The sequence below is a fragment of the Marmota monax genome, unplaced genomic scaffold, assembly GCF_021218885.2.
Source record: "Marmota monax isolate L192 unplaced genomic scaffold, Marmota_monax_Labrador192_F-V1.1 WCK01_AAM20220418_F8-fsc00048, whole genome shotgun sequence".
NCBI classification, from domain to species: Eukaryota; Metazoa; Chordata; class Mammalia; order Rodentia; family Sciuridae; genus Marmota; species Marmota monax.
Window position 1 is genome coordinate 6,923,929 of NW_026694895.1, and position 72,089 is coordinate 6,996,017.

Below are 72,089 nucleotides of genomic sequence, written 5' to 3' on the forward strand. Positions count from 1 at the left end.
CTCAGGAAAATTTGCTTCATGACAAAATAAAGAAATTAGATCTTTCATTCATCTGACAGAATGATGGGTCAGAATATATCTAGTAAAATGTACTCGTGGTCTCTGTCTACACTCACACAGAAACTCTTCTGTGACCAGGTATGTGGGTTTTCTTCCACACACCAGTTCTTTTGTGAACACCAATTGATTTTTGTCCCCATTCCCTTCCCTTCTGTTAAAGGACAAAATTGCAATTTAAAGATTTTAATTGGTTTTATTTTCAATCTTAGAATCGGGCAACACTTCATTTCATAAAATAGAGTAAGTGTTCCTGTGGGATGAGCAGAAGTATTGGTGTTCTGGGCAGAAAAAGGCTGAAGAAAGTAGAAATGAAAGAATAAAAAATAAACTGGTTATTTCAAAACTACTTTTATTATAAGATGGGGACAAGGAAAAACCATGCATTGGGTAACATCAGGTTACTTCAGGTTACCTTGTTTATGTAGGGATTAAGGCAGTGGGAACTTTATTGTCATGCCAACTGAAAAGTGGACTGTTGAGGAAATTTGGTGTTATCTTTCCAATCCTGATTTCTCAGAAGGTTAGATAAGCAGCTCAGTTTCAGCTTGGTAGTGTGCAATGTGAGCATGAAGGACTCCATCTTGATTTTGCCTGGTCTGGCAAATAGTTAGTACAGAACAATTGCCTCCTGTAATTTTTATATTACACTCCTTTCCCCTTTTCTTGCCTACCTAAGTCATAAAGGCTTTCTTAGTGACTAAGTGAGACCAGGTATAATACTGGTATTCCGAGTCTCCTTCTCTGGGTTTTGAAGATTGAACATCTGAGAAACGCTGAGGCAAGAGCAAAATTTTTGTTTAAAGGATAGAACAGAGAAAGAGAGAAACAGAGACTCCTCCTCAGAGGAGGGGGTCCAGCTTGGTGCCCAAGGGAGTGGGTGTTCTGCCCTTTATTTATTTATTTTTGGTATAGGGGGTTGAATTTAGGGCCATTAGACCACTGAGCCACATTCCCATGAGCTGCTGGGATTACAAGTGTGCACCACCATGCCCGGCCTGTCTTGCCCCTTTTATACTTTCTTCTTATGCCCCCTCACCTCTTATCTTGCCTTTATGGCCAGAATGTGGGAAAGGAGCCTTCCAGGGGTACCTCTTCATATCTGCCCAGAAAGGGAAGAAGGGAGCCACCCAGGGCCTACCCATTAGCAATTCCTTGTAGGAAGGAACAATTTCCTAGAGGCAGGTAACCTTGGCAATAGGTTGGAGGAGGAGGTGTGCTCTGGAGGTATTAGCATTTTATTTCCTCTTGAATCAGCCCCCATCTTCCTGACCCAATCATGCATTACCTACATAACTGTCCTTTTGCCCCTCCTGCTCCTCATCAGTCAGACCTATACACTTAAAGGAAAAAAAATCCACCTTTATCAAGCTATTTGAAAAAAGCTAAGCCTACCTGTTCCAAACGATATTCACCATTGCCATATTACAATGTCCTTGTTTCAAAGCACTCAAGGAGTGCAAGGCTCTGGCAACGTAGCATGGGCTGATCTGTTTGAAGGGGAGGGAAAAAAGTGGGCCATGTAAAAGACTTATTTAATGGGGGGAAGGAGGGGAGGAAAGCAGCAGAGGTCCAGGAGAAACTTTAGCAGGGTCTCACCGACAAAAGGGGATAGGCAGCAGGGGCAAGTGGCACTTTCCTCTTGGAAAGTGAAGCAAGGGTGGACAGTACACAGAGCCAAGAGTCTATTGACTGGGTCCCTGCCGTGCATGGGGATATGTTTCATCTTTTACATGTTTGTATTTCTACATTTACACCTTGGTTGCCAAAACATGTAAATAGAGATAAAGAGAGTGCAGCTTGTTTTATAAAACACCAATCGCTACCTTTGGGTGAATGATCACTTTAGGTATACTTCATAGCACCATAGTGTTCAATTTAGCCCATTTGAATGAATAGTGTCTCCACAGGAGAACTTTATTCCCTTTGGCTCCATGGCACCAGGAAATCATTTTGGCTTCTATGCAGTATATATTCCCCTCCACACCATTTCTTTTATTACCAGAAATACCCGTGCAAGGATTTAAACACAAAATCCAGGACTATTTTATTTTTCTCATCATTACTATTTATACATACAAATGTACACTTCATGCCAAATTGTACCCAAAGTAAAAGATGACAGTGAACAGCTACATTTTAATGTATTTGCATGTAACATTGCCATAATATAAAAACACAGGATTTGAGCTGATAATAAGGCATGATTGGTGTAAGGAATATTAATAAAGTTCCAGACAGCTTCTTGTTAATGTCTGAAAATATTTCTGCATCTCATTTTCATTGAAAAAAAGAGAGATGTAACAACAATTTAGGGTCTAATGGTCAGATGATTCTGTTGCTACCCTGATACTGTCATTTATGCACCATGATTGTGTTGATGGATCTTTCCCATTTTGTCTTTTCCTACTGTGTTATTATTCCTCCATTGGGCTAGTTTCTGGCTTTCATATCAGCCCCAAAGAAAAACAGTTAACAGTGCTCACATTTCTGTTGCTAATCTTTGGTTTATTAGATCTTTCCCTATAATTGCATTTCAGGGGTTCTGCTGAGCTGCTGGAATAGTGGGTGTATGTCAGGCATTACTGTTAAGACTTGGGGATGGTGATTCTGGGCTTTACAAGGTAAGACAAATGTGGTATTGGAGAAAAATAGATTGTTGACGGTGAGGCTTAGTAAGAAACATTTGTTTTCCTCCCAGCCTTGGTTGTTAAATTAAATCATGACTTTGAGGAACAGGGGCTCTAAATTCTTTCTTCCTGCCTTGAAAGCATATTCAGCTAGGATTTTTATGCTAGGTCCTCTCCTTCACTCTGTCAGTGGCTGGCACCCCAATGAAGACTGCTGTCAGCTTAAGATAAATCATATTTCAAGCATATTTTTTTTTCAGATTGGGCAGCCAAAATTAGTGCGAGGAATGTCAGACTGTTGCCAGATCTGTCAATATAAAGTTTAGATCACAGTTAACTGGTGCCAGTTTAGTTAACTACCTGACAAAAAAGGCTCATAATATGCTGTGAAGAATGATTTCATTCTTAAAATGATAGATACTCAAAGCCAGCAGGGATGCTGAAACTGACACTGGCCCTTTTAAGAAGGGCTCGATAACATTATGGGATCATGGCAGAAAGGGAAGCTTGACCTGAAAAGAGATGGAGGAGGAAGAAATTCTACCTTTATTTTATAAAATATATCTGCTAGTATCAAAAAAAAATCCCTCAATGTGGAGCCATGCAGAGATTTGTCATGTGATAAAATAGTCTTTTGGTTAATTCATTCTGCAACTAACGGTGTTGCTGATATTCCAGATTCCAGAAGGACAGAGTTGGGGTTCAAGATATGTTTAGATGTATTTATGAATATGCTCATCTGTGTTTACAAATAGAAATAAAATTTAAAATGTCTCATGTGTAGTTCATTTTCAGGTCTTCCATGAATCCAAGGTATATTTCTGGTCGGCTGTTGGCTTTCTTCCACGTAGGAGCTAAAGGATTCATGCTCTTTTCATTTGCCAGCTCTTGTGTCTTACCACCAATCTAGACCAGTGCTTTTCAAATTTGAATGCATATATGAATGAACTCAGAAGCTTGGTAAAATGTAGATTCTGGCTGGTTGCCATGATGCACAAGTGTAATTTCAGCTACTTGGGAGCTGAGGCAGGAGGATTTCAAGTTCAAGGTCAGCCTGGGCAATTTAGTGAGATCCTGCCTGGAAATAAAATAAAATGTTTTAAAGGATTGGAGATGTAGTTCAGTAGTACTGCATCCCTGGGTTCAATTCCTAGTAACACAATAAAACAAACAAACAAATTAATTAATTAATTAAAAAATCACAAATTCTGCTTTCAAGAGTCTTGATGGGGATCTAATATTTTGCATATTAAATAAGTATCAAGTGATACAAATGCTACTGGATTATGGAGCAGAGTTTGAGAAGTGAAAATGTAAAATGGGCCTCCTTGTTAACTGTTATGATTTAGATATGAGGTGTCCCCCAGAAACTCACATGTGAAACAATGCAAACAGATTCAGAGAAGAAATGATTGGGTTACAAGAGCCTTAACCCAATCAGTGCATTGATCACCTGATGGGATTGAGTGGTAACTGAAGGCAGGTGAGGTGTGGCTGGAGGAGGTGAGGCACTGGAGTGTGGCTTTGGGTATATATTTTGTATCTGGCACTTCTCCATTTACCAGATACAGGGAGCCATACCTCTGCTTCCTGATCAGCATGTGAGCTGCTTCCCTCTGCCACACTCTTCCACCCTGATGTTCTGTCTCATCTTGAGCCCAGCGGAATGGAGCTGGCCTTCTATTGGACTAAGACCTCTGAAACCATGAACCCTCAATAAACCTTTCCTCTTCTGCAGTTGTGCTTTCCAGGTCCTTTAGTCAGAGCATGAAAAAGCTGACTAAAACATCAACCATGTAGCTGATGGAAGGAAAAAGAGCATGAAGCTGTTGGGGTTTCTGTGGGGCCGACTGGAAGTGGCAACACATCTGTCCACATTTTGTTGACTGGAACTCAGAAGACTGGACCCAACTCATGGAGACTGGAAAATGTAGGTTAGCTGTGTATCAGGAAGAGAAGCATGTTTTAGTGAACTGCTAGACATCTTTGCCACATTAGTTTGATTTCAGGTATTAGAGTGCATTTATTTTTATAACTTCACGATAATCTTATCTAAAATTCCTCTAAGATGCTCAATTTTCCTATTCTTTTTTATTCTTTCCTATATTAAAAGAAAACGGTGGCAGTTTTCTATCTTTCTCTGGGAATGAGGATGCCTGGCATCCATGAATCATTTTTTTTCAGAAGTCCAAAGCTGCTTTTGAGCATGATTTCATTAATCTTGTGGGTTAAAATGAGGTTGGGTCACCATTCCTACTCCTTAGAACAGGTGTGGCCTCTGTGTGGCAGATAGATTCTCTGGGATGCGGTGCTATGTTGCCTCTCAACCCTCTCCTTGAGCCCTTAGTGCATCCTTCTGATGACAGTGCCTGCAGCCCTTCCCCTCTGGTTTTCTTATTGTGGGATTCACCTTATTCCTTAATGGGTTTCTCATAGCCCCATGCTATATTTGTGTTCACATGGTGCTTTTGTCCTTAGAGGATTCAAGATTCATTTAGATCCCCTAATTCATTTTAAATAGCTTAGTAAAATTTAACTGAAGTCTAGCTCCAAGGGCAATTTCATGTTAAAATGCATATGTTATCAGAGTAAAGGAGTGCAGAAGGCATGTCTGAGGATGAGTGGTGAGACTACTTGATTGCTGCTTGTGGTCATCCCAGCATAATTCCTAACACCTTGTAATGCTTCACTGTAGGTGGGGAAAATGGAGGGCTTATGCTATTCCCTCTATTTTATGTAAGACTGAGGCAGGGGAAACCCCAAGCTTTTATTAGGATTTTATAGGTTTTGCAACTATTTCTTCCCAACTTAGATGTGGTTGACAAGTTAAATAAAGTTATAGCTGTTGGCAGGCAGTCCTTCAAGCTTAATAGATGTTTTTGGCTTTCAAAGCTTGTCCTAGGAAAATATATTTTTTGTTGTTCCTTTTTTTCCCCCCACATATACACCTGCATGAAATAATTTAGTCACCTCCAAGAAATCTCTAATGAGAATAGTTTAATATTTCATTAGTAAACTGGAAATTCTGTCTCTATGTTTCCAAAGGACTTGTTCTATTTTGTGATACCTTCATACAAAGATTATCTTAGAATGTATGTTAAAAAGCTGGGGCAAAAATTTCATTTGATAGCTCATAGGAGATACAAAGCCTTTTACCTCAAGATCTCCAATCTGAATCTGCTCAATGCTTAAAGTTTCTGCAACCCCACATATCAGTTTTTTCCATTAATTGTGGCTTTCCTCATATTTATTTAGGAAAATAAGAGCCAGTTCTTTAGCTTGCGGGTCATCTTCTGTCTTAAGCTTTTGGACCACAGGCCTCATATAAGGTTTTCTGCCTGTGTGTAGGCATTGGCAGAAGGATGACTGAGTCATACCATGCTTCCTTGGCTTATCTTGCTCCTTTGTTTTCCATCTTACCAAATGCTTGCTATATGTAGCTCAACTAAAGGATTGGAGAAAATAAAGGTAACTATATCCTAAGAAGGAAAAAAAAATTCTGTGTTTCATGCAAGGGTTCTTATCATTCAATGAAAACAGACATTTAAATGCTTTCTGGATGCCAACTCAAGCATATGCCCTGGTTCTAATTCTTGCTCCTTTACTTTATGTCCATTGTTTTTGTCAGCTTTTTTTGCCGCTGTGATTAAAAGACCTGACCAGAACAATTATAGAGGAGGAAAACTTTACTTAAGGGCTCGCAGTTTTAAAAGTTACAGTCCGTAGACAACTGGCTCCATTCCTCAGGGCTCAAGATGAGGCAGAACATCATGGTGGAAGGGTGTGGTGGAGGGAAGCAACTCTCATCATAATCAGGAAGCAGACAGAAAGGTCTCCACTTGCCAGATACAAATACAGACCCCAAATCCACGCCCCCAATTTCCACCTCATTCAGCTACACACTGCCACTTCAGTTACTATTCAGTTAAATCCCTATCAGGGGATTAATTCACTGATTGGTTTAAGACTCTCACATTCCCCAAATTTCTCCTCTGAACCTTCTTGCATTTTCTCACATGTGAGCTTTTGGGGGACACCTCACATCCAAACCATAACAATCATCTCTTGTAAGGAACAGCACCTCCTTCTGGAAAATTCCATAGATTGCATTTTTATTTGTGAGGCTTCATATTTCCCTAAGATCTTTCTCTTTCCTTCATTTAGTAACAGGACCCAGTATTCCCCAGCAGGATGCTTCTCTACGTTTGAGACTTCAAAGTCTTTAGGAGCATCCCATGGTAGGGATTGAAGTTGGCTTGACAGAGGAATCTTGGAGGAAGCTTGGGAATCTCAGTACAGTGGAAACATCCAGAGTGGATTTAGAACCTTCCAGTCTAAGTCCCTTCTAACTCCCTTGCCAGAAATGAGGATTAAGTTGGTAACTATTAAATAGAATATTTACATATACCCATAAAACTTACTCATCCCCCAAACATTAATTCTTGAAACATTAGTATCTAGATCCACATTAAGCAAAAATATATTTTGTGAAGTAGAACTCAATCTACATACTACATATACTCTTTTTTTTTTTTAAAAAAAGCAAGTTTATTTAAACAACAGGATGCTTGACTTAAAGAGAAAGCTATCTAGAAATCTCTCTTTTTAAAAAAAAGAGTAATTTACCCCTAGTTAAAGACAGATTACCCTACATTTAATAGCTATGTACAAAAAATTATAAAATTGTCCTTGGTTTTACAATAATAAATGAAAAGCATTAAAATTCTCCAGTTGAGCAAGGTATGCAAGGATTTTTATGTTGTTTAGGTTTTTTGTTAAAACAGTGATAGCAAAATAACTTACTGGAATCTAAAAGTGAGAGCTGAATGAGCGTGTCACTAATGGAGAATGGGGAAATTTTCACAGAACCAGTATTTTCTCCCATCCCATCTCCATTTGGTGTCAATTGAAACATCTCATTGACTATTTAGTTTTTTAAAAACACAATGTACTTGTGCACATACATCAGTTACTTAATGTACAATAAAAGAATGTGTAAAAGGAAAATAAAAGAATAGAGAAAATTATATTCTAATAGTCAGAATGTGGCGGAACCAAATTGCAGTTTTCTAATTGAGACTGGACTGTTGTTCTGTAAGAACAGAGTTCTGGAGTAAAGTTGCAGGTTCTCTTTTTAGCAGACACCTCCTGTCTGCTGCCGGAATAAAGTACCAACTGTGTCTTCCTCCTCCATTTCCAACTGTCACAGGTGTGTCTGTTTCTTTAGTAGGCTGTCCATCAATTCAGAATCTGGTGTGCTTCATAGACAATCCCTGTTGTTCACAATAGGCTTTCATTAGTTTACTAAGTGGTGTATGAGTCTTAATCTTAAACTGTACCACAGAACCATCCTGCCCTGCCACCTTCAAGTTAGTATGATCGTTGTTCTCAGTCTTGACTCCTTCCTTGGGCTTTTCATGGCCAGAGCTGGAGTCTGCTCAGCTGCTGCTTTACAAAAGAGGTTCGAGGTCCGATCAAACAAACACCCAGCAGCTCCAAAAAGACTCTTGAATTATACATGGTAGATTTAGGCATGATTTCTCTCTGCCCATAGCTTTTCCCATTTTACAGGTCTGGAGTAACCCTTAAATCTCCTTCTTAAGAAAAACATAAGAAGCTGAATTCATTACACTGAAGATTACACAAATACTCAGGACAAGGTTTGAAATATGTTTTTTTTTAATGTTTAGAAGAGATTCCCCTCTCCTCTTTAAGTTTAAGGAAAACACCATTCATATTGGGGTGAGGAGATGGAAGATAGTGTCACCTCTTTTAAAGGCTATGTTTGCTCTAATAGGTTTAGGGACGCTTAGTCATTGTTTACTTTTGGAGTTATTATCCCTACCCCTTCTCATGCAAGTTGCTACTAAAAATCAATATACCTATATAGAGAGACCTTTCCTACCGTTATATATGGGCTTCTCACAGGGTTGGAGGACATTAGAGGGCATCAACACCATGGAAATTCCTAACCACACAAGTTATATACACTTAGTGGAATGGAGTGGGCTGTTCTCTTCTCTAATAGCAACTTAGTTGTAAGGGTTTTCAGTGTTGTGGACCCAATAATAATTGCATTAGTGATGAGTTTCTTAAATATTAGGTTTGTCTTTGAAGTAAAAGACCAGAAGAAAAACATAGTTCAATGATTGAAAAAAGAGGGAGAACAAATCTGAGTTTTAGAAGTATATTTTGAAGTGGTCCCTAAACCCCAAATGGAAACTAATGCCAGAAAGATCAGGTTAAGTGACTCTACTAGACATCATTTGAACTGGTTTTTATGTGAAACAGCACTTGGGCAGCAACAACATTCATGCATTGCCAAGTCGTAGGTCGGTCAGTCTAGGAGAGATGAGGGGGAAGGGAAGACCCAGAACACTTGTAGTAAAAATGCCTTGGCTAAAATTGTATGCAGATTTGAATTTTGTTGAGTAAAGTGAACACAACTGAACCCCCCTCAAAACAATCAGAATCCCAGGCTATTGAAGTTGGGTTAGTTGGTGGTGGGTTATCCAACTCCTTTACTCTACAGAGTAGGCTCAGAAAAGTTGAATGAACTGTCCGGCTTTACACGAATCTTTGTGCAGACGTGGGATTAGAACTGGGGTCTTCAGAATCATTATTGATTCTATTTACCAATTATAATGACTGATTTCTAGATGTTTGTGGAGTTCTTTTGGAGGCAATCATAAGGTGTGAAGGAGAGACTGAGTCTTTAGCACTGGGCCACACATCAACCCATCTAGAAGTTTGTTTGAATTATTGGGGTTCTAAATTTCAGTTAAACCAGTTTTTAAAAAACATGTGAAAACTTATGTACTATACTGTGTATATTAGTGTTCTCCAGAGGAAGAGAACTAATAGAATATATATATAAAATTATAAGAGGAGATTTATTAGATTGGCTTAGAAAACCAGAGGCTGGATACCCCACAATGGCTGGCCTCACACTAGAGAATCAGAGAAACCAGTTACTCTTCTATCCAAGGAGCTGAAAGCCTCAAAACAAGAGGGACTGATGATGAAGCCCCAGTCTGATGCTGGAGGCCTGGAAGTCCCTTGGAAAGCTCCTTGTGCATGTTCACTATCAAAGGTGGAAGAATCTGGGGGCTGCTGTCCATGGATGTTGTCAATAGCAACAAACGTTCCTGTTTAAGAAGGTCAGGTCGAGGCTGCATGCCTGAGAGCTGCTGCCTTCCAGACCCACCCAGAAAAATGCTTTATCAATTTTCGAGGCAATCGAAATGACAACCAGGATTAGCCTTCAAAACATATTTCCATTTGTAGTCTGTAAATAATGTGTTTGGTTTGCAAAATATGAATTGTTTTATGCTCACTAGTATGGCTCCTCTCCTTGTTTTGTTCAATGTTTTGTAGTTATTCTTGTTCTGTTCAATAATACCTTAACTAATTTGGTTTATAAACTTCAACAGATAATGTATTTCTCTATAAGTACAGGTTATATTGCTATAAGTTTAGGCAAAAATCAAAACTTTTGAGGAATTAACTCTTAATACTAACAAAAATCTTTAAAAATATTTGGTACTGAATAGTTAAACTTTTCATTAAATATATGGGTAATTTTCATTTGGTCTTTTCTGATTTCCTTAAGGTTCTGGACATCATGTTTTTCAGTTTTTAAAATTAGCTCTTATTAAAGAACATGAGACAAAATTCAGATGTTGTGAATTGGGGGTAAATGCAAAATTTATAAAATTTGAAAAATGGCCCTTCAACAAAATATTCTTAGGCTTGCCCTATCAGCAACAAAGGATCTATTTGGACACTTCAATATGATGCTAATTTCATACCAGTTTCCTGTGGCTCAGCAATTACGAGTGATTTTTCTGTCATCATCCATGGAAGATGAAGCCCTCCAGGAGAACTGGAAACCAGAGGCAGGAGAAGAGAGCATGGGTAGAGTGTGTGGGAATTTTTGTTCAGCAAAACCTTTCAGTCGTTAGGACTCAGGTTCTCACAAAGATGCTCCTGAAAGGCTACAAAAGAAGAGGGAGGGAATAATATGAGAAAAGAAGGCAGCATTCTGTTGTTTTCATTGTGTTTATAAAGACAAAACATCTGTTTTTCAATCAGGGAATGTTTTATTAATGGAGGAAGGGTCTCTAAATTTTAAAATGCTGTGAGATCTAAAATTAGAACTTTTTAACAGTAGTTATCAGTGCATTTGCAGCTTCAAAAGGAACAAAGAATATATTTTTTATCAAACTCCAAAATATCTACTAAAGACATGTATCCTTTCCTAAGGACATTGCATAGCCTGCCTAACCAATCAGTTTTATGTAATAACCATCAGTGGGGTTGAAATAGAAAGATCTTGGCAATTGGCTATTAACTCCTAGCAACTAGATTTTGATTTTTTTTGTATTAATAATCAAAACAGTATCTAATTGACATTCTTACTTTTGGTTTAATTCCCAATACCATGAAAAATATTACTATTTACAGAATTACTTATAGAAATACTCATGGAATTTGGGGTTTGAATCTATTTAAATTAAGAAATTGTTCTGCAGTTTTACCTGGTACCTGTTCATGTACCTCACAGTCTTTGAAAGTATTTATACTTGTTCTTTTTAAGACAACTTGTTTTTTTTTCCAATGGGGGTGAGGGTTGAGAGATTTCTTAATGTAAAATTTAACATTGAAATCTTGAGGGACTTTACATGATTGAAGACAGGATCTTCATTCTGACAGTTTAATGCATTTTACATTATGATGGCATTGTATGCTTCACAGTTCCTGAAAAAGAGCTTACATTAGGTCTCAGAGTAGCCTCCTTTTATCCCTGTAGTTCCTGATCATCTCTTTTGCTCACATCAAATCCCAGTGGGGACCCATTTGTGGAGAAGAGATAATTTTGCCACTTGGGAAGGATACATGTGGTTGTCTACCTTGTATAAAATTAGTTGCAGAAAGTATCCTGTACTGAAAGTGTTTTGTTCAGCCATAAATGGCCTAGAAGATTACTATCCCCCTGCCCCCCAGAAACATTCTGTTTTACAGATCCTTGTGGAAATCTTATGTGTAAGTGATTCTGAAATTTTCCTTGTATTGGAAGTAAGGAAACAGCAACACCAGATTTAATCTGCTGGTCTCTCCTGCTTATTCCAAATATGTGATAGGACATAGATATATTATGCCTGTATGGTATACAGCTATCTTTATTAGGGCATAGAGACACTACATTCCAATTTGGTCTTCTATTTATTTATTTTTTAAATTTGGGGCAAATAATTCAACATCTGGGTTTCAATGTCCTCATTTGATCTTAGAAGTCGATTACACTAATTTTTTCTACACATTTGTTTTTTGGTTGTAGTTGGACAAAATACCTTTACTTAATTTATTTATTTTATGTGGTGCTGAGGATAGAACCCAGGGCCTCACATGTGTGAGGTGAGTGCTCTACTGCTGAGCTACAACCCCAGCCCCACCATTATACTATTTTTATTGAGTTAGTATTATAGATCTTTACTTCAGCTCTTCCCCACCCCTATCCCATACTGGGGTTGAACCCAGGACACTCTATTTCCCCTAATCTTTTTGTTTATTTATTTTTATGTTGAGACGAGGTCTTGCTAAATTGTTCAGACTGGTCTCACATTTGTAATCCTCTTGCCTTAGTCTCCTAAGTAGATGGGATTACGGGTGTGTGCTACCATGTCCAATTTATTTCAGTTCTTCAGTTCAATAAATTTGCTTACCTGAAAATAAATATTAATTCTATATTATCAATGATAAACTGAGATCCAGTAAGTTAGTTAAATTGCTCAGTCTCATAGCTGGTGAAGGACTAAGGTTATTTTTGAGTACAGTTAATGTTTGGCTTTAAAACCAATCCTCTTTTCAGAATGCTTTACATATGCTAGAAAGTGCAGTTACTATGCCTGGTATTATTATATAGAAGTGCAGTTGGGTTATTCTAGACTACAGAATGCAACAAAAACACAAAATGTTTTATTATTTATTAATTTAATCATAGTGCTATTAGTAGTAATCTTCTGATAGGACTAAACATCCACATCTTTGTACCAGGTCCCAGCCAACTTGAGTGACACAGATAGCCTTGTCTAAGAACTGCTCCATCTAATGTTACTAACATTATTCAGAATTTTGGCAAACAAAACAGAATCGAGAATACCAGGCACTCATGTCTTTGACTTTGGCTGATAACCCCTTTTGGGATGGATTATGATAAACAACGTTTTTTAGTCCAAGTTAAACTATCTGCTTGATAACTGGTGAAGAGAGATGGACATTGTCCAAGGCAGCCTTTCAGAATTCTAAATAAATTATTTTAAGCTGCTAGATAAATATTTCCAGGAAGTTGGGGGAATCCTAGTTATGAGGTGAAAAGAAAAGCAGTACAGTTACCACTTTTCTGTGCTGCCAAAACTCTAAATCAGTCCATGTAGGAGAGCTGAAGGTGAAACTGATGATATTTTAAAAAATTATAATAAGAGTATGATAGAATTAGAAGACTGAGCTGTTGACAATTTCAACTGCTGTTCCAAGGACTACATATTTCACATTTTATCTTTGAGAACTAAATAACACGGAGAAGAGGAATTAAGTTTATTGTGATAACTTCTGACTTTTTTGATCTGAGACAGCCAAATCCACCATAATTTGCATGGATTGCATCTGCAGCTGTCTGTGTCAGAGCCCTGCAGAATTTGCACTAGTGTGATAAGAAAAGGTTAGAATACAGTGACACGACGGCTACTCTCTCAGAATTTAGGATGTTGCTGGGCAGGGGTTCAAAACAGCAAAACACTATCACCAAGCTCAAATTTCTTCTCCTATGGGAAACACAACTCCCATTTGTCAGGGACAATTTGTTCTTCTGAATTCTAAAGATGCAAACTGTATACAACCCAGGAGAGCATATTGCTATTATTGTGCATTTCTTATCTTTGTCTTCTCATGGAAATTACAAGTAACCTGGCAGCTGTTTCCTTCTTTAGTTTGTCATGATGTTTTAGTGCTGGGAGTACATAATGCACTTTTAAAATTTTAATTGTTTAATTAATATCTTAACTTTTTTTTCTTTCTAAATCCCACTTGATCATATTTGGAGATACATTTTCAATTCTGTAATTGATGCTAGTGATATACCTTTGGAGAAAGAAAAATGTTTAATAAAAACCTTTGGACATGATTAATATTTTGAAAGTGCCTGCCTCAATTAAACTAAGCAAAATAATAATAGATTTCTTTATTTAAATTAGCAACTAACGAGGCAATTTGTATTATTTGTGAACAAACGATTTTGAAACAAATGAGTGTATTTGAAAATGGATGACTATTTAAATATTTTAAATAAAAAAAGTGTTTAAAATTACAAAGTTAACATTGGCTTGGTTTAAAGCCCAAGCAATAGAGAAGTAATGGTTAGAAAGAGAAGTCTCTCTCTACGTTGTTCCCCCATGTGGGATGTAGAATTTTGGCCCCATGTCCTTCCCTCTCTGTTATTACACCAGAGAATATGTTATTTTTACATGGCAAAAGAGACTTTGCAGTTGTAATGAAGATTACTAATTGGCTGACTTCAAGATAGGGAGATTAGTTTGGGTAATTCAGGTAGGCCCAATGTAATCTCATGAGCCCTTAAAAACAGAGCCTGGGCTGAAGTCAGAAGAGGAAGCCAGAGAGAGTGTGAGGATGGGATCTTCTGTTGCTGGTGTACAGGTGGAGAAGGGCATGTACAAGGAGGACCTGAGAGAGGTCTCCAGGAGAGAAAACCAGCCCCTGTTATTAGCTATCAAAGAAGTTCAAGAGTTCAGCCACCATCTTGAACAAACTTAAAAGTGGCTTCATCCCCAGGGTCTTCCAAAAGAAAAGTGAACCCTTCAGATAGTCTAAGTAGGGGAACCAGCTGAGATAATCTAAGTAGGGAGACCAGCGGAGCTACACTGTAGTTGTGTTTTTGATCTAAAGAACTGTCAGTTAATAAGAAGGTGTTGTTTTAAGTTGTCCAATTGTGGTAACCTCACATCCATTCCCTGCAAGTTAATGGTTTGATTTGATCCTTCAGACTGTTCAGTCTAGTGAGAAAATTCTGACTGAAAGTCTTAGTACTCTGATTCACTTTTAAAAACATTTTAAAGAATGTTCTTTTTTATTTTACAAATAAAACAGCATATGTTTATCGTGTACACATTTTGAAATGTCTGTATGTTGTGGAATGGCTAAATTGAATAAATTCACATATGCATTATTTCAACTACTTATCATTTTTTCTGGTGTGACATGATTTACCTTTGTTATTGTTTTGAAGAAAACCTTGCCAAGCAAAGCTAGACTTCAGCCATGATAGTGCTGAGTCTCCCCCATTTCTAATTCTGAATGCACAAATTCACATTCTGAATTAGTCCCATTGATACCAATCTTGGAAATCAGGAATGGGTTCTTGTTTCCTGGTGTTGAAGATCAAACACCCAAGAAATACCTAGACAAGCATAGAAAGCAAGTTTTATTTAAGAAGGGGACAGAGGCAGATGACTTCTCCCCAGAGCTGAGAATCCAGAGGGGTTGGGGTGTCTTCTTCCTTTATAGACTCCAGAACCCCACCCCATCTTCTTTTTTCTTCTCTAGTATGTGCCTAAGGGCAGGAAGGAGCAGGAGCATAGGGAGTAATTGTTAGGAACCAAGGTTAGCTTGTTATGGACCCATTGTCTTCTCTGTTTGATAACCAATATAACCAGTCATCCTTTTGGACCTCCATCATTCATTATCTGCACTGACTGCCAGACCTTCATCCACTGCCTCAGGGGTGAAGGAATGTGACATATTCTGTCCCCTCAGGCCAGGTGGGGCTGCAGGCAGGTTGCTTTTTGGCAAAGAAAACATGTGGAGAGTACAGTGGGCTCATTTTATAGAATTATTCTTTTAACCTTGTGTTCCCACCATCCTTATCTATCTGTTCCTTTATACCATCAATGAGAATTTCAACTATGAAGACTTTACAAATCAGATGGGAGCTTGCCTGTTTTGTAATTGTCTTTCTCGGATGTGTACTACACTGCTTACTCCTTTTATAAATGAACATTTTGAGCCACTTCACTTCTCTTCTAGCTGGTTTCTGGCTTCCATGGTGACAGAAATTTTTGACGTAAGGCAATGAGCTTTCAATCAGGGATAGGAGGATGAACTTGGAGTCTTTCTGTTAATGGCTCTGCCGACAAGGTAACCTTTCATGGCATTCATTCCAGCTTTCTGTTCAGATTTAGGCTTTACTGAAGAATATCTAAGTAGGTGACTAAAAATACAGTTTTTCCCCCTCATAATGGTGGAAAGAGAATAGAAATAAAGGTAAGTTTATTATAGTAACTTTAAAGTGTGCTTTTCTGTCTTTGATGTGAATGTGCTGAGCAAGCTTCTGTGTTAGATTTAGGCAGCATTCTGTAGTCATTGAACAAAAGTGGCTGTTGACCCATCTATTCATCTACCCATGCGTCACTACAGGGTTTTATTACTGCAGGTTAGCAGTGCAGTGACTGATGGGCCGGACTCCGGACTCTGGACTTCTCTTGACCTCATTGTAAGAGTAGCAGTAATGGAAATTCAGCTAGTAGGAAAATACCATCTAGGGCTGAAACTCAGCAAATATATCAAAACATTCCTCTATCTTGTGGCATTTTTATTTTATTCTCGTGAATATATGAGATCATTTGGGAGAGAGTCAGGGAAGAAATGCCTAATTTAAGGGTAATACAGATGCATCTGGGTCTGTCTGGTGAGCTGGTGAGGAGGCTTATTTGCACAAGGATTGTGGAGCCTTCTTAAGGAGAATACAAGCCAAAGGAGAAAGGACACAGGAGAGAGGTGACTTTGACCCAATGAGTAGAACTTGGTGAGCCGAGATTCCAGGTGAAAAGGAGACCCCTCAACTTGGAATAAGTGCTGCTTGGTTTGGCACTGAGGGTTCTGTTTCTTCAGTGGCAATTCCACAGGCAGCAATAGTCTTGGGCAGGAGAATGGTGCCTCTGTAGTAACTTAGAAAATGTGGTGAAAGAAAGGGGACTCTTAGGAGCTTGGCGTGTTTAGTCAGTGATTGGGGAGAGAGCTGGTGAAGTCTGAAGTAGTAATGTGACTTTGATCTACAGGGGAGTAAGATCTGGGGAGACTCCATTACATATTATAGCATCCAATCCCCAGAATCAGTCCCAATGATCCCGGCCTCCTGGCATTCATGCCCTTTTATAGTTCCCTCTCACAATAAAAAGGGCTGACCATAGGACACCATGGTGCATGCCTGAAATCCTAGCAGTTCAGGAGGCTGAGACAGGAGGATTGCAAGTTCAAGGTCCACCTCTAGCAACTTAGAAAGGTCCTAAGCAACTTGGCGAGAGCCTGTCTCAAAAAATAAAAAGGGCTGAGGATTTGGCTCAGTGGTTAAACGTGTCCCTGGGTTCAATCCTAATAATAATAATAATAATAATAATAATAATAATAATAATAATAATAAATAATCTGACCCTATGAAAACCAGAGACCATTTTGGAAATGATAATGTATCACTTCTGAGGGTAGGCCATCAAGGAGGCAGCTTCCACATTTCCTTTCTCTCATATCCCTTGCTCTGAGGAGAGAAGTTGCCAAATTGTGAGGATGCTACAATAACTATATTTGGAGGTTCCTGTGGCAAAGTAATCGGGGCTTCGTGCCATCAGCTGTGTAAGTGAGCCATCGTGGAAGCAGATTGCGCTGCCCTAGTTAGTTCACATCCCTGGGGCAGAGCTACCCAGCTAAATCACTCCCACATTCTTGAGCTGCGGAAAGCACAAAATAATAAACGTTTGTTGCTTTAGGTTACTAAATTTGGGGATAATTTGCTACGCAGCAGAGATATCCACGTGCAGACAAGAGCATATTATATAGATCGTGAATCCAAATATATTCCAAAATACTCCCTCTTTGAGAGTAGCATTCCTAGTCTACTCATCTTCTTATACTCCACAGCCCTACAGTGCCTAAGACCTTCTCTCTTTTTTTTCCACATTATTTTTTAATATACAGAGTTTTGAAATGAGTGACATAAAGGCACCTGCAGGAGTGGAGTGGAGCTGTAGCAGGTTGAGGCGAAGCGGATAAAGAAAATTGAGGTAGCGATTGCTTTATTCACATCCCTGATTTTTTCTGCTGCTCTTGTAGCTTTGGTTATGGCTCCCTAGTCACAGGCTCAAGTTGGTTGTAGTTGTGGTGAAGACAAAATAAACAAAGATAGATAGATACATAGATATCCAGACATTGAGGAAAAATCATTTCTTCTGACTGCCATGACCTTTGATTTTCTTTCTCAGGAACACACTGGTAACAAGATGTTTTGAGCTTTCCCTTAACAGATAGAATGAATATCCGTCTCCCTCTTGGTGTCTGTATTCATCTACTAGTCACATACTCACCTTTGGCTGTAGCTTTCCAAAACTGACTTTTAACATGATATTTGTATAATTCCTGGCAAATTATGAGAGATCAGAAAGAAAAATAATTATTGTTAAGCATTTGCTTTATTCTTGGAATTGAATATCCAGGAGTTAGTTCTAAATACAACCAGCATTGGCATCATCTTATTAATAGGGAAGCTGAGGTCTGGGGTGGTTCTGAGTATTTTCTAAGTTGGCACAGTGAATTAAAGGAGAAAATGTGTTTAGTAACCATACTTTTAAACTCCTAAACCAACTAGCTTACAGATAGGACAGAAGATTACAGAAGCTTCTTTTTTGTTCTTCACTATTCTAATATACAATATCAGTTTTATGCCTATGCAAGAAGAAAAATATAGGTCTAGGCTTATTGCATGTATTTTTTTTCTAGTATATAACATCAATTATATAAAAGAAGAAAAATGCTATGCTAGGTGTATTAAATGTTAGAGTTCTTTTAGAAATGTTTTTATATTGGAAAAATGAGACAGAGGAAGTAAGTGCATCTAATTTTCTTCGAAGTGGTCTGATATATAGTAAGTATCATTAATAGGCTCCAATTCATCATCATCATCATCATCATCAACAACATAATGATGATGATAATGATGATGAGATAATAGCAATAATTATAATAGATATAATAGAAAAAAATTCCAGTCTGAACTTAATCTGTATTTACTTATGTATTCAGACATGTCTGGAATTTCTGCAAGGGGGGATGTCAATTTACTTAAGTGACCATGGAGTCTTCGAGGAGAGAATATACGCTGAAGGAAAGCAGATAACTGGGTGAACAAAGTCGGTTCAAAGATGATGGGACAATAAGGGAAGGGAAGATGATTTTAGGCATCTCTTGGTACCTTATTCCCAAACCGTGGTGCTTCAAGGTGGGAAGTGATGAATCTGAGAGGCCCTTGTCCTTGTGCTCGTCAAAGGTCAGGGGATGTGCTGGTGCTGGCAGCCCTGCAGGAAGAGGAAATGGCATTCTCTCTAGAAGCCTCAAAGCTGGAAGAGTGGCACTGGAGGCCTCTGCACACATCTGGTGGGAATTAGTGGGTGGCACAGACACATTTAGTTGATGTCCACAGCAACACTGGTGCCATGGGTGGACTTCAGCAGGACAGCTGACATGGAGAGAATGGCCTCAGTGAACCGGCAAAGAGCAGATGGCCAAAGCTGTGGAGAAGCCAGACCCCTGCCTGGGGATTCCCAGAAGTACGGAGAAGGAATTTGAGGAGAAACAGAGACACTAAAGTTGAGGAGAGTTGATAAAACTAAAGAAGTGCTGATCTTCTGACTCAAGGTGATGCCATTTATTTTTAAATCCAGGCAGTGTGGATGTCGTGTAAGACCTAGAGCCATGAATGTAGAAATCATTACAATCCGCTTTATCTCTTTATAGTTTCAATTGAGGAATGTCAAGTTGGCTGCCAAAGACAGAATTCCCTCAAAAATCCTCAATCATTAAATCAATTATCATAGAATTTATGCAAGTTGAAACAATAATATTGTTTCCTGTCAACTCAATAAACATGCTTTAAACTTGGTAATATCACCACTTTTAATTATATAGAATAATCTCTCTCTTGCCCCTGGGCATGCTGATGTCTCTCTATTTTATTCTGGTGATTGCTCTCCAGGTGAGGCCTGAATGGATCTCCTGATATTATTAAAAAAAAAAAAAACCCTCAATGGTGGGATCAGAGTCACTTTCTTCCTGGATTCATGAGAATACTCATACTGTAGAAATATTCTGTGGAACGTGATTGCATCCTAAAGTAAAGCAGCTACATCCAATGGTCTCTAGTAGCAATTGGAATGAGAATGTGACTGTGGAGTGGAGCAGAACTGCCCTCCTGTCCCAAGTGGATCTTCTCAGGTGGCCATCAGCTCAGTAGCAGCCTTTCCAAGTCCAATTTATTGCTCTTTGGGGACACCATGAGCCCTGGTTAGCAAACCCCATCTGTACTGCTCATGCCATGGGTGGTTACAACATGGCTCCTTTGGGTTGTGTTGAGATGAGGTTTGTATGACTTCCTGAGGGGGAGTGACGACTCCAGTGTGATTGTTGAGAATGTGGGCTGTGCATCCAAACTTTTCTGGCTCGCATTTCAGTACTTCCATTAAGAAATTTGCAAACTTGGGCAAACAGCAAATCACCTACCTATTCAGTGCTTCAGTTTATTCATCTCAAAAATCAAGATCTTTACATTAGCTACCTCACAAGGTTATTATACAGAGTGAGTGAAATGGGACTAATAAAGGTCTTAGAGCACTGTTTCATCCCCAACATCCAGTAACTGTTAGTTTCATTTTAATCATTATTCACTGCCCAGGTTAGCCTGAGCCTGGTACTGATGAACACACTGTCTTGGCAGGTGAGGGGAGGTCTTGGCAGGCCTCTGGATTCCAACAGCAGGAATTTGTGAATATTTTCAGAAGTTGGATGGAGGTGCCTTCTATTATTGAGTCAAATCTAACACTTTTCCAGTTGCTATGTCACTTCTCTTTGTGAACTTAGAGTGAGTGGGTAAAATGGCCTAACTTGGATTAAATGTCTACCCTTAGTTGAATTAGACTTGGCCAGAATCGTGGAGTACAACACTGGGGTCCATCTCTGAGAAGTCAATCCTGGAGGGGCCAGACTCAAAGAAGTCATGAGAAGCAGGTGGCCACCACATCTGTGTCTGTTGAAACAAGCCCAACAACAGCGGTGATAGTCTGCGTTTCTGTGAATGTGTACATGTGTGTTTACACATGTGTGCAAGAATGTACATGTGAATTGCCAGGTAACACAAACAAGTTTCTGACACTTATATTATGTGACAAAGAACGTTCATCCTACCAGGAAGTTGTGCAATTTTTGTGAAGACCAATTTATTCTTAAAAACAACCTTGTAAGGGGCTGGGGATGTGGCTCAAGTGGTAGCGCCCTCGCCTAGCATGGGTTCGATTCTCGGCACCACATACAAGTAAAAATAAAGCTATTGTGTCCATCTAAAACTGAAAAATAAATATTTAAAAAAAAACAACCTTGTAATTTTACAGATTTTGATCTAATCATTTTACTTTTAAAAATTTATTTTTAAATAAAGATTATTATTACTTATTATTATAAGATACTCTTATGCAGATGTTTATCAGGACATTTATAACACAAATAGGGAGATTGCATAAATATTCCATTTTAAGGGAATGATTCAATGATGTTGGCACATTTGAGAAATGTTTATTCGCCAGTCTTTGAAAATGTTGTAGAAGGACATATAGTAACATGTAAATTTTGTTCACAGTATATTATCAAGTAAAAAGAGCAAGTTGCAAAGTGTTATATGTTTCTATTTTTGTAATAAAGAATAAAAGGACATAAGCATGAAAACAAAACACCAAGAAATAGAACAAAAAATAGGGATCATTCGGAGCAGAGAGATCACAAAGAATTTTTATGCTAATTTCTTATCAGAATTTTCAGTTTTTGTTTAATAATTATGTTTTCCTTTCATAAGAAGAAAAAATGCATAGAATAAGTTAATGTGAATCTCTGAGTCACCAATTTGACTGTGTGCTTTCTAGTAACCAACACAGACAGGACCATTACCTGGTCTCTGCTTCACGGTGTCCATAAAACAAAGACTCCAACTGCCTGGGGGGAAACAGTTCTTTCTGGCACTAAGACCCTGTGAGAAATTTATCCTATGAGTTCTTTTAAAGGTGTCCCTGGGTGCTATAAGAAACAATGTGTTTGATGGCATCTGTAAAGTAAATGTAATCCTGAGTTTTATAGGATTCTTCTTCATATTGTCCATTCAAGGTATGCTGATGAGAGATTTAACACACATCTGAGGGAGAAAAAAAGCAATTTAACCAGGAAACCAAAATGAAGCCATCAAATGACAGGATTAGTTTATCAGGCTTAATCCAGTAAAGATTTTGAATAGCTAAAGAAACAGATGGATTACATATTCTCTGATCTTTCACTGAGGAACAAAGAATTCAAGGTCATTTTCCCTGACAAGTAGCTGGGCTTTGCAATCTAATCTTTTCTGTTACTAAGTGTATGTTATCCAGTTTTATCTCTATCAGTTGGCTGAGCAAGATCTGTGCTGATGGGGATGGCCATCAATTCATTCAGAAAGTAAGAAGCCCAACAAGGAGACGTGTCTAACTGCAGGTTCTGGGCAAAGTCTAGCCAAGAAAACCTATGGAATATAATTTTTGAACCATTTTAGCTCATAGACATGTGAAAAAAAAAACAGGCCCAAATATTTCTCTTAGAACAGCACCAAAATATAGTTTATTCTTTTTTTTCCCTAGCACCTCATCATCTAAGACTGAAAATGAACGAATAAATAACAACAGCTGCAACAAGTGTCCATAGAACAGGGACATGAGTAATGTATTTCTTGGCATATACTTCAGAACAAAATGATCCTTATATTTGGTTTAAAAACAGTGTGTACTTAGGTAATTGAATAAGTAAATTGGTTAATTTTGAGTCAATTAGATAATAGAAGACATTTACCCCAAAGGACAACCTGATTCAAAGTGGTTAATTCATGATCCTTCTTTTTGGTAATAACTAGATAGTTGCTATGGCAGTTGTTATGATGATTCCCAGGTCCTCATTATAACTTAGCCTTGGACTGAATGTTTGTGGCCTCCTTACCAAAAATGTGTGGTGAATGGTATTAGGAGGTGGGGCTTTAGGAGATAGTTACAAAATGAGAGCAGAGGCCTCAAGAACAGGGTTAGTGCCCTTAAAATAGAGATCCTGGGAAGCTCTTTCTCCTCTTTCCATCATATGAGCCTATAAGGAGAAGGTGATAGTCTGCAACCAAGAAGATCACCCTCACCAGAACCTGATGGGCTTTTAGCCTTTGGAACCATGTGATACAAATTTCTGTTGTGAATAAGCCACCTGGCTTATGGTGTTTGGTTATAGTAGCCATAACTAAGTCCCACTATGGGATCTGCAGGAAAGAGAACACTCACTTTGTGACCTCTCAGAATTGGCAGGTTTATGCCATGCTGTCACCAGTAAGTACGGCCTTAAGGTGATTTGCCATAAGTTCTTTTCTGCCATTCAGAAATACTTTTATATTACATAGGGAGATCTGTGCTATTTCCTGATCAAAAAGGTCAACTCCCAAAGAAGTTGCTTTTAAATAGTTTCTCATCTAACCATCAGTTTCAGAACAAGGCAATAGCAAAAGTGCCTACTGATTTTGCCCATGGTTAAAGGAATGTTAAGAAGGAGGATATGGTATCAATCCTTGTCAGTGGAATATATTCTGTGTATGTTTATTTTCAGCGCTTGTTAATTAGGTATAGTCATTGTGTCTGTTTCAAAAATTAAAATGCTTGCAGTATCAATTGTCCACATGAATCACAAACCGTAGCAACACTTGGAAACTCAGTGAATTTTCCATGATAGTTAAGACTGAAATGCTCAAGGTCTCCAAGTGTGTTAAAAACTCAGATGTTGGATGAAGCAGTGTGGTATAGGACAGTCAGAGGCCTCTCAATTATATTTAATGTCAATTTTATTAAAATTTTTATTCATGGAGAGGGTGAAAGCTGGTAGGGATGCATTTGACTTGGAATTTGCTAACTTATACCTGTGTACAGGTACCACCTACTGAGCCTTGCCTGGATGTCTGCATTGGCTGATGATTGTTATCCTAGTGCCCTGTCTTTCATGCTTGCCACTTAGTCTGCACTAAAGCTAGAGGGGTGTTTTGAAAATATGCTATGATTATCCTCCAGTGACTTGCCATTGTCTCAGTCTGACATCTGTACTCCTTCACATGTCTTGAAAGCCTGTTCTGACCTGGCTCTGCTTGCATCTTAGCCTTGCTTGTCTTACTTGAGGGGCAGCTCCACGTATTTTCATGATCCCCCCACGATGCTTTGACACCAAAGTGCTCTCTCACCCCTAACCTTTCAAGAACTATTTCTCTATCAGTACCAATTGCCACCAATCAGTCTATTCTCCTGCAGTACAGTTTTCATCAGAGTTCCCTGGTCCTGAAGCCTGGGCTGGGAGCCCTTCTGTATTTCCCACACTGACTCATGAGCCCTCTGACCACAGTGGGACTAGTCAGGCTTTTCAGTTCTTCCCGTCTGGACTAGTCCCTGAGGATGGGCACTGAGTCAACCTTGTTTATAGTTCTATTTCCAACACCTACTTGAGTGCTTGGCACATATTTGTGACCACTTCAATGACTTATTGGATGAATGTCTAGCAGAAAGGTGAAAGTGTTTATTTATTTATTTTTGACCCCAAAATTAAACAATGAACTTATTCAATTACCTACGTATACATTGTTTTTAAACCAAGAATAACAATCATTTTGTTCTGAAGTATATGCCAAGAAATTACATTACTCAGGTCCATGTTCTGTGGACATTGCAGCTGTTATTTATTTTTTTTCTTTTTAGTCTTGGGGACTCCTGTGATAGAAAGAGGACATAGACAAAATAGCCATTGTCCTTGACTGCAGCAGCAAGATGCATAGGGCTGTCAGGTAAGAGAGGGTAGAACAGGATCGTGCAACAGAATGCTGTGGCAATTCAGAGACGGGCAAAAGTACCACTGTGTACCACTGTGGGCACTAGACAGGGCTTCCAGGCAAATGAGATTTTCCAGTTGGCCTTTGAATGACTTCAACCATTTTCACTGGGAGGAAATGAATGTTTGAGGACTGGAAATTAAAAGTAAGGTAGAGAGTTAGGGAAAGCAGCAGTGTTTGCAGAGAAATGGCATATAGTTCAGTCTGGAACTTAGAGTGGATGAAGGGATTCTTGGAGAATGTGCTGGAAAAGCAGAACATGACAGATTGTGGGGCCAAGAAATCTGGCTCACAAGGAACTGGACTGCAAGCAGAGCTGATGGCAATATTTGTCTTTCTTTTAAAAGATTAAATGTTCATAGAGGAAGAGAAAAAATAGTGGTCCCTTTTCCCTCTGTTGCGTCCATAATCATGACTTTTAAGGACATGTGTGGGTGTCAGAATCAGCTTTTTTATTTTAATAGGAAGATTTCTAAATTGTTTATTTATGCAATTTATAGAAAACACAGTTTTATGTTTCTGCTTGCTGGAGTCATGCCTTGTATATTGTTGACTCTTGGTGCAGTTTAAATACTATCCAAAACACTGTTTACAAAGAGGTGGGATGTAAACAAATGAAATATGCAATTCCCGAATAACAAAGGAAACACAGCTAGAAAGCTTGTGTTGCTGGTTTTCATGGTTAGTCCTTGTCAGTAGATGTGGCCATTGAGCTCGCTCTTATACTACAGCCAGCTGCTTGCTGGAGGAGACCTGCTATGAGTTTGAAACTCTGTATCTGAAGACAGATGCAGGGTGAAGAGTTGGATAACATCCAAAGAAAAGCAATAAAAATGATGAATAGCTTGGAAAATCGGACCTCAGAGGGATGTTTAAGAATATTGAGATTCTTAATGGATAAAAAAAAATGACATAAGGGTCTTAAGTCCTGGTGCCTGTTTCTTCATCTTACAGGGAAGACATGGAGAAGATGTGGACTTAACTAGAAGTAAGCAAGTTTATATTGACTAAATAGGAGAAAAAGAAAAAAAAAACACCTCCCAAATACTAACCTTGGTTTAACACTCACAGGTACAGACAGAGGAGCTATGAAGAACTTCTGCACTTCCATTGATTCTTCTGCCAGGAGATATATATATATATATATATATATATATATATATATATATATATATATATATATATATTTAGGGGTCGGGGCAGTCATTATTGTTGTTTAGTAACAAATCTCTTTAACATTGTCTTGTGTCATTTGGTTCTCCCAAATATGTTGAGGTATTTACAAGTGCAAAACATTTTTGTGGGGAGTAAACCTGTGAACAGAAAAGGAAGGTAGTAGGACGGGGCAGGAGGTGGGGCTCTCTGTCCATGATGCCAACCTTCCAAGCCCCTGCCAGCCCCCCAACAGGGAGCTCTGGAGCCCAGCTTGCCCAGGGGAAGAATCCTGTGTTGGGTGGAAATAGCTGGGCCGTGATCCCTCCTTGTTCAGTCATTGGCTGGAAGTGGCTGTGAGCAGAATGTGGTCTTGGCTCCCACTGCCTGGCTCAGTCATTGGCAGGGTTCACCCACTGAGTGCTGTGCCCTTGGCTGGAAAGCAGAAGAGCCTGAAGGACTAACAGCTGGAGGCTGTGAGCTAGCCACACTCCACCCAGCTGGAAATCTAGTCCTTTCTTGAACGGGGATCTGAGCAGTTCATCTCAATGTTTGCCACCTTCTGAATAATACACTTTAATTATAATTAAATAAATATAAACAACCAGCTTTTTGTGTGTAGTCATAACCCACAGATTATTAATATTTTCACTTTTTGTTAGACACAGTCATGTCAAATAGCCAAACATACTTATCTATGGTTTCTCAATGGTGGTGCATACCTGTAATCTCTGTGGCGCTAGAGAAGGATCGCAAGTTCAAAGCCAGCCTGAGCAACTTAGTGAGGCCCTAAGCAACTTAGTGAGACAGTCTTAAAATAAAAAAATAAAAAGGACTAGAGATGTAGCTCAATGGTTAAGCACCCCTGGGTTCAATGCCTGCCTGGTGCCAAAGGGGGGAAAAAGAGAAAGGAAAGAAAAATAAAAATAAAACCCCACAGTCTAGGAATAATAGCAGGCATTCAAAATCAGACACTTTACCCATAGTATCTCTAATGTTTACATAAACCTTGTGAGATAGGCAATATGCTTCAATTTTTTTCATTGAGGAAGTTGTAGGTCACATTGTTCAGGGTTCCCACCCACCCCGCTCCAGGCCATATGATTGACCAGTGAGTGGCAGAGCCAAGATGTTAGATGTCATGTTATTATAAAGGCACTTTGCATTATACCAAAGCAACTGATGCAAAAAATTGCAGAAAGGAATATGACTGCTCAGCTTGTATTTTGTCAGAATAATTCAATTCTTATGTACTCTGATCCAGATTCTGTAGATGTTTGATATAGTCTTTGTTATATTAAAATAAAATATTATAGCTTATGGCACACATTCAAACAGGGTGGAATTAACTTTTGACTGGATTCTTTGCAATGCTTGGGTAGTTGTAGTCTATGTATGTATTTTTGTTAGCTCACCACATTTGCTAAGAGAGTTATGACTACTTTCCATAGGACCTCGGGTTTTATAGATTTCCTTTTTATTTCTAGCTTTATATATCATTTACCTAATCTATTTGAAAACTAAAACATGCCACAGTCAAAATAAAAGATCAACATGTCTATGACATCAACTAATAGGAATTTCTGAATATAAAAAATAATCCTCTCTTTTGTAACTTTTTCAGTATTTTATGTACAAAAACATGTAGCAAGCATCTCAATAATGATATTGCCCTACTTTTTTAGCCAATGAAGTTGACCTCTGTTTTATTTAGAGGTCATTAGAATCAACCACATAATCAAACTTCTATATCTAAGTCTAAAAAAGTGATATTATGTGTCACTCCTCAGATATTTCTTGCTGGTTAAATTCAGCATCAGGGCCCTTCATCAACTCACACTTAATTCATTCAGATTTCTTACAAATTAGCTTCAGACCAGGCTAAGATTTGGTTTATTAAATAAAGTAAGCTTGTGAACAAGTTGCGGGGATTAGGTTATTTAATCATTTAAAAGAACAAATTCTTTGGAAGAACTTTAATATATTAAATTGCTAATGATGCAATTGAAAAGCTACCTTCTTTTTATTAAGATGGAGAGACTATAATGTATCTACCCATTTTCTTTCCACCTTAGGAAGTGCAATTTCTATAACACTATTTGTCCTTGAAAGAGTGTAGGGATTCTGACCGTGGAAATACACAGGGAAGCATTCCCCTGGTGAGAAAACTCCTGGAGGGGTAACAGGCACCCTGTTTCCCACCCTTAGAATGCCCTGTAATCTCTCTTAGGATCTAATAATATAGCTAATATATGAGCAATGTCTAGCTGGTATGGCAATGCCCTGAGATGCCTCTGTGTTAGAGCCTCATCAAACCTCAACCTTGATTGCAGGCACATAGCTCCTGGAAATGGAAGAACTTGTTTGCTAGATAACTACAATGTTTCACCAAACTCCCAGTGCTCCTGGAGCTGCCTGCCTAACAGTAATTTCAGACAATGGACTTTCTTGAGAACTGCACAAAGCTCCTAACACTGCATATTGTAACTGTGAAATATAACTGCAGACTAAGCAACCTTACTGATACTCTGAACAATAATGTGGTTATGGTACTAATGACCTAATGTAACCTTTTGGTATAAATAAACATGGCCGCTTGGACAAAGAGCCACTCTGCCACCTTCCCTGCTTCTACACCTTGTCTCTCTCTCTGTCTCCTTATTATTATTATTCTTTACAAAAGAGTTTCCAAAAAAACCCACTTCAGTGTGCATGTGTAGGCAATCCAGTGTGCTGTTATATTGATTTCCTCTCATTCTTAGAGCCAAGGAGAACTAGAGAGGAAACCTGTATTACATTCTCCTGGTGCAGCAATGATAAAGCAAGTACTCTGTAGCTCTTTAGTGCCGTATGTAGTGGCCCCAGTGAGGTAAAGTATTGCTGATAGTGTAAATGTTGCCTCATTTGTAGATAGGGTCTGTACAGATGTTAAGGATCTGGAAATGAGACCCTCTTGTTTTAGAATTGACTTAACATCCAATGACTGGTGTATTCTAACAGAAAGGAGAAAGAGATCTGAGACTCAGACACAGAGGGGAAAGCCACATAAAGACAGAGGCACTGACTGCACTAATGTGTCTAGGAGCTAAGGGATTCCAAGGATTGTTGACAGTCACCGGAAGCTAGGAGAAGGTAGGAGAAGGGTTTGAGTCAGATCCTCCTGAGTGTCCAGAATGAACCAACTCTGTCAACACCTTGATTTCAGACTTTTGGCCTCCAGAACTACAAGAAAATAAGTTTTGTTGTTTCAGGCTACCACATTTGTGATAAACTTGTTAAAATAGTTTCAGAAAAGTGGTAAACCCCCTCACTCTAATCCCATTCTGAGTTGAGTGTACAAGGTCAGGACAGCATCAGATACGAGGTCCAGCATTTACTTGTGAGGTCATTTTCTATATGTATGTCTTTGCCCCACGTATTTCCTCTATTTCCCTACAAATATAGGAAATGGGAAATTAGGATGTCTTCTGCCTAGAGGAGGCAGCAAGAGAGCTCCATTCAGAGGGGGAGTCAAGTATATAATTCGTTCAGATATTTATTTTTCCTTCATTCCTTCATCCTTTCAGAGTGACCTACAGAATCATAGTATGCATAGTATCTAGCTGCAATGTTCAGAATGCAGTCACTGCCTTAGTAAGCTTTGCATCTCTGTGACCAAAATAACTGCCAAGAACAACTTAGAGGCGGAAAAGTTTATTCTGGCTCACAGTTTCAGAAGTTTTAGTTCATAATGGGCAGATTCCATTGCTCTGGGAATGACGTGAGGCAGACTATCCTGCACCTTGAGAGCTCACTTGGAGGTTCTAGCAGGGGAATGTAGCTACTTGTAGACCTTTGACCAAAGAATGGTCCTCCTCTATCAGGGAAAGTCATCCTCTTTGACTGATTGTTATGCAGCTTCAAGAGAGATTCACATGGAGCAGTGAGGGAGGAAGGGGACACCTGCCTAGACAGCCAGATCAGCCCAATCAACCTGGGCAATCAATGGGGTGACAAATTTCGCAGCCAGATCGCCTTCATATCCAAGGCAGACTATCCTGGTAGAAGGGTGTGGTAGGGGAAAGCTGCCCAGCTCAGATCATCCTGGAAGTAGAAAGAGAGAAAGAGGAAGAGATAGGGAGAAGATAAACCTTCCAGGGCACAACACCCCCAGGGACACACTTCCTCCAACTAGGTCCCACCTCTCAGTAGTCCATTCAGCTATCAATGGATTAATCCATTTGATGAATTTATACATTGATGAGGTCAAAGCCCCAATTCAGTCATTGCCTGAATGTCCACCTCTGAAATGTGTTGCACTGGGAACCATGCTTTCAACATGCGACTTTGAAAAAGACATTTCAGATCCAAACCTTAATAGTCACTATGACAGGACAAAACAGCACGTGGCTAAAAGTGAGAGTTCTTTGTCCTTTTCCTTGTTTGTTGGAGACTACCTCAAGCTTGGGCAGTTCATGAATCTCCAGGGGCTTCCTCAGGAATGACAATGAAACCAGGGTTACCCCAGGAGAATCTTCCTGAAGGTGTCCTGTATATTGTGATGTGGCTTCTCTGTCATTTAGACTACGCTCAGACGAAAGATTTCACTAAAATGACTGAGCAAGTGCAATTGTTCCTGCCAGATAGGCTGGAACAAAACAGAACAATAAACCCCCTGCTAGTTCCCCCCAACCTAAGAAAGCAGAAGCAAGAAAACACCTGAATGTTAAAATATAAGCTGCATAGTAGCTTCAATGACTTTCAAAGAAATGTTCAAGGAACTACAGAGCAGAGATCAGCAGACAACCAAGGAGTGGTCGAATCACTTAATATCAGGTGAGCAGTATTGGCATCTTTATTGCCTGTGAATATTGATGAGTCACTACATGAAGTATAAGCCATTAAAAAAAGGGCCCAGAGATTTGTCATGCTCTAAGCTTATCCAATCCCATCAGCAATAAATGGGAATTCCTGTTGTATCACATCTGCACAACACTGGATTATGTTTCGACTTTTAAAATTTGTCATTTTGACAAGTGTGAAAAGATATTGCTTTGCTTTAATTTTATTTCCTTTATTACTAGTAAAGTTAGATATATATTTACATACTAAGTAGAATTTTCTGTCCTGTGAATTGCTTATTTTTTTTTCTATCAAATTATTGCTTTCTGTGCATTCTTTATATATTCTGGATGCTATACTATTTAAGTTATGTGTATCACGAATATTTTCCCCAGCCTGTGGCTTATTTTTTATTTTTAATTTTTTTACTATTTATTTATTTATTTTGTATACGACTGTTCATTTTAATGTAGTGAGTTCATTATCATTAATCTTTCATGGGCTATTTGTGCTTTCATGTTTTATTTAAGAATTCTTTCCATACCTCAATATTGTTTATTTTGTTTTCTTCTGAAGTATTTGAAGTTTTAATTTTCAAATTTAGGTTAGTTTCCCTGGTGTATTTTTAATATTTAAGATAGGAAATCAAATATTTTTATATGGAGATCTTATTACCCATTACCACTGACTTATTTGCCTATCCTTTTCCCGATAATTAATCCCTGTTACATCCCGAGTATCAATACTTGTGGTCAGCTCTACTTCCACTGGTAATTTGTTCATCTCTGAGTCACCACCACATTTTCTCATTATTCTTATTTATATTTGAAATTAATTTTTTATATTATACTCTCTAATTAGTTATTATTGGTTCATAGATAGTTGCCAGTTTAAGTAGGATGATCTTGATCTGTCAATTTTACTGAACTCTTTCATTAATACTTTTATTATTGCTTTGAGTCAAAGAATCCTAGATTCTACTCTCAACTTCATCATTAACTAGTTTTGTGTCCTTGGGAAGTTATTAGTGTCAGTATTTGGAAAAAGGCAGGTCATAATATCTAACTCAGAAGATAGGGTTGTGGTGGAGGTTAAATAAAAGAGAATGTAGACAGCTTCACACAAAAATAGAGTGCCCCCAAATTCTGGTCCCTTTAAAAAATTTTATTTCTTTAAAATTCTCTGAAATAGTGTATGCTTACTAAAGGCTAATTAAATTAAATTTTATACATACCCTGTGAATCCCCTTCTTGCTATCTAAAGCCCCAGGTTACATGAAACATTTCTTTCTTGGTGAAATCACAAGCTTCATTTGTTCTCTCTTCTTGAATAAGAGTGTACTACACTACCCCTTTTATTAAGAAATTCAAAACATTAGGCTAGGGAAAACTATTCTGGGGGAGATAGCCACTTGGAGAGCACAAAAGTATCTCTTGGTTTCAGGTAAAATAGATATGTTGTACATGATTCATTATAGATATTAAAGATGTCAGAGAAAAAAATGGCCATTACAATGATGTGACTTTATAGTATTTTCCAAAAGAGCCATGTCTGTCATCAGTTATGAAAGCTGACCAAATGCTCACGATGACAGACAGACAGCTGGTTCTCATTCATATTAAGTTCCTCTCAAGCAAAAGGAATGTTAAGGCAATCTGGCCTCATATTATGTCGATTCCAGCCTAATTACATTTGTTATTTCCAGGCGATGCAGTAAATCAAGCTGTGGAAAATAGGTGGATATTTCACAGAAGTAATTTCAGAGACCATGGAAGACGATCACGTGTTCTGTTGAACTCTCTTCTGCCTCATGACAGGCCGGGAGAGGGGTCAGAGTGGGAAGCAGTCATATTTCCCTTTAAAGATAAGAAAACCATGTTTTTCTACATGTTGATGCAAAATTTATAAGAAACAAAGGCGTCTAGTTAAGGCATGGGGGTGGGGTGGGTCAAAGGAATAGACAAACCAGCCCTTGCAAGAGGCTTGCGGTCTCTCTGTTCTCACTCCAAAAGCTGCGGAGTCCAGCTGCTTCTCAGGCAGTTGTTACCTCCCCCAAACACACCTGCTATCCCAGAACTTCACTCTGAGGAGGGACAGCCTGGTCATTAATTAATGTCTACAGCACAGGGGTTTATGACCCTTCTGATTTCATTACAGTTAGAAACTCTGTAGAGTTTACACTCACTCAAATAAAGGCCAAATGCTTTTAGAATCCTTTAATAAACCGATTGCCTAAAGGCTAAATTCAGAAAGGAATCTAATATAGACACTGAACTATCATTTTGTTGTCTAAAAGTCTCTGATCAAATAAAGCATAATTCTTCCTTTAGCCTGTGATCTGACCTCCCATTAATACTAGCTTCCTAAAGTGTTATCGCAATGCAAGAAGAAAGACAGCACAAACGATTTTGACTTTAAAGGGCATTCTGGCTTTAAACACATTTTAAAATTAAGATTCATGGACTCTAATTTTTTTTCCCTATAGACAACAGAGAATTCACTCTCCATTGTTCAATGCATTTTAAAGAATTGGGTAATAAAAAATCTGGAATAGTTTAGGGGAAAACTGCCTGAAGGCTCTAGGAAAAAATGACCTCTGGAAGACCTACACAGCTTTGTGCATGATTTCTTGAGCGCACAAAATGAATCCATGTGCAGTGGAGGCAGCTGAAGGAGGCATGGCTCCATGGGTGAAGAGGAACTTGGTTTCAGCTGCCATGAAACAATCCAACCCAAGGGTGAAGATTTTCACTTTAGAACTCTTCTCAGAAATTAGGTCCTTCTCATTGTTTCTTATACCATCTTGTGTGAACTTGGCCAGTGTTCAAGTTGTTTAGCTTATAGCTCATTGGATTTCATCTGAGGAGCTTAAAAATCAGAGGTATGTGGGATGAGAATTAGTCATATGGGTAAAAAAAAAAAAGAATTTTCCCCTAGGATGTTCTTTTTTCTCACCTTAATCTGGTGCTATCTGGCAAAACCTTCGCTTTGGAAGGATTCCACAGGGAGGAACCAAACTAAGAAAAAGTTTTCAATAAAACAACTTCCACTTCTTAAGGAAAAAAATATTTTATTACTCCATTAAAATGCAATAAAAATGTAGATGAGATTGTTTTCTTAGGTTTGTTTTCCTCGTCCTGGATTCATTTTCATGGAGATATGGAATTTCAAAACTAAGCCAGAGATGTAAAAGGTTTTTGACATCCTTCTTTTGAGGAGCAGTTGCAATTCCAGAACATTCACTAAGGAAAACAAGTTTTAAAAGAGTATGCCGATTATGTAAATGGAGAGAAATGAATATATAGGTAACTGTATACACTGTCTCTGATATTGCCTTGGCAGATCGAGAGTACAGATAACATAGAAAGGTCCACGAGAAAAGCAAAATAAAGCCCTAGGAAACTGACATAAAATGGTGACTATAAGCAGTCACAACATTTTTCTTAGTTTCTTCTTTCTTCTACTTTATATGAAGTTTTCTTGAACCTCTCAGTTAATACTCAGGACGCTAACATTCTACTCTGTGGAACCCATGTTCCCAGTAGTGCCTGGATCGGGTCCCCCATGCTTGCTCCCTGACCTGGCAGGTATCCCAGGGTCTCAGCTGACAGGGATCCAGATTCTGATGCTGCTTTGACCAATAATGACCTGGGAGCCCTGGGGAGCCCTCTCTGCCTCTTAGTTTTTGCTTTCCTCATTCACTAGGCACAAAGTATTTGCAGTATGTTTTATTAATTAACTAATGCAGTGAATCTAACTAGGATCTCGGAGATTGAAGGTTCTCCTGTCCCACTCAACAATTCTCTCTCTCCTGCCTTTTTGCACTCATAAAAAATAATAGATTTTTTTGTGTCTTGGATAAAAAGATGGCACATCAACCAACAGTTTTTGCTATATGTGCCAGGAAAAGTATATGATTGGGTATTAGAATGAAACCCTGAAATTCTAAGTTCCAGCTTTAGGGTTTTGAACTTACGTCATAGTCATAAGAAATATTGGTTGTGACACATATGGCAACTTTGGACCTTTCAAAATGATTTTAAAAATGCATGCATTCCCCAGGAGGAAGCAGCTTTTCTCTAGGGCATGAGTGAGATTTCAGTTCAACTTATCCCCTCAGTTGGGTAATACTCCCCACCCCACCCCCAGCTCTGGGAATTGAACCTAGGGTCACTCTACCACTAAATGAGCCTTTTTAGTTTTTGTTTTGAGATTGAGTGTTGAAACTGCTCAGGCTGTCCCTGGACATAGGATCCTCCTATCTCAGCCTCCCAAGTAGAGTAGCTGTGGTTATAGTTGTGTGTCATTATGCCTGGCTGGGCAACACTTTTTAAGGCACTTGTTTAGAAAAATATATAACAGTCCAAAGGGTATTGACATAGGATAATCCTAGATCATGGAGAAACCTTACATCACCCAGGAAGATGTATGTTACTTGCAAGTCACTTACAGGTACAGTTTGATTTAAGACTAGTGTTGTCCAGTGGTCTCCAAAGTGGAAGACCCTAACAGACGCATAGAGACCTGTAAGGATACCAAAGAAAACATCATAAAGCCTTAATTTATAGTAACCTTAAGAAAATTAATCTTCTTTAATTTTTTGGTTTTTTTTTTACTTGTACTTGAATAGATGCAACATAAGCATTCTGATCATTTTCAAGTATGTAACGCATGGGCATTAGGTAGATTCATATTGTTATGAAAGCATCATCCCTATCCACTTCCATAATTTTTCATTATCCTAGACAAAAACTGTGCACCTATTAAACAACAATTCCCAGTCCCCTTTTCCTCCTAACTTTTGTTCTGTTTTCTGTGTCCATGAATTTTCCTCTACTGGGTACCTTGTGTAAGTGAAATCATATTATATTTGTCCTTTATATTGGGTTTATTTCACTTAGCATAATGTTTTCAAGCTTTATTCATGTTGTCTCATGTATCAAAGCTTTATTCCTTTTTAGAGCTATATAATATTCATATTTTGTTTATCTATTTAATTATGGATGGACATTTAGTTGTTTAAATATTTTGGATGTTGTGAATTATGCTATGATGAAGATTGATTTTAAAATATCTGTTTTCAATTCTTTGGGGTATATTTATAGAAGTGGAATTGCTAGATCAGATCATATAATAATTCTACATTTAAATTTTTGAAGCACCAACAAAGTTTCACTATTTTATATTTCCTCTATCAATGTATAAGGATTCCAATTTCTCTACATCCAAACCAGTACTTGTTATTCTGTTTTTGTTTATTTAAAAAAATAGCCAACCAAATAGGGGGTAAAATAATATCTCATTGTGGGTCTGATTGCATTTTCCTGATGATATATAATGTAGACCATCTTTTCATACTCTTATTGCTCATTGGTCTATTTTTCTATGGAGAGTTGGCTATTCAAGTCATCTGCCCAATTTTAAATTGGGTTGTTTGTTTTTTCACTGTTGCATTGTATATAATATATACATATTCTGCATATCCATCATTCAACAGATACATGATTTTTAATTAATTAATTAATTAATTTTTGCAGTGCTCGGGATTGAACCCAGGTCCTGGCACATGCTCAGCAAATGCTCTACCACTGAGCTACATCCTCAGCCCTAGATATACGATTTTTAAATATTTCTCTAATTCTGTGAGTTCCCTTCTCACTCCGTTGATTATATGCCTTGATGCATAAAACATTTTAGTATTGATGAAGAGTGATTAATCTATTTTTTTATTGCTTGTACACTAACTTTCACACTAACAGTGATGTTCACCCACTGCATGTATATTTTTAGGTTTTGTAGAAGGTATAGAACTCATATGTAGAACTCATACTCTTGTAGGAAGAGTATGAGTTCCATATCATGGGAGTGGGGTTAACATTGATGGCTTCAGATGATGGATCGTGTATTCAATGCATTGTAATTGAAGTGTCTCCCTATGTGGATTTTTTGGATCAAATTACTTATATTTCTTATTTCATATTGTTACTTACATATTTATTAAGTTAACTTTCACAGTTTTGGAACACATGACTGATAAAATGTCTTGCACAGAAAATTCAGAGACAAGATAACACTGTTAATGCAAGCTAAACCTAAGAATAAGAGCATTGTCAGAGTTGTCACTACTAATTATAGTAGGAACTCTATCTGTTACACTAGGAGGATCTGACAAGGAGCCAGTAAAAATTCATAAATATCAATGCAACTATTTAAAAATGTGCATTTATCTGTATTATTGTTAACAACCCATCAAACTCTCTTATATTGTGTGTTAGGTTACAAGTCAATGAGGGAGATACAAAAATTTGTAAGGAAACATTTATGTTAAATTTATCACATAATTTTAAATGCTTTTAAACATTATTGCATCCATAACATATTTTCAGATTAGGTTTATATCACATAAAATTAGTATTTGTATAGCTAACACTTATTAGGGATGCATCTTCTAATTTTTTTTGATTGGGGGTATTTCAAGAAATTTGAAATTCTCATTCCCATAAGGAGGAGAAAATTTACAGAAATATTTGCCCATCAGCTTTGTCAGGAGGAAACTGGCACAGTATTATCCCTAGAGTTTATTCTCCTTTTAAAAATGTAACATTGACTCGATTCCAGTCTGTTTGGCAAAAGTTTCCTGACAGATTACTACGAAGGCAGCAAAGGATTAGCACATTTGGCTTTAGTATTTATGTGAGAACAAGTGTACTTTTTTCATCTGTGTTTATGTAGAGTTTGTGTATCTCAAGTCGAGTAATCCTTGCGACAAAACGATTACAACCCCATGAGACTGATTTAATGCCAAGAGAAAATACCATAGCTGAGTTGAAGGATGAAGCCATTCTGGACCTGAGATGTGTTAATAGAGAAATTTCTCAATAGCAAAATTGTAGATAATCAATCACATTGAATCTGGGCTTCTCATGGTCCCATGCCAAGGCAACTCTATCATTAATCCAAGCTAATGAATCTGCCAGGGTCTCTGTTTACCCAGATATCCCACTTGTGGTGACCTTTCTGCCCATTTTATAGTTCATTAATACATCCACTGGAGAACAAACTAGGGCAAAACCAGAAATTTTATCTGCTGGTTTTATTCCCTTGTCATTTTCATTAGCATGAAAAGTTTGGGTTTTACATGAATTTTCTTTTTCTTATGGATCTTGACTTCACAATTATGTATAACCAAATGCCAAACAAAACTACTTGCAAAAAAAAAAATTAAAAATTAAAACTAGACAAGCTTTGCTTGTCGTGCATTATTAGGTAAACATACTCTAACACCATCTAAACTCCAAACTCCAAAACTCTGGAGTTTTGATTTGACTTTGGTAATAAACTTGTGTACCTCTTTGAAACTAAAAAGTAAAGCAAAGCTAGGCTGGACACTAAGCACATTTTCCACTTCAGACAGCCTGACGTTAATAGAGAAGGTGGTTTTCAGTTTGTGGTTATTCACCCCTGGTAGACTCTCCAAGCTGAGACAAGCTTATTGAATCATGGAGTTAGAAGGAAACTCAGAGATAGCACCCCTCGATTCTCCACTCAAGATTAGGGCAGGTTTTGTAGATTGCTTCTTTGGGGAACCAGTCTTTGAAGCTGAGTCAACCTGAAGACTGTGCAGGTGGAGCCCAGGAACAGAGATGAGGAGGCAGCTGAGCAGAGATAACCTAAAGCCAACAGAACAAAGAGCTTGCCTTTGTTCTGTTGGCTTTAGGAAGGGGTTGCTGATGGTGAAGGGTGGATGAGTTACAAGGCTCAAAGGAACAACAATAACAACAAAACCAAGAAGCCCACTAGGTGAGGCTTCAGGGTCAAGGAACTGATCTCTCAATGCTGAGCCTGTGGTTGGTGGACGGTGTTTTCAATGTGGAGCACTTCCACCTCGCCAAGGCAGGGGCTGTGCCTCTTCTGTCTCCCATTCCTGGCTCTGCTATCCAGCTTTGAATGTCTTATTTGTATTCCCTTCAGTTTTGGTGACTCATTGAGAGGTTCCCCCCTTGGCTTCTGCTCTTCTTGCTCTTGGAACTTTGCCTCCTTTCTGAAATCTGAAGCAAAAGCTTCCGTTTCCAGAGGAAGTGTTGACCTTTGCCATGGGCTGTCCTCTACGACATCTCTGAGAGCCTTCCTTTTTGCTGTTCTCAATGACCACGTCCCTCGACAGGAGGGGAGGATTCTGCTTCATAAAGTGGATTGCCAGCAGCTGGAGCCCTTCAGCTCCGGGATGCTCATTCTTTCTCTTTCCCACACATCAGCTTCTCTGGCTCTCCTGTGTTTTACTAGCAGTGAATCTGCTCCTTGGCCTTGTTGAACCTCTAACTTTCTGATCCTTCCATTTTTCTCTTCCCATATTTGGCTTCATAGATTTCTGAATCCCCTCATCCATCACTCCAATCTATCTCTTAACAACAGTTTCAACTTCCCTGATAATTTTTCTGTGCTCATCTTGCAGTTTTACCATGTTTAGTCCCTGATTCCACTGAAACCTGTTCACTCATAAGACCAGATGAAACAAAGCTCTTCTGTCCACTACACAACATAGCCCTTTGCCTATGCCCAGGATCCCTAGCACTCCTCTGATATCCCTGTCAACTTGTGAGTTTTTCCAAACATGCATTATTAGGTAGACATACTCTAAAACCGTTTGACTTTGGTAATAAACTTGTGTGTACCTCTTTGAAACTAAAAGGTAAGCAAAAAAAAAAAAGTGAGGCATCTGGATTTGGGGGTTCCACCCAGGGATGTGGAGAGACTATCACTCTGATCCTTTAAACAGAAGCATAGCTAGGCAAATTGAAAGTTCAGGACTTTTCTTGAGGCCAACAGAGAACTGAGATTTCAGAGCAACTGACCAGTATGACAACTAAGCATAGTATAAATAATTAGAACAAATAATAAAAAAAGAAAGAAAGAAAACTAAGCCTAGACTGCCTATTGGGTAAATGAAATGCAAGCATTTGTCAGCCTGGTAGAGTCAGAGGCTGGTGAGAACTCAGCTGTAATAGATATGAATTTGTGGAGGCTGAATGTGGGTTGGCAGGAGAGTGTAGAGCCTCAGGGGGCTGCAAATATATAAGAGCTCCCCTTCTCCTGCAGACTTTTGCTCTATGTATCAAATCAGGTGCTCACAAAAAAAGACTGACAAGACATCTGAGAAAGCGTCCTTCATGTGCAGTCCTCAAGGGTGGGACATGAAACTCCATCAGAAAGATTCTCCCTGATTTACACACACACACACACACACACACACACACACAAAGCACCTTGCTATGGAAGGGGATGGGAGAGAAAGTTGACAAACACTATTGCCTTAGTAAAAACCTACTGTAGCTGTGGGATAGAAACAGGAAGACCTTAATCCCGGAGACAGGGAAGATATATGTACTGGGCCATGACAGACAATTTGGGGAATGTGGCACCCAGAAGGAGCTTGGTGCCTGTCTAAAGCTGAGGATTAACGGACCTTCTCCCCAACCATCAAACCCCAAAGTGTTGAGTAACAAGAAACAGCAGAATATGTATGAGGGAGTTTCAAGAGCATAAAACAGACCTCCTCAGGGGCAGAGTGCAAAGGAAAGACCTAAAGCAGAATGGAACAAGCACTGAGAAAAACCATCTGACACACAATCGCCCAGACTAAGACCAAAGTATTGCTGGAGGGATTTGAAACGTGTGGGGCCCTGGTGGTATCCATAGCAACAACAAACCTAATATCCAGTACAACTCCTGAGCAGATTAATTCAACCTCCCGAACTAAAGGCTGAGCAGAAGCAAAGACATGTCCATTTCCAACCTCAAAAACATTTGCCATGGTCTTATTCTCTTCAATAAGATTTCTCATTTTTACCTCCCCCCCCATTGTTGGATATTTTTCTTGAAGAAAAAAAATACCAAACAAGGTAAACAAAAGTAATATACTGCCAAGAAGCAAAGAAATCATTAGGAGCATATTCAGGTGTAACACAGATGTTGTAACTGGCTAAAAGAACATTTAAAATAACAGTAATATGTCAAAGACTCTCATGTAGGGATTAGCAAACTTTTTCTCCAAATGATCAGATAATAAGTATTTTGTGTTTTATAGGCCACATGTAATCTCTGTTGCAGATTCTTCTGTTTTGTTGTTTTCAGTTTGGTACTAGAAATTGAACCCAGGAACACTCTTATCACTGAGCTATACCCCCAGCCCCTTTTTATTATTTAATTTGAGACAGGGTCCTGCTACATTGTGGAGGCTGGCCTTGAACTTGCAGTCTTCCTGCTTCAGCCTCCTGAGTTCTTGGGATGAAAGTCATGTGCCACTGTGCCCATCTACAAAATTTTCTTTTTTAAGAGAAGTTTTAAGAAATATTTTTAAAATGTAAAAAACATTCTAAATACACAGGCCATATAAAAGGAGACCACTGGTTAGATCTTGTCCCTACACCATAGTTTGGTGACCCCTACTCTAATAGAGAAGGTGAACAATGTGCTACATCAAATACTTATTTAATCAAAGAAATAGATATTATAAGAAAGAGGCAAATGGAAGTTATAGACATTAGAATTTTAAAAAGGACATGGTAATAGACATGAAGAGTGCCTTCGCTAGACTCATTATTAGGCATGAGAAGCCGAGGGAAGAATCAATGAACACGAAGATAGGTCAACAGAAATTACCAGATCTAAAACACAAAGAGGGGAGGAAAAAGCAGAGCAAAATTACCTAAATAAAACACAAACAAAAATCAAACCAAAACAAAACTCCCTAGAGCATTGAAGACATGTAGGATAGCATCGGTCTAACATATGTGTAATTGGAATGCCAAAAAGAAAAAAGAGAGAGAATGAGGCAGAAGAAGCAGTCAATAGCAACCAAAAATTCCCCAAATTTCTTAACAGATATAAAACAGATGCAAGAAGCTCCTAGTACATCATGAAGTGTAATTACAACGACACAAACAGAAATACAAACCAAACCAAAACATACACTCACACTGCGGAAAAAGTGAAACATCTTTTTTAGTGACGTCTGTTGGTGAATTTGAGGTAGAGGTTGCAATTTATGTCCCAGGTGGCTAGTGAGAAGGAAACAGAGGAATTTTGAATGGACCAATGATTGGACTAAGGGAAGCAGTAACACATTTAAAGAAAACAAAACCAAAAACAAAAACAACAAAAAAAACCCAGAACCATCAGAATAGCTTACGTAGATGTGTAAACAAAGAAACTACCTTTCTCTATATCTAAGTTTCAAAAAACGATGATGTCCAGACTCAGGCCAAGAGTGATAGCATGTCAACATGGTGATGAAGACAGAGAGGAAATCCAGGATAAACAGCCATCCCTGACCTTGGTCCCATGCCCTGTGTCACATCCTTTTGTTTAACCTAAAAGAGAAAGGGAACCCTAGAGTTAGGAAGTAAATCTTCCACAATCATAACCAAACCAGGTTTCTGTTTCCTGTTGAGAAAGCAGGCACTGGGTCAGGAATCTGGGCCTCCTGTGACAGCAGCACATTCTTAATGAATGTTTAGTGTAGTTTCGACAAAGACCAGACCCGAGACCTGGCTATTCCTTAGCCCTGATGGAGGGCTAAGTCTGTGCTGTTGTTGACAAGAATCTCTCTCACAAGGCTCTAGGACAGCCATGGTCCAGACTCTGGGCCAAGTTAGCATTCTGTTACCTCTGACCCCATCCCGGGCACCTGAGTCCTGCATCATAGTGCCCCTATCAATGTATAATCTCCAACTCAGCCCTGACCTTAACATTGTCTGGTCCCATTTTGCTTGTTTTTGTTCGTTTCCCTTTTTCATTCCCCACAGCAGCTACTCTAATCCTTCAAGATTATTCAATTTTATTGCCCTACGACATCCACTTCACTCTTAACAGATGATCATGCTTCGTCCTTCATAGAAAACAGAGACCCTCGCTGCTCAGAGGAGAAAAACATGTCATATGTATTGCATTTCTTATACACAAGGTAGTGCTTTTGTTCTTTTTATAAAAGATCTCATTAATATTAACGTCATCTTTATGTAGACTGATTATTCCCTCCTTTCAAGAAGATATGAAGCCTTAGAACGTGAGGGTTCAAACTTAGGTCTAAGGAACTGCTGAACCTCTGTTCTTTTATTACCTACCTTATGCTTCTTCTAGAAAACACAACATATCAAAAGTTAATCTAAACCAAACCTTCTTTCTGATCTGTTCTAGAGATGTTTTAATAAGGAAGCAAAACATAAAGTTTAAAAATCCTTTGGCAAGATAAGGTCCAAATACAAATTAAATGCAAGTGCAAATAGCTGATGTGGAGATGTTTCTGCAAGCAGATTTTAACAAGGGTGGGGATGGGGGTAATGAGCAGGATGAAGAGAAAGTCGGGGAGGAGAGAGTTTACAGGAAGGCCCCAAAATGTGAAAAGATGAAAACAGGGAACTATATGCACACATGAGTACTTCACAGTTTTATCAAGTATTGGTTCTGTCAGCAATTGAATGTACAGGTGTACTCAGGGAAGAAGAAATAAAGAAACAACCAAGGCATTTATCTTTACACACACATGCACACACACACACACACACACTCACATACACACATAAACAAATAATGACAGAAAAATCAGAGAGTAACTAACATGTTAAGGGTGCCATGTTAGGCACAGAACCCCAGCTGGCTAGAGCTTGGAATCAATACTGTGTCCTGAAAACAAGCATAAGCTAATTATTCCATCAGGGATTTCAACTCACAACCAAGGCCCCATTTTATAAAGCTCTATCCAACTGAGCTCACTAATACAGAAGAATCTTGTGAGGAAAATCTGATGTCAAATCTAAAGCAATACATGCCACATCATCCCAGCGTCAGTGCTTCTATTGTTATGATTAGCCCAAGGAATTTTGGGAAAAAAAAACAACTTTTTTACAAAATTAAAGAATTATCAAGGATTCAGTAGTTTAGATTTAGTGCATGTCAAAGTCATAAATAATGATTATACTCTCTGGACTTAATGAAATAGCTACTTGTACTTTCAAAGCAGAAGGAAAGATTTCTTTTCTGCCATATATATCACAATGAGAGAATTCTACAAGACATTGGAGCTATTACTAACATTCTTCACTTCCAGAGGGAAAGTGAGAATTGACTTCCTAATAACTCATCTTCCTGGGTGTTTAACTTATAAAGAGAAAAGAGTGGTTGTTCCAGTTGATGATCTGTTGACCTTATTGCTCTCAGCTTGTGGCAAGGTAGTATATTGGGGTGGGAACTCATGGTGGAGTAAAGCCACTCAGCTCATGGAGTTATTACAGTCCCCTTCAAGGGCACATCCCAGTGACCTATAGACACTCCATAAGGCCCCACCTCTCAAAGGCTCCACCACTTCCCAGTACTGTCACTCTGGAGACTGGGATTTTAACACGTGGACCTCTGCCCAAATTATGGAACTAGGCATATTTAAATATCCTATTCATTCAAGATCAAAATATTTCTTAAGCTGTTTCTCAATGGCAGAAATTTTTATAGGCTATGACATAAAGGTGACTAAGATATCTGCACACAAAGACTATATCACAGTGAAGAAATATAGCCAATAAAATGTAAGCTAACAAATGAGCTAGAATTGATTATTAATATTTTTTTTTACTTTTTTCCCCCTTCCAGATTTTTTATTGGTGCATTATAGTTCTAAATAATTGTGGGATTTGTTGTTATATATTAGTACATATACAAAAGATAATAATATAATTTGCTCACTATTCCTCCCCAGGACTTATCCGCTCTCTTCCCCCATCCCATCTCCTGGTCCCTTTCTTCTATTCTATTGATCTACTTATGCAGTCACAACCCCACCCCCATCTTTATTTTTCTTTTTCCTCTCTAGAGTCCATATATGAGAGAAAACATATGACCCTTAAACTTCTGAGCTTGGCTTATTTTGCTTAACATAATGATCTCAAGTTCCATTCACTTTCCTGCATATGACATAATTACATTTTTCTTTATGATTGAATAGGATATCATTGTGTATATATACCACATTTTCTTTGTCCATTCATCTGTTGATGGACACCTAGGCTGGTTCCATAATTTGGCTATTGTGAATTGTGCTTCTATAAACATGGTTATTCATGTATCATTATAATTTGATGATCTAATTCTTTAGGATAAATATCAAAGAGTGGTTCAGCTGGGCCATATGCTGGTTCCATGCCTAGTCTTTTGAAGAACATCTATACTAATTTCCATAATGGTTGTACTAATTTACAATCCCTCCAACAGTGTAAAAGTGTTCTTGTTTCTCCACATCCTCTCCAGCATTTACTATTGTTTGTAGTCTTGATGACTGCCATTCTGATTTGTGTGAGATGAAATCTCAGGTGTAGTTTGATTTGTACTTCCCTAATTGCTAATGATATTGAACTTTTTTATATATGTATTCATTGTTTATATTTCTCCTCTTGCAAAGTGTCTGTTTAATTCATTTGCCCTTCTATTAATTGAGTTATTTGTTTTATTTGCTGTCAAGTTTTTTGAGTTCTTTATATTATCTAAACATTAATCCTGTGTCAGAAATGTAAGTAGCTAGCAAAGATTTTCTCCCAGGAAATTGATTATCAAATGCAGATACTACATAATTTCTCAAACTTCAAAGTTATATTCCCTCAGATTCACAAAGTGTTGGAAATTATAGATAAGTTGCTGTGGATTCGATCTGTTTAATGGGTGGGATGAAAGCTCTCTAGCAGTACTCAGCATTTCTTCAGTCTTCATTATCATACACATCGGCATTTTAAGTCCATCTCCTATTTTCTAGCACTAGGAACTTAGACAATTTTTTTTTTAACTTCTTTGACTTTCAGTGCCTGGTCTGAAAAATGATGTAGGTTTTCTCAACCAAATAGCACAATATAACCCAAACACAGGCTACTTGGAAGAAAACAGTACTCAAGAAATATTAGTTCTTCTTTCCAATGGAAAAAAAAATGGTGTCTCTTACCCACTTTCAATGGCCAGGGGTAATTTATGTTGAACAAGAGATATAAAGAATACTGAAATACAGCAAAGAATCTGAACTATGTTACTCGGCAGAACAATTTTATCAACATACATATAATTCCTCTGAGAACATTGTTGGCTTTAAATACAAAGGCAGTTCCATCATAACCCTAATTTTCAAGATAAAATTTATATCTGCTACATCATATTTAACTTTTCACTAGTGATTTACAACTGTCTTTATCTGTAAGCATTTTTCTTCTGACTTTGAGGTGAGGAACAGAGCAGACAATAGGTTAAGGGGAGAACTGCCTGTTTAACTCAGAACTTTTCATCTCGAGGCCCTCATCTAAGCATTCCTTGTGCAGGTAGAGGTTTGCTATTTGAAAAGCAAAGGAATCAAGTTTCTTGGCTCTCTGGAGCCTGAGCATTTATCAAAATAAACCCGAAGAGTAGGGCCCTGCATGGACCTTTGGAGATTAGAAGAATGCTGTGCATGTGGTAAGGGGCGTAGGAGGGGGCGATGATTACACCTGAGGGAACTGGCTTTCTGGAGGTTTCTCGGCTCCCATCCAGCTGTCTCTCTATTAGTAACAAAAGCCTAGCCTTCCTCAGCCCTGGGCATCTGGCTTCATCCCCAGACGCTGCCCTGAGGTCAGGGTAAAGCGCAGAGAAAACATCTGTGTGTTTTAGACTCAATGCTTGATATGGCAATAATGATGATAAGAATCAAGAATAATTATATTCTCTATAATTATAAATATATATTTAATATTTATATAAATTACCCATGTAAATAACAATATAAATAACATTATAAATAGTAATCTTGTGGGCTGGGGTTGTGGCTCAGCAGTAGAGCACTCTCCTAGCACATGCGAAGCACTGGGTTCGATCCTCAGCACCACATAAAAATAAATAAATAAAGGGAAAAGAAAAAAGTTGCAGTCATTGTCTTTTTTAAAAAAAAAAGCTGATAACATTTTTTTAAAATAATAATCTTGTTAAATGCAAAAATTTCTATAAAAATAAGCATTATTATTACAGAGATAATAGTTTGTTATACTTAGAACTTCACAAGCATCACGTCTTTGACCTTACAAACAAAATGCTTTGATCCAGCTGCCATTGTTTTTCAGAAAATAATTTCATAGAAAAGAAAACAGAGTCAGTAAAGCAAAGTGACTTCCCCAGGTCACCTAACAGGTAAGTAACGGTGTGGGAATGTGAGTCCACGGAGAAAAACTCTGGTATCTGAGCTGTCATATACATTGACAAATCTATATGTAGCTGTGTTATTTATTATTGATACAATGACTTGAACTATCAACAACATTATCTATTGTGATCAATGATGTCTTTCCCAGAAGAAATACAGAAAATATATTCTTTCCTTCCATACAAGCTGCAGCTGCCTTCTTAGATGGGACTACAGTTCAATCGACAGATACAGGAAATCAACTGAGTGAAAAAAAAAAAAAGAGGGAGCAATTTGTGATTTGAAGAGGGTACTTACATCATTGGCCTTTTGAAGTCAAAATTGGTATGTTTTCTTTTTCTTTTTTTAATGTCAATTCATATTTTAGTCTTCGTTTTTCCTTTTTTCAAGTAAATGACCTCATGATGGTTTACATTTTGTGCTCATGGACCCAAAGCCCTGATGATTTCATACATAACCTTCCAAGCCTTGGAATATTATCTTGGACAATTGCTGAGGTCAACTTTGAAAATGTCTTTCAACCTTATTTGCTGCTGTGTTCTGAGGTAAAGTTTGTACCTTCTGATATTTGCTCATAAAAGTTACTTTCATCCAAAATAAATGTCCTGACTTCCAGAAAAGCTAGTGCAGGGTAGGAGGAGTGCTATTATTCACCTCAAAGGACTCCTACAGAGCAGTTTTCTCCTGAGGTCCTAGGCAATGATGAATTGTCAGAAGCTAGAGTTGCAGGTCACAGACTTGGCAGTCTTTTTCAAAGATGTCATCTGAAGCAAAAAGACTTAATTCAGTTCTTTAAAATGCAGCATAAGACTTCTTTTGACCCTGAGGATAAACATTCCTCACTCATCCATTTTGGTTATCTGGAGGTTTTAATGTATTTCTACATTTTGCATAAAATAGGAATACTGGGAATTCAAAACTCAAGTTGACTGATTGGTTTAATATTTTGGAGTATTCAAATTAGTTCAGAGCATTCCAAACAGCTTCATTCATTGGTATGTGTGTCTATTTGTTTTAAAGTTACACTAACCTGAAAAATGAGACTAAAAGATGATGAAAAGAAGATTGAAGAAATTAGCTGGAAAAAGAAGAAAAACTAGCTTGGCTTCAACTTTCTCTTCTCAAGTCCACAAATAAAAATGCCTTTATTCATCTAAGAAATACTGTGTGTACTTGCTATGTGCTAGCTGTATGCTGGGAGATACTTCTATGAAGGAAAACCAGGTTTCCCCACCCACATAGCTTAGCACATTTTGGTGGGGGCTATGCCAATAATTACATCAAATATGGTAAGTGTCATACAGCATGAGTTCTAAAGCTTGAAGGATTTAATTTGGTTTGGGGATTTAATTTACTATGTTTCTAAAGGGAAGAATTAAATGATTAAGAGTGTAGGGGAGTGCTGGGCTTGTGGCTCAATGGTAGAGTGCTTATCTAGCATGCATGAAGCACTGGGTTTGATCCTTAGCACCACATAAAAGTAAAATAAAGATATTGTGTCCATGTAATACTAAAAAATAAATACTAAAAAATGAGTGTAGGGGAAAGGAAATATCTTAGTTTCATGGCTGAGGGTCCTATAAGAAAGGAAGATTAACAAGAGAAGAGCATACAATGTTATTTGAAACAAGTTTTACATGACACAAATACTTCTGGAAATGAAGAACCAAAGAAACAGATAAACCTGTGCATTTTTTACATTTAGACTTGATAAAGAATACACAGTCACCAAGAAATATGATTGGAGATTGAAGAGAAAGAACTAGTGGTAATACATTGGAGGGACTTCATAAAGAACTGTGAGTTCACATTCTTTTTTGTGTCTCTGTGTCTTCAAGAATAAGAACATTCTTTTCTTCCAGGTATAGCATGGGCACCTCTGGAAAATAGGACTTCTGATCTGCTTCAGAATCAGTTCAGAGAATTTCTTATGGCCTGATTCAGAGGAGAAGGGTTCGGAGAAGGTCAGAGAGACCTTTTGGCTTCTGCTGGTTCCTCAAAAGCCAAAGTGCCATACCTTGAAGTAGTTTGCCACATACTCCATCAAGAGCCCTGGTCAGAGATATAAAACACAGACTTCCCTGGTAGCTAATAGTGAACACTCTGCAAAGTAGTGAGCTTCTTGTCACTGGCAGAAATCAAATACAGACCTGCCATTCAGAGATTTCTGCTTGAAAAAAAATCACTGGAGTTGATTGATGCTTGTGGATATGCAATAGTTTACTTTAAGTAGTTCCTGGTCTTCATGAGAAGGTCAAGAACTGAAGTCTGGACATCTTTACTGACAGCCTTAAAGCAGAAATTTAGGGCACTAAAACAGGTGTGAGGATTTCTGACTTTTACATCTAATATGGTGTATATATGACCTCAGTTTAAAGCACTGGAATCTTGGGGTGGCTTACTACAAATGAAATCCCCCTGTAGAAGCCAAACCCAAGCCTCCTCCATTATAATAAAAACAAGGTGAAATGATTTGCTTTCATGTTTTCAACTGTGCTATATTTTTTCAAAACATTTTCTCTCATTATTTCCTCAAATAACCATTTTTCTTTCTTATTTAATGAGTAGAATCTGAAATGATTTTTTCTCAGTTACAAAATCTCAGCTCTCTAAATGATTTTTTTAAAACACCACCACAAATATGCTTCTCAACATAGATTTCCTAACATAGGCAGAATCCATGGACATTTCTAAATACTTTTGTAACATATAGGAAGTCGTTGGTGTTGCTACAAGTAATTACCAAAAAGATCCTTACACTGAAATGTTTTTCTTACTGACAAAGAATCTTGTGTTTTAATCAGAGTTTCAATCCCACAGAGCAACTGGGATACATCTGATACACGTGCTGAGAACTGTGAAGAAACAAAATTTCAACAAATTGAGTTTTAAAGATCAAATTGGCTTTTACTGGTGATTCTGAATCAAGCTGCATTCAGTCTACAAAATAGATGGGCGTTCCGCTGGGCGTGGCAGAGCGATTGGTTTTTGTAAGGAAGCTTGAACAGGAACGAAGAGACAGCACAGCAAAAAGTGGAATGGTTAACATCAGGTTACTTCAGGTTACTTTCCTTGTGTGGGTTAAAGCAGAGGGAACTTCCTTATGCCAGCTTAGGTAGACCAGGTCACTTTTGATTTGATCGCTTACTGTGAATCTTCTAGTTATTATTATTTTTTTGGGGGGGGGATTTTATTATCATCTTTCTTCCAATTTCTCAGAAAGTCAGATCTTACAAGTAAACAGCGTAGGCTTCCTTTTGGTCATGTGGAATCCCAGCTTGAGTGACTCTATCTTGCTTTGGTCTATTGAGGCCTACTAGTGTAGGTACTCAGTCCCAAATCAATGGCTCCCCATAACTTTTATGTAATAAAACCAGAGTCATGAGGATTAGGAACCTTTTTTTGCATTTATTATTTTTGTATATCTTGTTTCTTTTTATAAGAGAGATTTCCATTTTTTTTCCTTACAACTCTCCTGTTACTGCTTATTTGTAAATTTGAATATTTGATAATTATAGGAATAGTTAATTCCAATTAATATTATTTGAGCCACTATTATCTTCCTGGTATTCTTAGTCACATCATCTAAAGTTCAGAGAAACTAGACACTCTTTAATAGCAGAGTGGAATGTTCTGAAAGACAACCACCTCAAACAAACCATGAGGCAGGTTGCCCTGTGGGTCCTGGCCCAAACAGCTTTGTTATCCTTGGTAACATAAAAATGAGCTTTCCTGAGACAGAAAAGCATCAAAAAGCAGAGAAAAGTGCAAAACATATAAACTCTTAAGCCTCAGGTGATTTGAAAATGAAAAGAAAGGCATAGCAAACTTATTTGAAAACACTGAAGGTACCTCTACAAGGGGACCCTTCCCTGAGCACCACTGAGAATGTCCCATTTTTAGTAAGTCAAACTTTACATCCTTTTACATATTTGAATTTTATTTATTTTTTTTTGCACTGTGTCTGCTTTGGGGAGTAAATCTTTTGCTGAAGTTACAGAAACTTAAGCCCTTAGCATACAAGTCAGGCTGTCAAGGTTGAGCATGGGTGATTGTCCACTCCAAAGTTCTAAATTAATCTCTCAAATAGAATGCCAGGCAGCACTAACTCAGCACACATAACTTTAAGAACTTCTTGTGAATCCTTTACAGATAATTTCTTAATCATTTTCAGGAGAATATTTCTGAAAGACATATGTAGTGTGAACAGCCATTCTGCTCTTCCTGATGTTAATAGTACTCCCCAATAAGTAGTATTTCATTCTGATGCATCTCAAGGGACCAGAAAACATCTCTTTTCATGAACTTGAAGCAGCAGTTTTGCTCTGAAAAAGAATTTGCATGGAGTAGACCTGACTACATCCCAAACCTTTTCAATGGACAGATAGTTGTGGAATATCATTTTAGGTTTTATGAAGAAAGCATACTTCTTATCCTTAAGGATATTTATTTCTCTTACTTTCAATATGTAAGAGAAATTCGAAAAAAAATTATGTATCACCAATGACTACTGCCAGACTTGAAATGCCCCAAATCCTGTGAAATATGCTAGTGTTATTCCACAGCATCTATTTTAGTTATTTCTTAATTAGTCCATGAATTCTTTAAGGGCAGGAGTTTTAGGAATGTGAGTATGTGTTACCACACACTTGTTGGTTGATGTTTCAGATCATAGAGAATCTACTTTCTCTTTTGGTGAATTGTTTTCTTCTATTCTTCAGTGTCTTGGAATGTCTCTAAGAGAATACCCAGATTTTCCCATACTGTTGCATCATCCATATATAGGTGGCATAATGACTTTCTTATAATAAGTTGATATGGCATTATATAATTAGAGAATCTTAGGAAGAAAGCTGACTTTGAATAGTCATTAACTCATTCCCTGACCTAAAGCAGAAGTGTGACTTTATTTTTTCACTCTGTCACCAAATGTATGGTGAGGTTTCTTTCATGTTTCATATAGGCTGCAGATGAGGGTGGTTCCACACATTGCTATTCATTGTTGGTAGATCTGAAGGTAGGGGCGGAAAAGAAATATCATTTCCTTATCCATTGCTAGGTTGACGACCAACACCTCCATGACAAAAGAGAGATAAATGAGAGAAAAGTGTAAAAAATATATGTAATCAAAGTTTTATGTGACCCGGAAGCCTTCAGAAATGAAGAATCAAGGAAATGGGGATTCTGCATCTTTAGGTTTGCTCAAGAGTGGATGGGTGTGTGGAAGAATGGTTGGATAAGAGGGGATATGATCTAATGGTAACAGACCAGGAGAACATGGCAAGGCCAGTTAGGTCAGATTCTTCTTGGCACCACTGTGTCTTCATCCCTTTTCTCCAAGGATAGGGCAGGACACCTATCTCAGGAGAGTCTTGAAGAGAGGTCAGAGACACTTTTCAGCTGTTTAGTTTTCACAGATTCCAAAGTATTGTATTTTGGGGTTCTGTGTACAGAACCCCAACAGGAGCAAGATTTTTTTCTGTAATAATCTGTAATCATCTGATCATGTGAAGCTGGATCAGCATGAATGAACGACCAAGGCAAAGTGATTTAGACCAATAACATGTAATATCCCTGAATATCAAAAAGCAAGCCCTTTCAGGATAAAACAACTGTGAGAGAATGGAGGCCCCAAGAAGACAGACAATAGGACTGACAGCTTAAAACCAGGGACTGAGATCTTTTTTGAGCAATACATTTTCCCTCAACTCTTGCTCCTATTCATCTCTTTCCATGGCTACTTGGAAATTAATGCCACCAAGCTTTTCAGTAACATTACCACTATAGGAATGTTTTTCTCCTGTAGAATTTAGGAAACTAGCAGCTCAGAAAAATTTTTTATTTATTTTAAATTTTTTTCTTGAAATACAGAATTTTATTTAGAAACTGTTTAACAAAAGTGTGTGTGGGGGGGGGCAACCCTGTCAACAAGACAGATGGAAAATAGGTTTCTGATAAAATGGAATTTTAGGGCAACAAAGATCTAAAAGGCCACTTTGGAAGAATGGCTAGTTACTTGCGTTTTTTGACATTTTTAGTCAAAGAATCTGGGTTCTCCTCTGAATTTCACACAGAGCATGCACTACACAGCAATTTTATCATAAAATACCTGTTTTCCACATATATTTTTGGACAAGCTACCACCATAAACAGATCAACACAAACCTGTCAGTAGTGAGTAACATATATTTTACACAATTCTGCCAGACAAAGGGACTGAATAGGCCATGGGCAAAGCAAATAAGGTGAAGAAATTGAATATTTTCAGTATTAAGAATTAATCCAGACATGGTACTGTATTTCTGCAAAAGAAATTAATATTTAGTTAACACAATAGGGAATTTTCTCTCTAAAAGAGACTAGTGAAATACTGGCAAAGTATTTGGCTAACAATGGAGAGCCATAACAGCAGATATTGAAACCACCCCAGCCTTGTAGATTCTGAGGCAAAGATGGCCTTCACTGATCATGCCTTTGCTAGAGGTCCAGCAAGAACTTGCAGCACAATCACCTGCTTGCTTACTTCCAATAGTAAGTAGCAAACTTAAGGAGCCAAAGAGGAGTCTACAATGGGCAAGGGGAGCAGAGAGGAGAAACATGTTATTTGTAAACTTAAAAACAGGAAGAGAGGACACAATCCTTATCCAAATCTCAGAGATGTGGTCAAGTTCCCCCAAATAGGGGTTAGATTAAAAAACTGGACAAAACATTTCCCATAAAGGACAATACATAGAAATTTCAGGAATGAATGAAAAAACCCACATCTCTGGGCTGAAAAATACTTTCTATTCATCCAGGCAACCATGCATCTTGCTTTTAGCAGGGATGCAATTGGTCAATGACACCAAATGGCTTTACAGAGAAACTTCTTAACTCTCCTTTTGAGCCAAAGCCTAGAACTGTGAGGATTTAAGCAACCCTGTAAGACCTGTGACAGCAGGTTCCAAAAGGTTCTGAGATCTGGCCCTTCTTTCCCAGACAAAATGTTAGACACATGTCATGTTACTCTATTTTGAAATATGGAAGCATACTTTAAATATTCTTAAGGCATTTGTTTATTGAAACATTCTCTGACAAGATTTCACATTAGTTTTAAACTCAAGTTGGTCTTTGCATTTCTCTACTGAAGTCTCCACCTCAGTGGATTACATCAGAATACCTCCAGCAATCAGTTGACCACCATCCTCAAGGCGAGCCCCACCCATGGTCAACTTTTTTTGTTTGTTTCCCAGGGGAATCAACTAGATGTTAATTCTAGTTGCTCTGCTGGTGTAGGTTGTTAAAACTCTTCTTGTTCCTCCTTTGGGGCCCCTTCATTGGGTGTCACAAAGCCTTGGTCTCTGGCATAGAGAATGTCTACAATCCTCTGCAGTATAGGGTCACTTTCCCCCTCATTCTCCTGGCAAATCAATTCAATGTTCCTCAGCTTTCCGAAGTAGAAATCTCTCTCTTTCTCCAAACCTTCTACAGTATGCTTCAATACGTTGACCCGCTGCATCCATTCGGCTGCTTTGCTGTCCCGGTCTCCCATACCAGGATTCTTTCGCACCACCCCTGGGGCGACCTTGGGAGTTGCGGTAGTTTTCCGTGTCGAAACGGTTCTCTGGAGAGCGGCATTGCTGGAGTGGAGGGGTTTCTTCTGTTTGTTGGGAGCTGCAGCAACCAGGGAAGGAGTGCCTGCAGTTTCTCGACCTTGTCTGGCAGCTACAGGGTCATAGTCTTCTCCTTTATAGTTCGCATCAAAAAATTTCTTGAACCACTGCGCGAACTCAAAATTGTCCTGAAATTTTCCTTTCACTAATTTATCCACAGGAATTATTTTGTCAACTCCCATCTTCTTAAAACCTGCTTGTAGTATTTTGAAGTTCTGGATATATTCATGTTCTATCTTGGCTTGGAATTTCACTTTCTTCAAGGCAATGGAGCAAGGGAATAGCATGTCCATAAACTGACAATAGGCAGCCCCCTAGCACAACTGTTTGATCTTTGTCACATTCAGCTGCAGAGACTCATTGATCCAGGCCAGCATGTCAAGTCGACTTAGGTCGGTACGGGTCACTGCCATCTTCCGTTGAGTCTTCCGACTCCTTCAAACTGCCGATCCTGCCCAAGCGTGGTGATCTCACCCGCCCCAACACCTCGTGACGTGCTGACGTAAGCCAGAATTAATTTTTAAAATTAAAAAAATATTTTTATTATAGATTAAATAAACCTATCTGCATGCTGCTCTTAGACGCACAGTGACAGAATAGTATTTCAGTTGTAGGTATTTCTCTCTTTTAAAAATCAATATACAGGATTTTTCCAAAAAAGGACCAGGAATAGGACCATACGAGTCCTCTGGACTCTATTATAAATTTCTGACTGTATGTGGTTAACATTAACAGGACATGCATTGGGACCCATATGGAAGAAATTTATGCAATAAACATTTCTTGAATTACTATGACTGCTGAAGTTCCAGGTAATGAATCAATCATAGGTATATTCATTGTTATTGCTCAGGTGATAGGTTCATATTTCTGATTTATGAGGTAGTATTTATTTTTCCTCTATAAGGGGAAATGGTAGCTGTTTGAACAGAAAAACAAATAAGCAAGCTTACTATGTCATGTAGTATCTCCAGTTTTAGTGTCAACTGAGAAAATTTGAGAAATCTAGTCTGTGTAAAATCATGCCCCAATGAATAGTCATATAAATATTACTACCAAAAAAATTATCTGGAGGCAGCACCAACGGACCATGAAGGTGACTCCCATCCAGTGAACAATTACAGGGCTCCGGAGAGTTAGATAAAAGCTTTAATCAAGTCCCTGACTGGGGCTCAAACTCCTGACCTCAGCAAAAGAGCAGCTTGTTGGCAGATGTGAAATGATAGAGTAAGTAGTGATGTCTCATGTTCATCTATTTTAAAGCTCTATTGAGAGGCTTCTGATTGTAGCTATGATGGAGGAGCTCTTATCGAATAACTTTTCATTGATATCAACTATAAAAGGTAAATAAAATACAAAACAAACCAACAACAGCAACAACAAAACAGTCTTTATAGAGTCACTGGAGAATAATCCAGACAGTTGGATTTGAGAGACTAAGGTCCCAAAGAGAAAGAAAAAAATTTGAGGTGGGTCCTATGTTCACTGCTGCTTTTAACACTCAAGACCTGGGGCACAGGCTGGGAAGAAAGCAGCATCCTAGAGCTGCAGCAGCTTTACTGGGACAGAGATACAAAAGCTGGAATTTAGAGTTACTATGAACTAGAATTTGAATGTTCTTTGTGCTAAGAAGAGAATGCTGCAGAGAATTGTACCCAGCATTCGTTGTGCAGTTCTTCCTTGAGTCATTGATGACTTCTGGGCTCTATATGCATAGGATAAGACATACAGAAACTTAGAAGACTCCAATTGCTAAAAGGCTAAAATAGCTAAGCTGCAGATGCTTTGGCAATCTGACTGTATGGAGAAAAAATTGGAATTTAGGCTTTCTAAGGTGTGTTCTTCATAAACACCCCAGACTTACATTTGAAACTCCTAACAGACCATACTCCAGGAGAAAACATGAACAATGGAAAAATAAGAAACATCTCCCAACTATTTTATGTGACCAGTATAGCCTTGATATTAAAACCTAGCAAGGTTATTCAAAAAAGAAAAATTTAAAAATCAAATCCTTTTATAAATAGAAATTCAAATCCTCAAGACATTAGCAAATTAAATACATAGTAACCAAATTGACTTTATTCTAGCAATGCTTAATATTAAGAATTCAATCATAATATACTACAGTAAAAATATAAGAAAGCAACATGATAATCTAAATGGATGCAGAAAAAGCATCTAATAAAATTCAACACCTATTTATGCTAAAATATTTTAGGAGTTAGAAACAGAAAAAAATATTTATACTATAATTTATATCTCTAAAGCATTTATTGTTAATTATTAATGGGAAAATAGTAAATATCTTTTGCCCTCAGTTCAGGAATAAGACAAAGGTGTGTATTATCACCATTTCTATTCAATATTGTGTAGGGAGGCTTAGTCAGTATATAAAGCAAACAAACAAATTATTAAAGTTAGAAACTCAAAATGGTTATTATTTGGAGATGATGGTATTATGTACATAGAACCCCCATATGTATAAATAATCAGGCTTAACAAGTGAATTAGCAAAGTCACTTAATGCAAGGTAAATACACAGAACTTCTATTTTTAAAAAATATAATAGCAATAAGCTTGCAGATGAATTGTTTTAAAGAAATGATACCCTTTATGATGGCAATAAAAGCAATAAATACTTAAGAATAAATCTTTCAAACATGAAAATCTACACTATTATTGAAGTAAGTGAAAGAAGATAAATAAAACATATCATTTCCAATAATTTGAATACACAAGGCAAGTATGTTTGTTCACTCGAAATTGATATATAGATTTAACACAATTCCAATAAAAATTCCACCAGCATGTCTTTAAATGAAAATTGAAAACCTGATTCTAAAATTTTTATAGAAAAATATGTGTCTAGACATACTAGAATAGTCAATACAATCTTGAAGATTATAGTTGGAGAAGTTACACCGTAAGATATCAACACTTAACACAAAGCTCCATAATTAAAACATATGATATTGGCATAAAGACAAAAGTGATAGTGAATCTAAAAACAAATCTACACACGTACAGTCACTTGACTTTCTACAAAGGTGCAGTTTTAACAAATTTTGAGAAAAGAATTTTAAAAGTAAATTGAATCTGGTTAGTTTAATATCCACATAGAAAAACACAACTCTTGACCCCTACCTCACACCATGTACAAAAATTAATTCTAGGTGGATTTAATGTGTTTGATTAAATATGGAATGTTTAAATGTAATATGTTTAAATGTGAAAAAAAAATCAGTCTTTTAAAGGTTAAAGTAAGACAAGATCTACACAAACTCGTGATGAGCAAAGGTTTTTAAAAAGGATAGAAAAGCAGTAACTATAAAGGAAGAGACTGACAAACGGGAGTATGTTAGGATTTAGAACTGCTTCAGAACATGCAATGAAGCTGTGTGTGGTAGGATAATACCACCTATTTCCAATGCCAGCTACTTGGGAGTCTGAGGCAAGAGGAGAAAAAGTTTTAGGCAAGTCTCAGTAATTTATCAAGACCCTGTCTCAAAGTAAAAACTAGAAAGGGCTGAGGATACAACTCAGTGATAGAGTTCCCATGGTTTCCATCGCCAGTATCACAAAACAAACAAACAAAACAACAACAAAGACATCCAATGAAGAGAGTTAAAACTCAAGCTACATAGGGGTGAAGATATTTTTAATACATGCAACTAGCAAGGAACTTTTACCGAAAAATATTAATGAAACCAAAAAATAAAAAGACAACTAAATTAAAATGGGCAAAAGAAAACTTGACTAGGCACTTAGTAGTGTATGCAAAGATAAAAGATAATATGAAAAGACGCCCAACGTCATTAGTTAACAGAAAAATGTATATTATAGCACAATGACATAACACTGGAGTGGCTGAAATGAAAAAAACCAAACAAACCAAAAACCTGACAGCATCAATTATGGTTAAAAGAATAGAGTAACATAATACTTGCCTACACTGCTGAGTATAAATTAGAACAACTACTTTAGAAAGCTATTTGTAATATCTATAAAAGCTAAATGTACACTACCTTATTTAGATGTCTACACAACAGAAACATATACATATATTTCTCAAAAGCATCTTTGATGTTTATATTACCATTATGTTTAAGAGTGCTAAACTGGAAACAATCCAAATGCCCATTAAAAGTGGAAAATATAAAAAAATTTAGATAAATTTAAATGGGATATTGTGGAACACTGAAAAACATCAAATTATGACTATAAGTTAAAATATGAATATATCATATAAAATGTGGGTCAAAAAGGCGGAAATAAAGCAGTACATAACCTTCTATGATTTCATTTACATGAAGTTGGACAACAAGCAGAACCAATGACTGTGGGAGTGAGAATATTGGTTACCTTTGGAGGAGAAATGACTGTGGATGATTGAAATGGGACAGGAGGAGCCTTCTGTAGTGTTGGAAACGCTCTGAATCTTAATCACCAGGGAAGGGAACATTTAGTTCAGGGGAACAAAGGGAGTGGAGAGGGGAGGGGAATAGGAAGGACAGTAGAATTAATCAGACATAACTTTCCTAGCCTTGTATTTGAATCTACAACCAGGGTAACCCGCATCATGTACAACCACAATAGGGTCCTAATTAAAATAAGTTAGACTCTATGTATGCATGATTTCCCAAAATGCATTCTACTGTCATGTATAACTAAAAAGAACAAATTTTAAAAAGACCTTTACATTCCCCCCACAAAAAAATCCCATGACAACAAAAATATTAATTCCTACTGTCTCTAAAATGGGAGATAAGTCTCCACAGCAGATGAATGCATCACTTTTGCTGCAAGAACTCTCAGGCATCACTTTTATTTGCTTGTGTGTTATTTATCTAAATAGTTGACTTGAAGTGATATGGAAAATAAAGCATTCAGTTCATAAAAATTTGTTGAATTGTGCTGTTTAAGGTATATATAGTGCTCTTCACTGTATGTATATAGTCATCCCTTTGTAGCTATACAAGATTGGTTTCAGGGACCCCGTGGTTACCAAAATCCATGGATGCTCAAGTCCTGTATACATTAAATCATTTTTAGATTATAATTCCTAATGTAAATGCTATGCAAATAATTGTAATACTATATGGTTTAGAAATAATGACAAGAAAATGTCTGAACATGTTCTGTACAGATGTAAAGATTTTTTTTAATATTTTCAATCTACTGTTGGCTGAATCCACAGATGTGGAACCTCTGAACATGGATGGCTAACTAGATTACATTTCATTACAAAAATTTAACAACAAATACCCTCTGTGTATCTTTGGTCAAAAATTCAAAACATTTTAAGACATTATTAGGCTTTTGAGGCCATTTTGAAAGAACATCTCCTAGTTCTAAATTTTCATAATTGGTTTAAGATTATACCTAGTGTAAGAATGGAGTTGTTACTTAGAAAATAGACCATAATTCTCAGTATCATCTTTATTATAGCCTTTCAATTTCAAACGCTCAAACTAGTTATTTTATTTCCAGTTGTAATAGTGACTTATCAGCAATATATTCCACAGGGAGCTCTAAATGTAACTCAAGATTAATTGATGGTTTGGTTCTCAGGAAACCTGTGATGGCCCTGAACTGGTTTTGATATCTTAGGCAAGGCTCCAATTTAGTAAGGAAGTGGTTATGTTGTGGCTTCAAGGAGCTAGAGTGAGTTCCTCTTGACTATGGGGCATCAAAGGAAGTCTGGTTGAATTTGGCTGTGTGTGTGTGTGTGTTTGTGTAAATGTTTGTGTGTTTTGCCTGCTACCAATTATTTTGGATAATTATTGGGTAATTGGTAAAAGATGATCTGCTTTATTTTAGGGTCTTTAAATAAAACTGTGGCTACTAAATGGCTGGATCAAATCTTTGAAATAATATCCTAAGAAAAATATTAAATTCTTCCAACCATGCCCTTCATTACTAGCTAGAGTGCCAATCAATGTCCAATTCACAGAACTAACCTCAGTAGTTTCTTAAATAAAATTTCAATGTAGCTTCAGTAAATGATGGACTGTATGTATACAGTCATCCCTTTGTATAACTAAAAATGATGGATTCATGATGTTGATATTAATTTTTAGCTTATTCATCTGATCCTTCTGTTCACAGGTAATAAAATAAACATCACTACTCCTGTGGTATTTTATTACCTGATCATTTTACTAATAACATTAAGGTCTTAGCAGAAATACTGTAATTAGTTGCCATTGTTATACCTGAAAAAACAAATCAGTCACCTAATTATAAGGCCATGCTAAGTTTTTGAGGAATGGAAAGCAGACAGCATTTCCAGAACAATGCTTCTGTCAGTGGCTCAATACTTCTTAGTATAATCCACTAGCAAATCAAATGGAGATTGAAAAAAAAATTCAGAAATTTCATGGAAAATGAAAACTTTAATTCTTGTATTGGTATTATAGCCAAGAGAATGTTTTTATAAATTCTATAAGCAAAGAGCTTTTTAAAATTATGAAACTAAAAATGGTGCATGCCTCTAATCCTAGTGACTTGGGAGGCTGAGACAGGAGGATTATAAGAGGAAGGACAGCTTCATCTATTTAGAGAGGTCTAAGCCAGTTAAACAAGATCCTGTCTCAAAATTTTAAAAATAAAAAAGATCAGGAGGTAGTCTGTGGTAAAGTATCCCTGGGCTCAATTCCCAGTGCCCTCCACCCCCAAATTGTGACACTAAAAAAAAAAAAAAAAAGAATAAAAGTAATTAACTTAGATTTAGATTTCTGACAAGGCAGAGCCTGTCTTTAAAGAAGTTTATTTGTAAAGTGACTTCATAGTGCCAGAGTGAAGAAGAGGAGCAATTAAAAAGGAAAGTAGTGAAAGTCAAACATGGATATTGTTATAGTTTGGACATGAGGTGTCCCCCCAAATATCCTTTGTTAGCACAGGGATATTCAGAGGTGAAATGATTATATTATGAGAGCTGTAACCCAATCAGTCCATCTTGTAGGCAGGTAGAGCATGGCTAGAGGAGGTGAGTCACTGAGGGTGTCCCCTGGAAGGGTTGATCTTCCCTGCAGTCCCTTCCCCTTTCCCTCTCTTTGCTTCCTGACTTCCATGATCAGACTTGGACTGCCTCACTTGGATCCAGAGCAAAGGGTCGATCCACCAGTGACTGAACTTCTGGTACCATTAACCAAAATAAACTTTCCCTCCTCTAAGTTGTTCTTGTCAGCTATTTTGGTCACGGCGATGAAAAGCTAACACAGGATATGCTCTTGAATCGGCCTCATTGTCGGGGCTGCTTCTTGATTCTGCAGGCTCCCCTGAAGAGCCTCATGAAACCAGCATCTGATCCTTCTATTCATGAGCTGAAAATATAGAAGCATTTACTCATTGGCTCTGGTCTCCAATTAGTCAAGGGTAACCTGAAGAGTGATACCTTATCTTTACTTCCGGATCAAATGTGGTTGGACGTCAAGTGGCTTTTCATGGTTGTTCTACACTGCAGCATTATATAGAGTCCTAGGGGTAGGTAAGAGAGGTACTCAGGGTAGGCTCAAGTGAGTTGTTATCAGATGACATTTGCATGAAGCTGATGGAAGGAAAATAGGACTGCTTTGCTGAGCTCTAGAGTAAGGAGTAGGGATGAGAAAAGTCAAAATAGCATATGAGAAGCATCTGAAAACAGTTTTCATTTTCTAAGTTTGATCTGAATTTACAAAAGGATAAGTAATTAAATCTAATTTGAACCACTTTTTATCTTAAATGGTAATTTTGTTTCATAAAAATGAAAAGTCTAGTCATGGTAGGACAAAATATTTAGTGCAATGTAAAAATTCTAGGTTCAACTTGTTGGGTTGTAACTCAGGCTTTTCCACGAAATAAGTGTACAATGGTAGGATAATAACCAAGCCCTTCTGCTCTCAGTTTACTAGTCTGTAAAATTGGGAAATCCACGTTTGCCTTATAGGTTTGTCAGGAGGATTGAGTCTACACGTATCAGGTGCCTAGAAGAGCACCTGACTCATAATATCACTCATCGTTAGTGTTATCCTAATCTTCACACCATCATCATCATTGTCATCATCAACATCATCATCCAGGGGCATAAATAATGCTTCAGACTGTTTCCTTCACCTCTTGTGTAGATGGTAGGCTTACAATCAGCTTATTAGCTTGGAACGCCCCCCAAAAGGAAAGCCATTTCTAGTAGAACATTCCTGGGGAGGACACTAATGGGTCTGATAAAGAGCACATGTCCATGTCTGTAGTAAACTGGTGGTGGTGATGGGGCTCTCCATTGGGTAGATCTGAATTTTGAGTTCATCCCTGCAGCTGACAGCTGGAACTGACAAGGGATAAAGTCAGCACATTTCACCCACAGCACCCACAGGGAAGAGAATATATGTAACTAGGTGATAGTAATGAGTTTACTGGGCTGTCAAAACAGAAAATATCTACCAACAATATTATTTTAAATATATTTTAATTAATTGAATATTACTGTAGAAGTTTGTGCCACTACTGGCTCATCAGCAGAGCTTGAGGAAAGAGCAATGTTTTGTCTCAAGTCTTTGTAAAACACACATATAATCTCTTTGCTAACTGTATCATTGAAAATCCTAATGGTCAAAAGAATGAGCATAGTGAGAAAATTTCAGTTGTTAGAATACCATATAATAGAAAATATCTGTTTTGATCATAAAATTTATATCTGTCAAATGATTTTTATTTAGATTTCTATATTAGGTTTTCTAGAGGAAAAGAATCAACAGGAAGTACGGTTATAAAAAGGGAATTTATTAGATTGCCTTACATGACCAGAAACTGAATAGTCCACAATGGCCTTCTGTCAGCTGGAGAGCTGGAGACCTGGAAGAACCAATAGCTGCACAGTCCAAGAAGGATAAATGGTGCTACCCCAGTTCAAGATGGAAGTCTTCTGGAAACTCTCTGGAGAAACACTGGCAGAGTCCTCTTGGAAGAGTGAAGGAGCAAGAGTCTGATATCCTCAGGTGAATGCAGCAGAAATCAAGAACCCATTCAAAAATAATCGAGTGTGCATCTGCTGCAGCTTCCCTGTTCTTGCAATTTTTATTCCATCCAAGCCACCATCCTATTGGATGGTGCTGCCCATGCTTAGGGAGAGTCTCCACTTCAGCTCGCTATCCCACGTGTCAGTCATTCCTAGACATACCCTCATTGACACACCCTCATTGACACACCCAGAAACCTCTTAATCTTTGGCATCTCTTAATCTGATTGATCAATATGACAATTCAAATTAACCATTACAATTTCTTATCAGCTCATCCCTGCCCCACATAAAGAAGACAATTTATCTTTTACTTCTTATTCTTCTTTCAATACAAACATATAAACATATTGCTGGTTAATTATTAGGTTATTTAATTATATATATATAAAGTGAAATTCTCCTTTTTACACCATTTTCAAAAATAATCACTGATAATTATTTGGTGCAAATATGCAAACCAATATTCTATTGATTTTTTCCAATATTATATTTGTATCACATCTAGTGTGAGATGAGACATCTATGAAAATGGAACTATAAACTGAATTAGTATTATGTATATTATTATTATGTAGTAGGATTAAAGGAGGTGACACTAAAGTCATGATGTAAATCTGGACATTTCTTTGAGGTCCCTCTAACTCAATTGGGGATGGTTGTCCTAGGCTGAAATGACATTTATATAACCTTCATAATGTCAAACAAAGAATGTCTATCAATTCCTAATTACATTCTATTATTTGCTCTTGTTTCTTCAATCATTTCTTCCCAGGCAAACTATAAAAGTGGCATCTTTTCTATTCTTAGGAATTTTTGCCTATAGTCTACCAATATGGGTGAAAACTGTTCACCACAATATGGAATAATGGCAGAAATAGGATGGATAGAATGCTCATTAATTGTTGCTGATTACATTTTCATTTCTTTTTTATTCATACTTCGTATGAAACTCTTAATATACGTGACAATATATGAACCAAAAATGATAAATTTGTAATGTCATTAAGATGATATGTCCAAAGCACTGGAGAACACCCTGTGAGAATGATTATTTCCTTAGCAGATGGGAGGAGGCTAAAATGTAAATACCTTTGAGTGAGAGTGGAAGTCAGTACAAATGAAGGTGGGTATCCCAAACTTTCTTACCTGAGAAAGTATAAATCAAGGTTCAGAGTAGAATAAAATATTTTCAGATATGAAAGTATGTAAAAGTTGACTTCTTATAAATGATCTTTTAAAAAAAAATTTTTTAGTTGCTGATAGATCTTTATTTTATTCATTTGTTTATATGTGGTGCTGAGAATCAAACCCAGTGATTCACATGTGTCAGGCAAATGCTCTATCACTGAGCCCCAATCCCAGCCCTTATAACTAATCTTAAAAGAGGATATCAGAGGATGTGTTTTACCAAATAAAAGTTAACTTAAAAAACCTAAAACCAAAGGATGGGTATTATAGTTTAGATCTTAAATGTTCTTCAAAGCTCATGTTAAAGGCTTGGTCATCAGGGTAGCAATCTTCAGAGGTGTGGCCTTTGGAAGGTGATTGGATTGTGAGGGCTTTGTCATCATGCATGGATCAATATATTTATGGATTCTAGCTTAATGAATTTTGGGGCAGGAACTTTTGTTATAAAAGTGAGTTCTCTCTCTCTCTCTCTCTTTCTCCTCCTGAGCAGTCATGATGTGACAGTTTGCTCTATTATGTGCTCCCCTCTACAACATTTTGTGTTGCAAAAGTAATGGATCCAACCAACCATGGACTGAAACCTCTGAAACTATGAGCCAAAGTAAATATTTCCTCCATTTAAGTTTATTTTCGTCAGGTATTTTGTCACAGTGATGAAAAGCTAATACAATATGGTCCAGGGAACAGGAGATTGAGCATGAGAGAAGAGATAATAATACTTAGGGTGGTGTTGAAAAGAATTCTTGGGACAACAGTTACACAACAACTCTACAAAGCAATCTGTCTAGATTGTAATGGAAGGACTAGAGTCTCCAGAATGAATGCCTTAAAGAAAAAAATGAAAATGAAAACTAAATATGTTTCATCTAAGTTATCAAATTCATTAGCATGAAGTTTTTCACAATATTTCCTCATTTGTTTTTAATATTTAGTCTACTTCATAATAATATCACTTTCCTCTTTCTTAATACTTGTAGTTTGTATTTTAATTTTTTTTTCATGATCATGTGGCTAGAGGATTATCAATTTTTATTGATTTCAAAGACCTAGCTTTTGGTTCACTGATCCTTCCTTTTATTTTATTTTATTTTTCAGATTTTTATTTCATTGATTTCTACTCTGGCATTTGTTAATTTCTTTTTTGTGCTTATTATTTCTCTTTTTTTCTGCTTTATTGAGGTAGAAGATGACTTGAGAATTTTTTTTTTCAGATATAAACAGTTTGTGCTGTAAATCCTCTTCTAATTTCTGTTTACCAGCATTCCACTCACTTTGATATGATTTATTTTAATTTTCATTTAGTTCATAATACGTTATTAGTTATATTTTGATTTCTTTGATGAAAGGATTATTTATACATGTGTTACTTAAATTTTAAGTATTTGGGGATTTTCTACCTATTTTTTTCTGTTACTAATTTCTAGTTTTGGTCTATTGTGATCAGATAACATATTATTTTATCTTTACCAAGACTTATTTTGGAGCTAGAAGATGAAATATTTTGATAAATGTTTCACGTACACATGAAGGGAAGAAAAGGGAGGGGCCAGGCACAGTGGCAAACACCTGTAATCCCAGCTACTTGGGAGGCTGAGGCAGGAAGATCATAAGTTTGAGGCCAGCCTTAGTAACTTAGACCCTGTCTCTACCCTGTAGCGCCTTTGTAGAAGGGCCCTGGGCTCATTTCCCAGTATCTTAAAAAAATAGTTTATTCTGCTCTTGTTGGGTGGAACATTTTATATATGTGAATTAAGTCAAACAACTGCCTGATAGTATTGCTCAAGTTTTTTTTTTTTTAATCAATGATCTCCTGTCTGCTTGTTAAATCAATTATTGAGGGAAGGATGTTAAATAGCTGATTATAATTATAGATTTTTCTATTGCTCATTGAAGTTCTATCAATTTTTCTTCAGATATTTTGAAGCTCTATTATTATGTACATACACATTCAAGAGCATATACGCTTGATAAGTTGATTTCATTTTGAAAGAAAAACTACTAACTTTGGTAACATTCTTTGTTTTTAAAATAGCTTTGATAATACCATAGATAACTCCAGCTTTCTTTTGATTAGTGACATTATGGTGCAACTTTTTCTATCCTTATTCATTTAACCTATTTTTTTTATATGTAAAGTGAGTTTCTTATAGGCAGCATATAGCTGGGGCTTAATTTCTTACCTAATTCAAGAAAATCTACTTTGAGTTGGGGATAATTAGGTCCATTAGATTTTATGTGATAATTTGTATCATTGGATTTAACTCTACTATTGTTATTTGTTTTCTCTTTGCCCCAACTGATCTTTATTTTCATTTCCCTCTTTTCTTGCCTTCTTTTGGATTATTTAATATGATTTCATTTAATCTTTTTTTATTCGATAATTGAATATTTTTTTCATGTTATCTTACTGGCTCCTTTAAGCCTTATAGTGTACATCTTTGACTATAGTCTGCTTTTAAGTGAAACTATATTAATTCATATACAGTATAGTAAACTTATAAAATTATACTTCCATTTCTCCTCTCCTGGCTCTTATGCATTTTATAATGCATTTTACTTCCATGTGTCCTATAATGCTTGCTTATTATTTTTGCTTTAAGCAGTTAATAATATTTTAGAGATTTAAGTAAGAGACAATAACCTTTATATTTAACCAGCTAATCAAATTTGTAGTGCTCTTCATTTCTTTGTCTAGATCCAAATTTCCTTTTGGTATCTCTTTTTCCTGCTTAAATGACTTTCTCAAATATTTTTTGTAATGTAGGCCTATAGGTTTTTTTTTTTTTTAAGTCTGGTTAAGTCCTTATTTCTGGCAATATTTATTTCTTGGCCTGAGTGGTGGTTCCTTCAATGTTATGTATTCTTTCATTTTTTCATGTGCTTCTTTGTATGTGTAAATATTTTACAGTAGAAAATCAAGTAAAAATAAATGTGTCTAATAGAAAACAAAGGCAATCATTAACTTTATTAAAATAAATGTTTATTTATTTTGAATAATGAACTTTTGCTTTCTGTATTTGTAAATATGTAATCAAATTACATTTTGTGGTTTAGTTTTAAATTTTTGTCATAATACTCTTGATTTAATAAAAAATTGTGACATCTCTTTTGAGAAGGACATAGGGGAAATCATGAGTTGGGATAGTGTTTTGAGAGAATCAAATTCTCTTCTACAAAGATAGTTAATGCATGATGTTTAATGTTGAAAAATATAGAAACAGCAGTATAAACCTTATATGTAAATATGGAGGCAAATCCCATAAATAGCTAATAAAATAGGAAGCTGATGCTTCTGAGAAAGAGACTTGGGAAAGGGGTGAGAAGAAGGAAGTAGAGTCTTCTTTTTCTTGGTAGAAGTAGTGGTTAGCTATGGTTTAAGTAAAGCTTTTAAACTGTATCTGCTTTGATACAAATAAAAGTAAAAATAATAAAGAGAAACAATGTGAAAATATATATTTTATATTTATGTTATATATAAATATGTGTGTATGTAAGTAGTTTTTAAAATATAAAATGGTTTCCAAGTTAAAAAATGCTATACTAAAACATTATTATAACAGGTCATGCTAAATTAGTATGGGTGAACACACACATGCATAGACAAACATACACTTATTACCCTTCTTCTTTTTTCTTTTTTAAATCCTAACACCAGAGAGTTCCAGACTATTAGGAATCTGGGTGAACTTGACCCAAATACTAGTGATAGGGCCTGTGGCGGTTCAAAGCTTCTCCATGAATAAGCTCTTTACATTCTCTCAATTCTTTATTTTTGTGCAAAGCTTATTCTCTCTTCAGTGCTTTCCTTCAGAAAGCCAATCACACTCCAAATTCCTAAGCTTTGAAACCTCCCAAAGGAAACAGAGCTCATAATAAATGATATCACTCCTCACTTGATCTTCTGCCATTTCACTGGCTCCACTTCTCCAGCTCCCGTGTTTGCCTAAGTCCAGCTCATGCTCCTCATGGTCTGGAAGTTAATTTAGAAGAATAGCACAGTCTTTCCAGCCAACTACTTCTGAGTGGCAGAGGTGGAAGGAGTGGGGCAGGTTGGACTGGGGATGGCCCTTTGCAGCTTGGACTGCCTCCTTAGTCCCCCTGAAATTCTGGTATATAAAATGTTCTCCATCCTAACATATACAGCTATATACTATTCATTTATTTACACTTGCCAGGTGCCCGGGTCTAATTCTTGATATAGATGTTATCAATCTTGTCAATGTTTACCTGTCTTCTTGTTTAAAATATACTTTCCTAGCATCTATTACAGCTGTGCATCTTTTACTGTATATTTACTGTTCATTTCTATTTCTTCTGTGAATTGCTTCTTTATAGCCTGTGCTCAGATTTTTATTGAGTTCCTGATCTTTTTCTTATATAAGTGCAGAAATAAGAACTTTCTATAGCTTTTGAATAATGAACTTTTGCTTTCTGTATTTGTTGCATACACACACAGACACACACACACACACACATATATATACACACACATATATATATATATATTACACATATACATACATACATATATGTGTATATATTTCTGCCATTGAACTTGTATTTTAGTCTTCTCTTGAAATACAGTATAAACTTAATCAATTTTTGTGATCTCTCTGTTTCTGGGCTGTTTTTCAATATTTTTTCCAATCCCAGAGTGATGTTACTATTACTGATTTTGCAGTTTTAAGGTTTATATCTTTAAATTACCTGGAATATCTCATCTTAACATTTATATGTTGTAAAATAAGAAACATTTTCCTCCTAGTTATATAGCCATTTGACATGAGGCTTTTTACTGAATAATTAACCCTTCCCCCCACTATTGATTTGAAAAGTCCTCTTTATTATGCAGTAAATTCCTATATATGTGTATGTTCTTACACACATACATCTGTTTCTTTACATTCTATTTTGCTCAATAATCTCAGAGGATTTCATTGAAACTAGAAGAAAAATGGAAATCACCAAGAGATCCTTAGCAGATGGAAGACAGAAGGTGGGGAGAAATGAAATGTTTCAGTGTCAACATTTTGATTTTTTTTTTAAAGTTGAGCTGTGCGAATGTGATACATATTCAAAAAGTTGAATTAAAAGTATAAGCTTCATACTCAATAACATTCCAATGTTGCTTTGGTTATTTTTTTCCTATTTCCCCAATGTTTCTTTTTTTAATTTGATCTCAATGACTTCAGAATTATTCCTGTAAAAATGCTGTGTGTGTGTCTGTGTGTATTGCAGCACTGCATTTGAAAGTGGAGAGTTGGCACAAATTTCCAAAAGTCAATGTTTAGATTTCTGATGCTTATTCATTAATAATTTTCCAATTTTGAAGGAGCAGAATATTTGGGGGCTGATTAACTTGGTGTAGTTAGAAAGTAGTACTTTGGTTATTTGCTGTAATGTTGGCTTTCCCTACTTGATGTCTTTTTTTAAAATTATTTTTTACATACATGACAATAGTGGAATGCTGTCTTTTATTTGCATATTGCCTCTGGGGAATTAACGTTTGACTGCTCAAGGTTTGACCCTCCCCACTTGGACATCTGGGAGAGGAGTTTCATTAGTCAGTCATTCAGTGACTGAAACATGAGAGAAGATTGAAAGCCAAGGAACATGAGGGTAGATATCCTGAGTCTTTTTACACACATCTGATCCAAAACTGAAAAATCTTTATGGATAGATATGCACTGAATCTGTTGTTATAGAAAATCTACTATTCCTAAAAATTTGTTTCCTAATTTCAGAATCACTTTAAACATACACACACCGCCCCCCCCCCCCGCGCACACACACACACACACAGAAGCTCTAGATTCTACATATATTTCATAATGTAAAAGTCATAACATTTTGTATTTAATTAAATTTTATTTGGGAATAGAAAACTGTACAGTTATTATACCACAAGTTCACAACACTTGCCTACATGATGCCTCTTACACAGTAAACTAGTTGTAGATAGATGGATGATCGGTGCTGCAGCCATTTATAGAAAATGTTGCTTATGAAACTAGAACTTGTCTTGTTACTTACTCTAGTAATATTTAAACAGAAAATGTAATTTAAAGTTGTTAGAAGAGAAAAAATAATATTAGTAATGTGAAAAGGAGAGTAGGAATTTCTATGAAAATTTAAGAGAAAAGAGTGTTAGTGCAATAATTTATTTAAGATCTTCCTTATTTCAATAATACTTCATTGTCATTCTGTTTATACCTACTGGCATGTAGGTATGACACCTGGATTTCTTTTAGACGTATTTGTCCAACCTCAGAGGTCTGAAAACTCTTCATGCCTGGTGCAAATATTGGATAATATTCCTCTTTCTACTTCACTAAACTAATGTCTAGCTCTTCTGTTGATAATGGATGTTGCAAACAAGTATGGTTATATTACATAGGGAGGGAGAAGGTTCTTAGTTCACTCAAAAGTTTTTAGACACCTCAACATTTATGTAGTGTCTATATTGAGGTAAAACTACAAAAGACTTGACATATATCTTTGTTATTATTAGTAACTCTTTTCTATATTAGTTCTCATTTGCTTGCTAGTTCCTATTGATTAAACAGTGTTTACTACAACCGCAAAGATAACTCCAGTTCTTCTTCTTTCTCTAAGTGGGTCCACTCTTCCTGGGGGTAGTCAGAGCAGACCACCTCAGGGCATTCTAAGAGTGCACTCTCTTCTTTCTCCCTTTGTTCTTTTCTTTCCTTTTCCATTTCTTTCCCCTCCCTACCTTCCCCCTCTCCCTCCCTCCCACCTCTTCCTTCCTTCCTTCATCGTCCCTCCTTCCCTCTCTTCCTTTCTCCCTTTCTTTCTTCTTTTTCAACACTCAAGACAATAATGCTGAGGAGCGAACAGGTGGGAGAGAGATGCAGTTGCCCAGCTGATTCCTGAACTGACCCGTCAAAGGTCATGCAATAACCTCAACGGCAGTAGGACCCTGAAGCCCTCTCAAGTGTGCAGGTTCATTACCTGTTGATACATATTAGAATCATTTATGTCAGTTTACAGACTCCTCATCCCAAACTCTTCCCATCTTTTCATCAAGGCACAGAGAGCTAGATCGATTAAGGCTCTATCTCTAATTACCATTTGCTTTATTTCATAGAGATCCTTTTGCTAGCATCAGTAGCACCTTCACTTCTTTGAATTCTTTGAATTAGAGCTTGCATGATTCCATGGTAGCTTTGATCTTTCCTGCCATTTGGTCAATCTCCAGCTAATTTTGGTTCATCTCAAATTTGGAATTGCAGCTTGGTGCAGTTCTCCCATCCATTTTTGTTGTATTTCTTCATAACGTCTAGATGAATGCCCTTCCAAAATTCCTCTGAAACTAGGGTTTTCATGCATCTGTTTTTTATTATATCCCAGT

At 37.2% G+C, this 72,089-nt stretch overlaps 2 pseudogenes; both read right to left on the reverse strand.

The window, feature by feature from the left end:
• Positions 1-7,821: 7,821 nt before the first annotated feature.
• Positions 7,822-54,084, reverse strand: LOC124080859 (small ubiquitin-related modifier 2-like; annotated as a pseudogene).
• Positions 54,085-54,158: 74 nt separating this feature from the next.
• LOC124080860 (microtubule-associated protein RP/EB family member 1-like) lies at positions 54,159-54,944 on the reverse strand (annotated as a pseudogene).
• Positions 54,945-72,089: the final 17,145 nt, after the last annotated feature.